General features: G+C 44.8%; 2 protein-coding genes across 2 annotated transcripts in view; one reads left to right on the top strand and one right to left on the bottom strand.

Moving 5' to 3' along the window:
* SUMO1 (small ubiquitin-like modifier 1) overlaps positions 1-311 on the bottom strand; it is an 11,282-nt gene extending 10,971 nt beyond the window's left edge. The window contains exon 1 of the mRNA XM_014954653.1: positions 159-311. Within this exon, the coding sequence (XP_014810139.1) occupies positions 159-170 (12 nt within the window). The 5' untranslated portion in view covers positions 171-311. The remainder of the gene's footprint in view (positions 1-158) is intronic.
* A 3,623-nt stretch (positions 312-3,934) lies between these two features.
* NOP58 (NOP58 ribonucleoprotein) lies at positions 3,935-29,777 on the top strand. Its single transcript, XM_014954652.1, has 15 exons — positions 3,935-4,102; positions 7,892-7,968; positions 9,703-9,755; positions 11,619-11,743; positions 12,751-12,887; positions 14,037-14,101; positions 15,360-15,494; positions 16,400-16,545; positions 17,497-17,623; positions 18,303-18,466; positions 19,199-19,333; positions 20,621-20,682; positions 23,248-23,381; positions 28,568-28,668; positions 29,445-29,777. The coding sequence occupies exons 1-15, from the start codon at positions 4,058-4,060 to the stop codon at positions 29,499-29,501; spliced, it is 1,563 nt and encodes a 520-aa protein (XP_014810138.1). The 5' UTR covers positions 3,935-4,057; the 3' UTR covers positions 29,502-29,777.
* The last annotated feature ends 25,539 nt before the right edge of the window (positions 29,778-55,316 follow it).

Raw genomic sequence — 55,316 nt, 5'->3', positions numbered from 1 at the left:
GCCCCACGGCAGCGAGGGGGGAGCCGCAGGCAGCTCCTCCCGTGCCCCCGGGTCCTGCCGCCGCTGCCCGCCGCGTCCCCCCGCCTCCCCGCCGCGCGTCCGGCGGCAGCTCCTCCCGGGGTGGGCGCTCGGTCGGCCGGGGCCGGCGGCGCCAGTACCTGGTCAGACATGGCTCGGCCCCGTTGCGTGCGGCAGGCTCGGCTGGGCCGCTGCAGGCGCTCCGCTCCTTTCTCTGCCCGCAGCGCAAACACAGGCCGCGGCGCGGGCGGGATTTCCGGTGCGCCTGAGCTCACTTCCCGCGCGGCCCGGCCCGCACCGCGGCTCCTCCCCGCCGGCACCGGGACCCCGCGGCAGGCACCGCCTTCCGGCCCCCTCGGGCCTCCCCGCTCTCTAAACCGGGAGGTGCCGCTTCCCCGGGCTCGCCCGCAGCGGCCCAGCCCCGGGCAGAGGCGGGGGAAGGCAGCCGGGCGGCGGCAGAGAGGCCGGCTGTCGGCAGGCCTGCGGAGGCCCGGCTGCAGAAAGGCGCCGAATGGCCTGCCCCGAAGAGAAAATAAAACTAGTGTTTTTATAAACTCTGCCAGTTACAGGCTCTAACGACTGGAAGTACGGGTCTGCAGGGCCCTTTCGTCCTGCCCCAGAGGACACAGGCCAAGGCACATAACAACTCCAACAAAACACCGACCTGTAATGACTTGCTAAGGTTTTTACTTAAAAGATACGCTTAAAAGCAAAACTCACTTCTCCATTTAAGCAGTCTGCTTTTTTTTTTAAATCACCACAACCATGCAAGTTGGATGTGTGCAACAGGATCCCCGTTTATTAAGGGAATTAGCAGGGAGGCAGTTGGATTTGCACAAACTCCCAAACCCATGCTGTACAGAGCTACGGAACTAAGATGATCTTTCTTAGGCAAGGCCTAGTAGGCAGGAAAGCCAAATATGTTCATACTATGCCAAGCTCACAGTCAGAGCTCATTATGAGCTTAATAACACTACACAAAGCACCAAAAGAAGCCATTCAAGGGCTTCGCAGCAACCCACCATACTAACAGAATAGAAAGCGACACATACTTCTACCTCCTAAACATCACTGCTATTCACAAACTACAGTTTTAGGAGCAGGGAGGGCAGTCTTGTAGCAATAAGGCTAAAGCTTCAGACTCTGGCATCAAACCTGAGCATAATTCTTCATTTTACCAATATTTCTATGCAATTTTGTAATAAAATCTGACACACGAGTTGAAATGCAGTTACCTATTCCCATACGTAGCAATAAAGGCATAGTGTTGAAATGTACACATCTGCATATGCACTAAGTAACAGTAACACCACCTCTTCTTTACTCCCTTCTTAATTGGATGCGGACACATTACCTCTTTGAGATACAAGCTACATTTGTACAGCAGCCACAAAGGCAGGCTCTGTTCAGCCCATGAGAACTATGGAGGTCCATCACAGCAAAACTCACACTTTTTTGACAGCCCAAACTCAACACATAGTATACTTTAACTTGAAACACAACAAAACTTATGCTGCTTTAAAAAGACTAAATATACCTACACAAGTTTCTTCCCTGAAAGCCCAAAGTTGTTGCTGCTGCAACCACCATCAAGGCTACTTACCCCAATGGCCTCACTTAATTCTCAGGTGCTTTATAACTTCTCTAATTTCCCTATCTGCAACTAATCTCAATCACCTGGAGTCAATAATGGTCACCTCTGTTCCTTAAAAGTGCTGCTAACTTCTCCAAAGCTACATATGTGTTTTAGGAGCCAAGAGCTCTTAGTGGGTTTCTCAATTTTGTTTGTTTGTTTGGGGTTTTTTTAAGGTTGGACTCGATGATCTCAGAGGTCCCTTCCAACCATGGTGATTCTGTGAAAACTACTGGCCTATGTAGTCTATGCAAAGACTCTTCAGTCTGTCAAAAACAATTTTTTTATAAAACTGGACTTCAACCTAAGAGCAATATATAATCTTATAATGCCAACATATTTGCTTGAGAGCGGTTAGTGCTGGCAAGCAGGATGAATACATTCTCAATTAAACAACTAAATAACATGTACTTGTTCTTAACTCCCCCTGAGCCAGCAGCACCAGAAACAGTACTTAAAAACCAGGCAGAACCTGGAATTTTTCTTTTTAGTTGAATATGATTTCTTTGGCAATATTACCACTTGTGAGACTTCAAAAAAAGTGGTTACATTATCTAAACCACTAAAGTCTTCCCTTTTAAAAAAAATAAATCTTAAGAATGATGTGAAACCCCAGATTTCCCTGGTTTTCCAGCATATCCTTTATAGGAGAAGCAAGAGAGGAAATGAAGGCGTGGTGACTCATACGGATGGTTGCATAAAATGCAGCAATGAATGTCTGATATTAATCAAGCCCAAGAGTTGCTTAGAGCCTCCCTTCCTGCGGGTAGGAAAAGCTCTGCCTCTGTTTTCAGTGGAGGTGACTCTCAATGTGAAATAAGTGGGAATTTATAAGGGCAAGGACTGATGCTTTCTGCCTGTACTCCACTAGCATGCAGCTTTTCAATTATTCATAGGGCCCGGACCCAGGCGCAGAAGTAGGTCAGCCTCAGCAGCGCGCACACAAAGACGCTCTTTGCCAAGCCAGAAACCAGTAGGTGGCACAAATGGATGGCTTTAGCCGCCTCCGGCCTCTGCCTTCCCCCAACAGAAATACCCGTATCCAGAGGACACTGCAGCAGCGTGCGGAAACAAGCAGCCTTTAAAATTTATGTTTTAAGTGCATGTAACTTGGCACCTCTCTGTTGGAGAAGCAAACCTTTTAAATGCACACAAATGCACTTAGTCACAAGAAATTATTTACAGAAAAAAAAAACCCAGAGCTGTATGAAGACCTGCAGACAAGGGACGGTGGGAACTGACCGGAGGTGTGAGAGTGGAGCAGGCAGAAGGGAATCCACCCCCGTGTGTGGAGAGGGCTGGGAGCACCGGCTGAACGGTGGCACCGCAGGTGGGCTGGATGCAGCACCCCAGCTGCAGGGTAACCAAGGGGGGCCACCAGCTCAAACCTCCTTCAGAACCCACTCAGGAAACAAAAACTACCACTACAGGCACCCCAGCCCCCAGTTCCAGTCACAGAGCCTGTCCCCACCGTCAGCTGCTGCACCTGTGGGGTCTGACAGGTGCCAGGCTGGGGCCTGCAGCTCCTAAGGATGCAAGAGTCACAGAATCACAGAATCTTCTACGTTGGAAGGGGCCTTAAAGATCATCTTGTCCAACTGTCAACCTAATTTTGACAAAAATAAACACCCACACAACAAAAAGCAACACCATCACTAATCCGTATCTCTCAGCACATCAACCTGTCTTTTGAACACCTCCAGGGATGGTGCATCAACCACCTCCCTGGGCAGCCCATTCCAATGTCTGATAACCCTTTCAGTGAAAAATTTTTCCTAATATCCAGCCTGAACCTCCCCTGGCGTAACTTGAGGTCATTTCCTCTCGTCCTGTCGCCTGTGACCTGGGAGAAGAGACCAACCCCCCCCTCTCTACACCCTCCTTTCAGGCAGTTGTAGAGAGCAGCAAGGTCTCAGTGAGTGGCTGCGGCGGACACAGGCCCTACTGGTACAGAGCGGCACAGAGGGCCCCCCTCCCCGCCGGGCAGCCGCCTCAACGCCTAACGGGAGATTTTTTACACCGAGAGACTCGAACCTTCACGAAGGGGAGGCAGCGGGGTAGCTCACACCGACCCACCGGTCGGGCCCGGGAAGGACGCCGGGCCGCTGCCAGGCCCGGCCTCGAGGGACGGCGAGAGAAGAGCCGCCAAGGCGAGGACCGGCGGTTAACGGCCCCCGCGAGCGGCCACGTGATCCCCCCGCCCGCCACGTGGCTCGTGAGCGCGCGCGGGGCAGGCGGCCCCATCCGCCCCCCGCCTCTTCCGCTGCCCTCACTTCCGGCCCGCCGTTTCCTCTTCCGGCGCGCGCGTGTGCTTGACCGGAGAAGGCGGGGGGGAGAGTCTCGTCCGCTGGCGCACGTGGCCGTGCTCCCGCCACCGGGCCCGTCGCCGCTGGGCCTGCTGCCGCCATGTTGGTGCTGTTTGAGACCGCCGCTGGCTACGCCATCTTCAAGGTGAGGCGCGGGGGGGCGGCTGCTGTGGAGCAGGAGCGAGGGCCGGGGTGGCGGCGGGAGGAGCTCCCCGGGCGTGCGCGGGATTTACGGGCACGGGTTGGGGGGGGCGGGTGCCCCCGTGGCGGGCGGCTGCTGCTGAGGGAGTTCTGCTCGCGGGGCTCTGTGCGGTGCCGCCGGGGCTGGGCGGGAGCCGAGAGGCCGCGTGGAGAAGGAGGTGTCGGTGAGGGGGCGCGGGGAAGGGGCCGTGGATGGAGTCTGGAGGTGCCCGGGGGCAGGAAAGGGGGTTTCCTGGGTGCTGAGCATCGCCCGTGGCGCTCGTCGTCCCCCGCCTGTGGAGGCGGATGCGGCAGGAGGGCGTCCACCCGTGGCCGTGCCCCTTTAGGAGTCTCCGGGCTCGGGCACGTTGTCCTGTCTCCCTGGCTGTGCCCTGGTGGCTGATGTTCCTCCAAACCCGTGTGGGTGCGGGAGACGGGCAGCGCCTTCCCGGTGCGGGGGGTGCGGGGCCCCTCGGCCGGGGTGAGCCTGCCCGCAGGGGCAGCCTGGCTTCCCCTGCTCGGCGGCGGAGGTGCGGCGGGAGGGACAGGCCGCCCCGCGGGGCTCTGCCGGCCTCCCGGTGAGGTGGCTCGAAGGCTGCGGTTCCGTGGTGGTTTGGACAAGTCTAAACTAGAGCTGCTCCAGCGCCCTGTGCCCCTCCGGCCTCTTCTCTTTCCTTGGTGTTGATGCCTGTACGGTTCCACCAGCTTGTTCATAGAGTTTGGTCGTAACTCTTGTATTTTTTCCCTTCAGGCTTTTTTTTTTTTTGGGGGTTTAGCTTAGAACCGTAGAATTGTCTAGGTTGGAATGGACCTTTAAGATCATTAAGTGCAGCCATCAACCTAACCCTGCCAAAGCCACCACTAAACCATGTCCCTAAGCACCACATCTGCCTGTCTTTTAAATGCCTCTAGGAATGGCGACTCCACCCCTTCCCTGGGCAGCCTGTTTCAATGTTTGATAACCCTTTCAGTGAAGAAATTTTTCCTAATATCCAATCTAAACCTCTTCTGGTGTAATATGTGGCTTTTTCCTCTTGTCCTACTGGTTGTTAACCCCCACCTCTCTACAGCCTCCTTTCCTGTAGGTGTAGAGAGCAATAAGCTCTCCCCCTTGGCCTCCTTTTCTCCAGACTAAAACAACCCAGCTTTGTTGCCCATCTCTGGACGTGTTCAGCATCTCCATGTCTTGTAGCGGGGGGCCTAAAACTGGATGCATTAATTGAGGTGGGGGCTGACCAGTGCCAGAGTACATGGGAATGATCATTTCCCTAATCCTGATGGCCACGCTAGTCCTAATGCAAGCCAGGACAGTATTGGGCTTGCTGTTCATACTGCTGGCTTGTATTCAGCCGGCTGTTGACCAGCGTCCCCAGGTCCTTTTCTGCTGGGCAGCTTTCCAGCCACTCTTCCCCAAGCCTATAGCAAATTGCAGGTGCAAAGAGAAGCAAGGTGCTGTTTTCTTTTGCCCTGGCCTGCTGCAGATCTACTGCTTGGTGCTCTACAGAGCACTATGTTCACTTCATCTGCTCTGAAACCTTTCCTCTTCGTTGGGGTGCAGCTGGGCAGTTCGGGCAAGGAGGAGTTCAAGATGTAAGCCTCAGGGGGAAGACAGAAATACTAAAACCAGATGGCTTCTGTCCCTGCCTCCCCCACACACGCTCGCTTACACAGCAGCCTCCCTGGAGGTTTTGCTCTCTGGATGTTCACACTTGAGCAGGCTCAAACCTCCTGTGCAGTGAGCCAAGGCCTTTTAACCTTTCCCAGGAGCCGGGAGGGGCTGAAAACAGCCCATATTTTGATTTCTGAAAGCAGGGTAGACATCAGGCAAAGGTAAGAGGAGCGGCATAAAGGGAGAGGAAGGAAGGTGTGGAGCAGTGCCGCGGGGCCAGGCTGTGGTGTGTGCCAGAGCGGCTAGAGGGCACCCGGAGCCAAGGAGCAGCCTCCCGAGGCTGGGAAACACAGCGGGCTGCAAATGGTGTCTAACTGTCTGCTGGAACTGAGCAGAAGTAGCATTTTATTAAGATACATGTTTTGGTGTGAGCTGTGGTTTTCTGTGCTGATTCTGCTTTCGGCTGCCGAGGCCAGATGTGGTGAGCCCCTGCTGCAGTGCACATCTGCAGGTCAAGGGGCTCAATCACATACCTTTGCTTTCCTAGACAGGGTAGCTGTTAAACTGCAAACTTGTGTCATTGTTACACAATCTGTATCAAAATATTCTCTGCAGAATTTAGCTTTTTTTTTTTTTTCCCTTTTTAAAGCAGTCTCTAAAGATTGTTACTGCTGGGGTTTTGTGCGGGGGTCTTGGTTGGGTGGGTTTTTTTGCTTTCTAGTTACTTGAGGGTTGGACAGAACTTGTGCTTCTGAATTTTGGGAGACAGTCATGGTTTCCCACTTACCTTTTCAGCAGTGCCCACAGGTGTCCATTGCCAGCGTAACTGTGCTCCGCCTTAATGCCTTGGTGATCAAGAACTGCTGTTCTCTTCAAGCTGGGTAGCTCTCAGGTATTCTCTTGCAGGTGTTACTCTCATCAGAGGAGCAAACAGTCTAAATAGTAAGGGCAAACAGGGCATAACCATGTTCTAGGTCTTGGAAGACTTTTTCTAATGAGTCTTAATATCTCGTGGGATACAAAATATCCATAGGCATGTAATTTCTATATCCTAACAACCTTTATTTAGGAGCTTCTATGTCTGTATTTTTCTCTACGCACCCATGTCTGTTTATAGAGGCTGAAAATTCTGTAGGCCTCGGGATGGGAAAGATGAATTGGAGCAAAGAATCAGCAGGCTGAGGAAAGGAAGAGCTGCCCCAAGATTTTTCTGTGCTTCAGAGTCCTGTGGGAAATTAGTATGTTTATTTGCTCAGCTACTAATTGAGCTTAAAAAAGACAACCTCCTTTGACCTAGGTTTAAAAATCTGCAAGGGAGCAAAATCTCATAATCCCAAGAATTATTTCTGCACTGCACCAAGTCAGATTGTGGTTGTGTTGTATTTGTGTTGTGGGGACAAAACCACAAGATTTGAGTGAGGTGTAAAGAACGTCATGTAAAGATCTTGACCATACTGTTCCCCTGAGCACTTTTCTAGGAATTCGCAGTACACTGTGTTTTGTGAAATGTGTGTAGGCTCTAGGGGTGTAATTATTATTCTTGTGCTGTTGAAAAGCTGAGCGGGATCCCCTTTCTACAGAGATGGGATTAAGCCATTGCTGCCTCTTAGGCACAGTTGATTACCAAACTGTGGTGAAAAAGTTGTCTTTATAGAGATGTTCTCTTCCTTCTTGGGCTAGCTCAGATTAATTGAAAACAACTTGTGGGATCACTCCTTCCTGTTAGGCATCCCAGACATGTTTGTATTTTCCCAAAGTAGTGGCAGGTTTGGTTTTGGGTCACTGGGGTTGTGAATGAGTCCTGTAGAGGAGGTGGAGCCAGCCCAGTTTTGATAAACAAGGAGAGGGTTTTGCTTTGATGTGAGGGTGCAGAAGGACCCAGCTGTTATTGAGCAACTGCTTTAATTTGGTTGAAAGTAAAAATGCTGTAATATTGTGTGTATATAAGTAGGGTAAAGCTGCTGAGAGAAAATGATGAAACGGGAGATCGCCAAAATTAAGTTTGTTGAATAGAATAGTATTAACTTCCAGTGGCTGGATACACTGCTTTAGGTCTTCTCTGCTGAATGCAGGGTTGAAGGTCATTCAAAAGTGCTTTAAATATAGTTGTGGGGGTTTTCTGTGTTTGTTTTTTTTCTTCTACAGGTACTGAATGAGAAGAAGCTCCAAGAAGTTGACAGCTTATGGAAAGAATTTGAAACTCCTGAAAAAGCCAACAAAATGTAAGCAGCTTTATGTGGGGGTAGTAGCCTGGCTTTTGGAAAGACATGACTGCCTACAGTTATGTACATCTGAGGTTCAGAAGGAAGTACTGATACTTATTTTTCAGCATTCTAAACCTTAGAAGCTCTGAACAATGATAACATGAAGTTAGATACTCAGAGAAACTTAGAATGAAATATCTAAGTGAAAGAAATAACTTATTTTTTCTTGCAGAGTAATTAAGCTGCAGAAGTTATTACCATGTGCCACTGAAGCAAAAAATTGAACTATATTTTAAGGAGATCTGGATGCTTTGACGAGAACATCCAAGCTTGTAATGCTGAAGCTGGCTGAAATGACAAGGTTTTGTGCTCTCAGGAAATTATTAAAAAGAAAAGTTGAATCTAGCTGGAACTAATAGCATGGGAATCACTGTGAATTGAGAGTCAGTCTCGTTGCCCATGCCATCAGTGAGTGTTAGCACCGCTGTGTAGCTGCACAGGGATTGCAGCGTCCACTGACCAAGTTGGCCTTTCTAGCAAATTGCCCTAAAGCTGGGGACAATGGTGGATTCCTTCCAGGTCTGTCTGGAGTGTTTTTATTGGAAGATTTCTAACCAGCTTTGATTATAATGGATACTTTTGAACAAGCTATGCCTTGTGATTTGGATTTATCCTGCTTTGTAACAGTATTTAGAGGAGAGGCCAGAATATCTCACATCTGCCTGTTTGTAGTGTTGTTAATCTTATCTTGGAAACATCATCTTGGCCACTTGCTAGACAGGATGTGGCTCTTAATGGATCTCTACTCTGATCAAAGTAATTCTTGACTCTCCTGCCTTTCTGAAAAGGCATCAGTATAAGCCTAGAGCTTCTGTTGGGCTCTGCGAATGCTTAACTCAAGCATTCAGCTTTATCTGTGACCTTGCTTCCTTTGCAGATACTTGACTCACAAAGAGCAGTGGTTAATCACAACTGGATTAGTCAAATGCCTGTCCCTGACGAGGAATTTACTGGATTGAGATAGCTTCTTAACTGTAACTCTAGATATCAACACCACAGACTATGTGAGGGGGAGAGGGAAGCTGGGCCTAAGAATCTGGCATAGTGTGGTTAAACACTGCCTGTATGATTTTTGGCTTTGGTCAACAGTTAGGGCATGGAAGAATTTTCTGCTGTTTGTTTTAAGCTCAGTTCAGAACTTTTATTCAAACATCTAATTACAAGGAAGGACTTGAGGATTCATGGGCAATGAATCACTTCAATTTTAAAGTCTTTGGAGATGCATTTGGTTGAAAAGCATGTTAAATCTGAGCTGTGCAGGCTGTGCATGCCACAGAGGCAGAAGGTTCCCTTTTGAAGATGAGTGGGAAGGTGCTATCATCAGTCAATCAGCAGTGACACCTAGTTAATCAGGGTGCAGTGTTGAAATTTAAACGGATGATGTCTGTCTTTAAATATGAACTACAAAACCAAAAGGGGGCTCAAGTTTTCTGATTATGTTGGTCCTAGAAATACTAAATCAAAATTCCTCTTTTTTTTTTTTTAATAAAGTTTGTGGGACCCAGCTGAAAAGTCACATCAGACTCAAACTTAATCAGCAGGTTCTGTTTTAAGGATCCGGATATTGGACTCAGCTCACTTGCAGTCTTGGGGAGAAAAGGGGAACTATAATAGCTGATGCAGAAAAAAAAAGTACAATGGTTCTAGCATCTGATGTACGTTTGTTTACACGCTTGTATTTTTCTTCTGTAGAGTAAAGCTGAAACACTTTGAAAAATTCCAGGACACAACAGAAGCACTTGCTGGTAAGTGAGTTGACACCATTCTTAAAAAAAAAAAAAAAATTCTTGTCATGCACTAGTTCACTCATTACTCACCTTTGTCCCTGCTCAGTTTCTTTGCTTAGTTTTTAAATCACAAATTTTTCAAAGTCAATTGTGTTTGTTGCTTTATGAGGTCATCCATCCAGTCTGTAGTGCAGTAGAGATGTAATGAAGTCTAGTTTCTTTTCATACCATGCTCATTTCCCAAGCAGCTCACTAATGAGCACCGTGTGGAAGGTTTTGACTGATATATGTAGCCTGTTGTCAATGATGGATTCTTGATGAAGCTGAATATAAATGATTTGAGTCAACATTTCGTCACTACCACTGAGACAACAGGCAGATATCAGAGTACCTATATTATTACAACTGCACATGTTCTGCGGATATGTATTATGCATGTGTTTTTTCATCTTAAAAAAAATGCCTGTATTGCACTTAAAAGAAATTCAGGCATTTAAACAAAATGGAGAGCCTTGTATTCCAAAATTTTTACTAATTCAACATACAAATGCTTGATGCTATGGACTAGTTTGAACAGAAATTATAAAAGCTCTAGTAATCATTCAGAAATCATGTGAATATTACTGCTGAATATGCTCTTTGACATCACTAGGTGGATGTTCCAGGTCACATTTATGACTTAAGAATGGACCTTCATATTCTGATGTGGTAGGGGATACCTTATAAAGGAAGCTAAGGAAACAAGAATGGAGGTCGTGCAAATGAAACAACTAAGATTGAAGCTGCTGCATATTCCTCTACCTGGCATATTTTTTGGATTATGTTGCGTTTGCATTGGTTTGGATTCAGATCACATACAGTTAGGCTGATTAAAAAAACAACCCACCACCCTCACAGAAAAAGACAACAACCCACCCACCCCTCAAAAAAAAAAAAAGTCTACTACTTTGCTTCAGGTTTACTTATCTGAAATGGGAGAGATTATTCAGACTACCTATATTCAGTTTATTTTGAAGGAAAGACTGTGTGTGGCTGTTCTAAGTGGGTTAGGAGCTATTGGCCAGCTTGAAAGGTGGAAACTCTCCATTGTAGAAAGCTTAAGAGGAAAGTCAGCAGAGCGCTTAGATTTTATCCTTACATTTCATTCAGGTTCTGGAAATCAAAAATCACTGCCTTCTGCTCTATTTACTGTGATGAAAATGTTGCATCAACCACAGAAGTTCAGTGGAGCACAGAGCTGACCTGCAAAGAGAGTTATATAAGTGCCTGCTTAAAATATATTGTGTGGGATTGTAAAGCTTTTACAGATCTATTAATACTTGAGAATGAAGAATGTCTGTTTAAAATTCTTCAGTCTACATGCTATATTAAAAAAGTCCATGTCTGACTGCCCAGTCAGTGTGTTTGGCATCATTCTTTGCTGGGCTTTAGATAGTACATTATCATCATCAGAGGATGCAAATAAGCCATTACTCATTTTAGGATATCATGTTTGCTGACTAAGGGACCTGGAAAATGGTTTGTTAATTAAATGATACACAAAGTGTTCCCATGTAACCCTGCCTTTGGAAATGACATACATCTAAAGCATGTGGCACACTCTTTGTAGAAATCCTCAAACAAAATTGACAGAAATAGAACTGAAACCACATGGTGAAAGGAGAGACAACTGGGAGAAGGGCTTTTGATTTAGACCTCCAAAGGAGCAAGTATATAATTTTCTTCTGTTTCAATTTTAGCCACTGCATGGCGAAGTAGTATTGCAGCTCAGACTGCAGCTACTGTGGGCAGTTAAAATAAAAATACCAAGTCAGGAATACTATTTTTACAGGTTCTAGAAGGGGAAAGAAACTGCATCTTTGGTCTTTTTGTTTTATACAGCATCAACAGCTCTTGTAGAAGGCAAGCTCAGCAAGAACTTGAAGAAAATCCTCAAGAAGATAGTGGCAAAAGATGCCCATGAACAGTTGGCTGTAGCGGATGCCAAACTTGGAGGTGTCATAAAGGTGATAACTGATTTTGCCATTCTTCCTTTTGTCTCACACTACTGAAATCTTACAGTAATTTTTCAGAGATTTTGCAATTCTGAGCAATAGATTATGCTGCCAGTGCTGTGTTTGCAGTGTGGAAATACCTAATCCTATGAGCAAATGTGTACTGCGTGCATACTGGGAAGATGTCTTGAGTACACAAGTGAATGATATGGTAAAAGTGCACTGAGGTGTTCAGGTTTGCTTGACTTCTCTCTTACGAATTGGTTAGAAACCCTGCAGATTAAAAAATGAATTTTCCTAATAATCCCATCCAGAAAAAAGGAGGTGAGGAGATGGGAACCAAACAAGAAACCAACCAGGCAGACATGCTTATTCCTCAGCGATAGTGGGGTGGTGACTTACTGTCTTGTTGGGAGTACGCATCAGCCTAAAGCAATTGTGCACAACCTTCAGTCCTTGCCTACCAAAGGAAGGAAGAGGACAGTAGAGGTAGACTGCTTTCTTCGGTGTCTCCTAGGTGTCAAATACATGTTCCCATCTCATGTCTGATTGTTCCCTGTTCCACCAGGGAGCAATTTTGCTGCTGGCCACCTCCTCTGCTGTCTTAGGAAACTGATGTAGGCTGCAAAATGAGGAGAACTAAGTGCTAAAGTGAAAAATACCAAGGACTATGAAATAATTGTTCAGTTTTATTCTTTGAAAAAGACCCAAAGCACCCACCCTCAACCTCTGAATTTTTTCTCTATGGCCAAACAGTTTCTAGTAAACTGCAAAATCTCAATTCTTCAGTTCCAGCGTCTATGTGGCAGGTGGAGCATTATTTATAAATCTGCTCTTCAAACAGGAATTGTTATTCTGCGGGAACTGGGGCTATCACTACCTTGAGGATAAAAATGGCTGAAACTGTTGTGTGATCACAGGATTGCAGTGGGAAAACCGGGTATAATGAGATGGAAGAAGGGCTTTAGAGGAATGTCATTGTTGTGCCTGACTTTGGACCATTGATTTCCATCCTGCAGGACAAGTTGAATTTGAGTTGTATACACAGCCCGATGGTTACAGAGCTGATGAGAGGAATTCGCTCACAGATTGAAGGGCTTATTACAGGCCTCCCTTCTCGAGAGATGGCAGCCATGTGTCTGGGTCTGGCACACAGGTGGGTTCCTAGAAGAGCTCTATTTCATCCCATGTTTGTCCCATTCCTGTGTCCTTGGCCACACTGTGTTGCTTCAAGTGTCTCTGAGTATGTGATGTGGTCTCATACTCTGTAAATCAAGGCACATTTATATCTGAAATCTTGTTTTATTAATGAAAGGCTTTCTAGTTTGCACCCACCCTTTCAGGAAAGGCTTCATCTTCACCCAAAGTTGATAGCTTTCCTTTGCATGTTATGTACTTTAGGATTTGGTTTTAAATGTCTCTAGCAGTCAAATGGGTAATTTAAAACTCCATTGTCACCGAGAGACAAGGTGAAGACATCATTTGCTGATTTTTGCCAGAATAAATACCCATATAATACATGATGTAAATGTTAAAGGCAGAGCTGTCTTCCCACCTTGCTACTGCTGCCTTTTAGCGTTAGTGGAGCAATAGTTAACTATAAAGTTGTTGGCTCAGCATGTGGTCAAACAGTTGTTCTGACATGAGCTTGTTCTGTCCATGAGCCATTGGCAAGTTAGCTACAGCAAAGCAGTTCTCTAATTACTTAAACATAGATGCGTATCTGCTTAGAAAATGGGCACTAATATTGAAAAAGGACTTTGAAGATGCAGGTCCTTGTTGATATCAAGTGTCTTTTAATGTAGCATACTGAGAAATCTTAAACATGCATTAAAGCCAGATGGTAATGGGCTTTCTCAGACAGTGAGTATCTGTTCCAGGAAGTTTCTTCTGTTGCTTTACATTAGAGTTGCTGATATTTGCTACTGAGTAGGTACAGTTTTGTGGATTACCTCCAGCTGCTGCAGAACTGAAGTGCTGTTGACAAATACTTTTTGTGGGGAACCATGCAGAAAGAAACCAACAACCAACTTCCTGCCACAGCACTCGTGTTCAGTCTGCTGCAAGATAGCCTTAACTTTCCCTTTCACGCGGGTTGCGGGGTATGTGCATGTTGGAGCTGTTGTGAAACTTGTGTCAGTGTGGCTTCTGGCCACAGCTGAGAGCACTCAGTGGCATGAAACTGAGCTGGTATGAATGAATGAATGCATGGACAGCTATATTCATGTAAAATAGGAGCAGGTGAGGAGCTGCTCTGCAGTGGGATGTCAGGATGCTGATAAAAACTGTATTTCTGTCTCCTCAGCCTTTCCCGATACAAGTTGAAATTCAGCCCAGACAAAGTAGATACCATGATTATCCAGGCAATTTGTAAGTATATTTAGAGCTTAAATTATTAATGGATACAGCTTAGGATAGCTGACTTCTTTATGTTGGTTACTCAAAAGTATCACTGTCAATTTCCTCTTAGCACGTTTCAGTAAATTGGGCATTGGTGTTCAGCTAGGCATAAAGTGTGTTTTCTTAATTGGGTTTTCCACAAGCAGGAATGTTTTTAGGGTGATAAAAGTAAACTGATGTCCACTCTTTCTTAACGTAGAGATCATCTGAAATACAGGCAGTGTTAATTCTGAGGATTTCACTTCCCAACATGCATCCCTTTGGAGCAGTGTTGTGAGAATGGGCAGGACGGAATTTTCTGACCACTTTGGTGGTATCTTACGCAGAGGGCAATGTAGAAGGAGACTCTTATGTCAGGCTTGTGAAACCCATTGCAGTGTGTAATGCTGCATTCCATCTCCTTGCTTTCTTAATGGTAAACACACTGAAATTGTAAATGCAGCTGGGGAAGCCCATTCCTTGTTTTTCCTTGAAGACATCCACATCATCATCGGCATGCTTGCTGTGAAGCAGTGGTGAAGAATCCTGTTTGGAATATTAATTCCCAGACTGTTGTCAATGATGAAACATAGTTAAGCTGAAATTAATGATTTAAATCAGTTCCTTCGTCACTACCACTGAGACAACAGATGGGAATGTTGGTATTGCACTAATGGGAAATATTTAGCCTCAGGGCTCTGTAGCAATATATGCTGTGGGTGTTATACTCTTCTGTTGTAAATTTGGTTATTGGTCATATCTGGTAAATAGTGAGCCCGATGAATCTGTGTTAGGTATATTTATATTAAATGGCAACTAAAGGTTTAAATGCAATCTTCTAAATCAAATAATTGAATACAAGATCAGCTTCTCACCATTAAAATGTTTTTCCTTAGAGTTGGAATGGCTGAGTTTTACATCAGTCTTGTGTGTAGCACTTTGGCTGAATGCAAGGAAGAATAGCTGGCTGCTGCTCCCCTTCCGGGGAATATGCTTTACAGCTGTTAAAGGAGCCTGTCCAAGGCAGTCCCAGTGATGAAACTTTCAGGCCACACTCGTGGGTGTTTCTATAATTTTGTGCCTGGGATTACGCAGTTTTCTGAAAAGTGAAAACTTCTAATGCAGCTTATGTTTCATTCCAGTCTTTATGGGATAAAATACTTCAGTTTATCTCCCTTTACACTATTTAAATTTGTTGATTTGAGAGTTTTCCATTTTTAGAAAAAAAGTCCATTCTTCTTTCTCTTAGCACTTCTTGATGACTTGGACAAAGAACTGAATAACTACATCATGCGCTGTAGGGAATGGTATGGTTGGCACTTCCCTGAACTGGGCAAAATCATCACAGATAACCTAACATATTGTAAATGTGTACGGAAAGTTGGTGAGTAATAAGGAAGCATGAGCCTGGAGAATGTTGCGTGTTAGTATGCAGTGCGTTAATGTCACTGATTTGTAAACCAGCCACTCATGACCCTGTATACAATCCTACCTTCAGCAGCAGAGTGAGTGGGGCCAGGAGAAAAGTAGTGTGTGCTCGCATCTGTATGTTGATGCAATTCACCATTTTGAAGCTTAAGAGAAAGCTAATACTATATAATCAGTCAGTTCTTCATGGACCACCAGCATATCTTCTTAGAATCACAATTAGTCAGCAGACCAATTGGGAAGTTAGCTGCCAAAAACTGACGTAAAGAGAATTGCTGCCTGTTTGTGGGTGTTCTTGGAGAGTACAACTGCTACAGTTATTTGTAAGAGCAGAAAGAATGACTGCTATAATATTTTGGACGCTTCCCTCACCTCTTAGGCATGTGCTTTGTATTGATGTTTTGTTTTGTTTGTTTGTGGTTTTTGGTTTTCTTTTAAATAATGAATTTTGCAGTCCATAGAGACTTGTGGTTTTAAGGGAGCTTTTTTCCCAATTGTAGGAAGAATCACATAGGTTTGGTTAGTGGTAAATGACTACTCGCTTCCTGGAATTCTTCCTTTGTAATCTTGTGCCTGAAAATTTTGCAGCAAGCAGCTACTGAAAAGGTGAAGTATGCAGTGTTACAGAATAAGGGCTTTTTTTCTAGTTTCAAAGTTAATATTTTCAACAGTTCTCAGCTAGTATAAATGTAAAGTCAGAACATTGGCATATATTTGGGGAGTTTGGAATAGGGTGACAGCAGACTTGACTCACTGTTGTTATTTTGGCCTTTTATCACCGTCTGTTTCTGTACTTCTTTTTTCTTTTTAACTAGTTCATCTCGCCCCCAGCACAAACATGCTTTCATCTGTCCCCCACAGGAGACAGAACCAATTTTGCCTCCTCTGATGTTTCTGACATCCTACCAGAGGAGATCGAAGAGGATGTGAAGGCTGCCGCTGAGATTTCCATGGGAACAGAAGTATCAGAAGAAGACATAAACAACATAATCCATCTCTGTGATCAGGTATGTATGCGTGGATGAGTAGCAATAGGAACACCACTTCAGTTAGCCATTTCAGAGCCTCTTCTACCAAGGAGAGCTTTCCTCAGGGCGTTGCTAACACGCTTGTGATGGCAGTGATGATTCCTATATTGTTGCTCTCCTGATGTACAGACGTGAGGGTGCACAGTCACTACCTCATCTGAGCCATCCCAGACTGTTGATATCTGCACAGTCTTCCGAAAGTGGCAGTTTTACTTTTGGGTGGAATTTTGACATCATTGTGCTTTTAAGTCATTGAGATAATGGTACAGTACAGCCTCTTTTTAATCTGTCAGTTTTGAAGCTAGGTGATAAACCCTGGGTTAAAAGCAGAGCACCAAGGCCCCAGAGGAGTTAGAAGCCCCATCCTGCTTTCATCTGGATTGTGTGTGAACTCCCTCTGACTTTAGTGGTGCCAGTTGGATCCCTTTGTGACTTTACCAGGGAGTGGCAGGGTTAGGAGTTCCTGTTCTTAGTCTAGACCGGGCTGCTTTTTTATGGGCATTCTAATTGTGTGTATTTGTATGGAACAAGTAAAGAGCATTTATCCCATTTCAAGAGAATGGTGGCAAAGATTTATGTGAAAACTGAATGTTCCAGGGTTTTGTCCTAAAGAAAATGTCCTTATTAAGTATTTTTGTTCCACTTGGCTGTCTTTGGCATGTTGTCAGCTCCTTTATCAGGAGCTTTGCTGAGAAAATAAGTTGCATAAGGGAACAAGCAATGCAGATCCAGTATACTTCATGGATGGAGCTCTGCTCTGGGAATATGCCCTATATAAAGCTTTCTATAACTCTGGCTCAGGGCTGTCTGTGCATTTTGTTAGTCTCCTTTATTGAAATTCTCAGCAGTTCAGCATTTCGATATATTTAGCTCTTAGTATTTGTTGGTCAGCTAATACTGATTCCTCTAACACAACTCTGTCTGTGCCAGGTGATTGAAATCTCTGAGTATCGGACACAGCTGTACGACTACCTGAAAAACAGAATGATGGCCATTGCTCCTAATCTCACTGTCATGGTGGGCGAACTGGTGGGAGCGAGGCTCATTGCTCATGCAGGTGGGTTACACTGATCAGTGTAGATAAAGCTTAGGTGACCTCATCAGAGGTTTTCTCTGAGGAGCTGGTCAGCTAAAAGCATTATGCAAGGCCCTGATGAACAATATCATGGTAAAGGGGAGGGAAGGGAGCTCTTGAAGAATCTGAGAATACCAGCATGAGCTTAGTAGTAGTCTGTGATGATGCAGTTCTCAGTTGGCCTGAATTCTTTTTGGAATATGAGGGCAACTTAAGTCACTACCTCTTCTGAGACACTTACTGAGCCTCCTGCTGATAGTCCAGACACTTCTGAGGTAAAATGTTGACAAACTGGCATTAGGCTTTTATAGTCAGACTGGCTGAAGGTAGCAGCCTTATTTCAGTTATCTGTGCTGCAGTTCTCCGATGACACATTCTTGCTGCCAGAATGTCTTGCTTGTCAGGAGTAGGCATTACTCCAGTGGAACATGTTTTATTGAGTCAGCCTTCTTTCCTGTTGCTGAAATCAGACTAAGACACAGTTAGTTGAAGTATGAAAGACTGAAATGGCTTATCTGTCCTTCGGAAAATGAACATGAAGCAGCTCTCATAGAAATAGATGGCTCTGAGCTTCCTGCTTTTGAATAGTGTAGGAATCTACCCTCCTGCTTCTCTAGCTGCTCCTCTGACAAATTACTGTTGTGGTGTCTCCTCCTCCTAGGTTCCCTCTTGAATCTGGCAAAACATCCAGCTTCAACAGTTCAGTTGCTGGGTGCTGAGAAGGCACTTTTCAGAGCCCTGAAGACTAAACGGGACACACCTAAATTTGGCCTTATCTATCACGCTTCCCTAGTGGGACAAACCAATACCAAAAACAAAGGAAAGGTGAGTTGCACAGTTGTTTACCAGCTTGGCTTCTTCCAGAGCATGAATGTCTATTGATGAGATGTCTGGAGCTTTGCAGTGAGGCTCTTTCCATGGCTTGCTTTACTGTATTGCTTTGTGGTTATGTGGAAAATGCCACTCTCCTACAAATCTTTGGATGTCATTCATTCCTGTTTGAAAAAGTGAGTGGGATTGTCCATTCGACACATCTGAGTAATAACAGATGCATTCCTGCTGGCTTTCTCATGGGTATGTTACTACTTTCTTCTTCGCGATAGTAAACTAAGCTGTTAGAGGCTAACTTAGTGTAACTTGAAAATAACTCTTGTTGTTGTGCTAAACGTAGTAGCTTTTGTGACTTGCTTCTAAAGAGCTTAAGCTTTTGCAATGCAGGTGGATGAATGTGTGTTAAGTTGTGGAGAAAGCTATCCAGTCAGAAATGACACCTCAAAGTAACCTGATGTAAAGGTTGGGGTAAAGTGGGATATGTACAACAAACTTGCTGTCTCAGATGTTTCCCTCTATCAAGAAAATAAGATGTTGCATTAACAGTGTTTCAGTGTTAGAAGAATGATGTACTAATTGGGTTTTTGCACTAAATACTGCTAGTAAATGGTTACTTTTTTATTTTGTCTGTGGATATGGTTTCCAGATCAGAGTGAATCATGGTCTTAAGTTAAGTCTTAGCATTTAATACTCTTAATATTAATATTCTATTTAAATAATTTCCAGATTTCTCGAATGCTGGCAGCTAAGACTGCCTTGACTATTCGTTACGATGCCCTCGGAGAGGATACCACTGCTGAAATGGGAGCTGAGAACAGACTAAAAGTAGAGACGAGACTGAGGCTTTTGGAAGAGAGAGGGGTAAGTCTAGCAGAGGGCTGCATGAAGCTGACAATGTTGTTTATGGTGTGACTTTCTGATGCTCTGCTTTTCTTCTCAGTTGTGTGATCTAGTGTCACTCTTTTTCTGTATTTTCTAACAACCTTGGCTGGAGTAGTAGGATTTGTAAGCTGGCTACATCCATTTGTTTGTATGTCAGTTTTTCCTGTTTATGTGCCTGTTTTCATTTACACTATACTGAAAAATCTTGATTCTGAACAAGATAAAATAGTACCTTTACATTCTACTACATCTGTGTTAATTGCAAAGATGTGCTTAGTACTTCTTAGATTCTTTCTCTTCACCTTAGAAGAGAGCGCATTTGGGTTTTCTCCCCCCTTCATATTTTCCATTATGGTTCCCCAAAATCTGAACTCTGGTGATGCTTAGTATTAAGGAGCTTTCTCTGTAGCTAAAGCAAGATGTTCTTCTGCAAATTGCTGCGTTTCTCTCCCATCACCTAATGCATATCCTGCCTCCCTATACCTGCTATTCCATCTGTTGCCATCGGCACAGCATGCTGGGAGAACGGAAGGTTCACTTTCCTCTTTAGGTGGCATGCCTGCTGCATGTGATCTTGTAAATGGAGACTAGGTTCAGTCTTCCAAGCTAGGAGATCTGATACTAATGCTGTAGTACTGGCATCACTAGAACAAAAAAAAAAAAAAATCCAGAAAAACCTGCTTGCTCCTCCTTGAGCATTTCATGGGAGGTGATCATTCCCATGGAAATGAAAGCAAGGAGACATGTTAATACCAAAACACAAACTGATCACCTGACAGGTATAAATTCAGTACAAAATCCACTTTTTGGACTGTATAGTGGTTTTAAGGTTGGCTTTATGCCAGGCACAGGGTGATACCTGCCCTGACATGCAGTTATCCTTGCAAAAAAAAGAAAGTGTGCACAAATTTGAGCTGGTCTTGGGAATGTAGAAGAAAGATGTTTTATGTCATGTCACTGTGGTATGTTTGATCCAGTACTAGAAGTTCTTTAATTTAATTGGGTTCTTGAAGAGCAATATTTAAAAGGTATATGCCTTTCTCAACTTGTGTCACCTCCCTGTCACTATTCTGCTCCCAAGTGTAAGACTCATCACGTACACAAGAGCCTGAGCAATAATACAGAATCAATGAATGGTTAGAGTTGGAAGGGATCTTAAAGATCATCGAGTTCCAACCCATTTTTTGTTTCTTTCAAGAGTTGTAGAACTTGTGAATTGTTTTCATTATGAGTAATTTGTTTTTCACTCCTAAATTTTTCTTGTAGATGAGAAGAATAAGCGGCACTGGAAAAGCCTTGGCCAGGACAGACAAGTATCAAAACAAGAGGTGAATAGTGTTTCCTTTCAGATTGGCTGAGTATAAAAAAACTCTTCATATTTTTATTTCTGAGAAGACTTCTGGTTGTGGGCTGAGTTGACTTAAGATCAAGAAAACATTATCTTAAACACTGTTGACAAGTCCCATTGCTAATGGGAATTTCCATTTTCCCACAATTTACTGTTGTGGCAAAGCCACTGAACTGGAGAAACAGTTCTGATTTTCTAATAGTAAATTACTGACATCATCAGACAACAAGTATATCTAGATGCTATCATCATCAGCCCAAAAAGCTGAGTAGTTTGGGGAGTTAATATGTAGCATCTTTACTTAATGCATGTCTGAATAAATTAAATTTGAGAAAATCAGAGTTTGAATTAATTTCTTTTACATGGAAGATGTCCTAGAGACTTACTTGTCTTATCTTTAGAAAAGAAAAAGCACTTGTTTTAAGCCAAAGCCTCATCTCCTTGTTTAGATCTTGTATGTAGTAAGTAATACATATCTTAAATAATAGAGGGTCTGTACTCTGGACACTCTGTTCGAGCAGTTTATGGTGCCTGAAGTGACACTGTAAATTGCAACTGGGACAGCTGAACATCTAAAGATTGGAACAGGTTATTATTAGTCTGAGCTGTGACATCTGGGTTTTTCGCTTAATTTGTTTGCAGGCTCCTTGCTTAGCTTGGCCTGCTTATTTTGCCAAACTTTTCGTGTAGAGAGGGCAACCGTTCAGCAAAACCAGGGCTGGGGAACTAGTTTTGTGAGGGGAAAAAATAGCACTATTGCACCCATCTGCAGTCCCCAAACATATTTCTCAAGCCTAGCTGTAACTTCTTTTTTTCCCATATGCTAGGCATTTCAAAGCGTAGTGATGGCTGTGATTTCTGGAGCAGCTTTTGAAAAGACAGTATTAGTAAATGAAGCATCGGGGCATATAAGGAGGCAGTAGCTTAGGGAGGAGGGTGTTGGGGAGACAACATACATGCTGGGATTTGACCTCTTGAAATAAGGAGTCATGAATTCCTGCCAGGACATGTTTCTACTGTTAGACATGCTCTGTAAATGTGTCTAGGCTTGGGGGAGAGACTGCAGATAATTCCTGGCTGTTTGGTTTAGTCTGGCTGCCTAAAAGGGAAACTGACTCAGTCCCTGTCAAGCTGTTCTTGTAGTACAAAAATTGCAGTACTGCAGCTTTATGGATATCGTTTGAAGGGCTAAACTACTGTTGTAAGGAGATTGGCAAGAATCTCTTAGTCTTGTATGGAACTATGGATCCTGTATGAAATATCTACATCAAAGTAATGTTTCAGAAGTTAAATGTGAGGTAGTTTTTTAGAGGTGAGATTCCAGTGAAGCATTTCAATATGCTTTCCAAAAAAGATGTGAGAGTGTATTACCTATCTTTGGTATGTTTATTTGCAGATTTATTATTGTTTAATTTTTTTTATTATTTATTAGTAGTATTTTGACAATGACAAGGAAGCCAGTGAGCTCTTGCCTGGGTTTAACTGAAGCAGAGTCCACTGTTTGCAGAAGCCTGCGTAATCAATTTCTGTAAAGCAACATACAGTGTTCAGACCCATAAGAATAGTTTCTGATACTTAAGAGGATGAATTGATCGTACTGTCTGCTAGCATCACCACGTGCTTCCCTGTCTGGTCACTACTCTCAGTTGTTTCTGTAATCTGTGCAAGGTAGCTACTTCAGATTCCTACTATAGAGAAGTTTGGATGCTCAGTATTTGTCTGGGGGGGAGAATAGTTTAGCTTTACTGTTTTAAAATTCCTTTCTCCTTCAGTAGGAGTTGTGTTGTGAATGAGTAAGAAAAAAGTTGCTTCATTACGATTAGATGATTCAGCTGCCCCTGAAAAGGTCCAACTAAAGAGCACTGGGTTTCAGTGTGGCTGCTCTTCTGTAGCCTGTAGAGGAGCTTGGGACTGAACAAAGCAGCACGCAGTGTTCAAGAGGAGGCAGTTCCAGACACAGATTAGGTATTTGCATGTCCCATAAAGTCAGAGATACAAGTGATACAGAGATAAATGTTACCCTGCCTTGTGAGTTGTGTCCTGTGAAGGTAATGGTGGAGAGGCAGCGCAGTAAAAGCAAAAGTAAAGCTAATTTTGATCCTCTGTGTGTGTATATATATATTACCCTTAGGGTATGCTTATATGGACCAAATTGTCAGGAGCTATGTACTTGTGACCATCCACAGCTATGATAGGAAGGCTTTCAGTGGCAGAGAGATCAATCTAGTGGGTAATTTAAGTGCTCTATAGAGCCTTGAACCGATGTAAACCAGAATTAAACTCTTTCTTAACTGGTACCTTCTCTTCAGATCCAACAGTTGTACTTCATGGGGTATCTCCTGTAGCCATGGTTACTGATGAACCATTCATGTATTAGACAAAGGGCTTCTCTACCTACCTGTAGATGCTTTGTGAGTTGAGCAAGATTGATTTGCGAGTGTTCTCAGGAGGTTGTGTTGGAAATTTTCTGTTCAACTGCAAGATCTTACCCAGGGGCTCTCTTATTCTTTTCGTTACTCAAACTGACTTGTTTTCTTCATTACAGTGAAATAAAAATATTTGACCCATCTGGTGACTCTACGCTTCCTGCTGTTTCAAAGAAACGCAAAATTCAACAGGTGGAAGAACCAGACACAGAGGTTGCTGTGAAAGCAAAGAAGTTCAAAGCAGAGATGAAAGGTTAGTTGCTGCATCTGTGCTGCTGGCATGTTGCTGTGTGCAGTGGGGCTTAACATTTAAAGCCAGCCACAATACCTGGTTATTCTCATTGGGTATGACAGTGTAATTAAAAAAATTAATAGTTTGTGGACTGGCACCAGACTGCAGTCATTCTACTTTAAATATCTGCTTTTAAACAGTTGTAAGCGCAGAAGAACATTTTAAAACAAAACTCTGCTCATACTCTTCTTGCAGAATTTCTTGATCAGCAGATTGGTATTTAGTGGGTCTCAGTATCTTCAAGACAACAAAGCTTTTCTCTATAAAACCAGAACTTGCTCAGTTTTCTTCAAAGAATACTGTTCTGTATGGAAATGTTCTCTGGCATGTTTCAACATATAAGCATTGAAGGTCAGAATTTGAGGTGAAATGACACTTGGAACTTTCAGTCTGAATTTACATAATACATAAAAAATTGTCATTCTCTGCAGAGCTAAAACTGAACTATGGCCACAATTCATTCCTTTTCTCATGAATTACTGTGTGAAGAAAGATTTTGGACTGTGAGTTCAAAATAATCTGGTTTTATATCATGATTCAGTTTAAGAAGCATTCTCTCTCTTCTCTCCAGTGTGCACTTTGGCACCCCTAAATGGCTAGTAGTTGCTATAACAGTGGAGTACTCATTGTGTAACTTGGGAGGGGAAAAAAAGGAAGAGGAAGATGACTCTAAGTCACTTCTGAGACCCTGAGCCAGATCTGGGCACGAGCTACTCCCAAGTTATGTCAACCAGCTGCGCTTGCAGCAGGTGAGGGCTGTCAGAGCTTTCCCTTTCTGCCCTTCTCTGTGCGTCTGTGTTCTCAAATATCAGGGTATAGTCACACTGGTTCTGTACCTCTCCATGCTTGGCTGATGCTGAGGTGTGATGTTTCCACGTGCTACTTGGTTCATGGTGTCTGTGTACATGGATCGAGCAACTTGTAGGAACTTAAACTTAGCTGAAAATTAAAGTTGCACCAGAGGGAGAATCCTTTGTGCTATAAAGCTGAGATCTGTGCCCCAGCTTGTTCTCTTATGCTTATCATAATGAGACAAGGACACATGAGTACTCTGGAGGCTTGAACTTTGCCCGTTCACTTTTTTGAGAATGTGGGTGTTCTCACAGCTACTGCTTTTGATAATCTTTTGAACTAACTTCCCTTACTGTAGTCTCTGAATTGTTCCCTTGGGCTTCGCTTGCATTATCAAAGCAAGTGTTGACATCTCACAGACATGAGCTGCTCACAGGTGAAATATTACATTAATTTCCAGCCTGGTCTCTTACAGAATGAAGAGGCTATTTATGTTCATAAAGATATTATTCAATCGTTCATGCTTTTATTCACAAATCCTGCTTGCGTTTGCTTCCTTTGCTTTATTGAACATTGATACTTCCTGATCTAGGGGTTGGGTGCAGCTTAGCAAGTATCCTTGAGCTATCAAGAATTATTTGAGCAGTAGACAGTGTTGAGAGTACTTGTGGACTACGAAAATCTGTGCTGATTGTTTTGACCTGAAGTACGGGATTCAGATGTGTTGCTTTTCTGCCTGAAAGAGTAGGGCATCCTTCAGATGTGTGGTTCATAGCTCCTGTTTTTTCCCAGTTCTTCATGTCAACTGGGTCATTTTATTTGGCTACTTGAGTATTAGAACTAGTTGTAGCTATTGCTTCAGGCTATGGAAGAAGTGTTTTCTGAGAGCTAATTTATCTCATACCACCCGTATGCAGAATGGTTTGGGTTGGAAGGGACCTTAAAAGATCATCTTGTTCCAACCCCCCTGCCATGGGCCTGGATGCCACCCACTAGACCAGGTTGCTCAAAGCCCCATCCAGCCTGGCCTTGAAAATCCCTTCAGCCTGTCCTCTTTAAATATCACTGCTCCATGTTTGCAAATTCTTGTATTTGACCACGCAGTCAAGTACATGGATTTCCCTGACACAGGCTAGACAGACCATGACCTTGCTCTTTTCCAGTAGAGTTGGTATGACTACACAGTGTGCTAGAGGAGTGGTGGTTCAAGAAGTTTGAGTAGCTCAGTAAGTTCCATAATACATAGGAGGAGGTCCCATCATTAAGATTTATGTTGCATGTCCACTTGAACATGTATGAGCCTTTAATTTCTGCTGTTCTTAGTTCTATTCCTTTTGATGAAGTGCTCTATTAAGCTTTTCCCTGGTCAGAAATTACACATCCAGAGACAATATTGTGAAAGAAGTCTCTTCCCCCTCCTTCCCCATGCTATTTGTACAGCTGCATGATAAACGGGAGTGGTGGAAAAAGCAGTCCAGAAAAAAAAGGAATTCTTCAGGAAAAAGGAGTTCTTCAGCCAGATCAATTTTGGTCCAGTTTGTATTACAAGAGGAAGATAAGCGATGGGAATAAAACTGGGAAGCTGCTGCTTAAAAGTGATGTGTCAAACTACTGCTTTAGCATTTGTTGTAAAGGGGGACAGTATTTTGAATTGTGCTAGCCTGAAATGTAAATGTTACTGCAAAACGAGGTGCTTGGTGTCTTCTCTCTCCCCGGTGGGGTGTGGGTATGGCAGTACTTGGACAGGAACTGCAGGGGGGTTGGGAGTGAGGTATGACTTCAAACCACTTTCACCTTTTGCACCTAAAAAGAAACCAAGCGGAAGGACACTGCCTGAAACAAATTATAATCCATTTAAGGAGCTGTCTGTTAAAACATGTTTTAATGGTGGGGGAAGGGAAATAGGACAGGTATTTTTGTGACTGCAGTCTCTGAAATTGAATGTGGCTAGACAGAATGCATACCACCAACAGAGCTAGCCAGTGCTCCCAGTGAAGCACTTGGCTTGCACTTGAACATCAGGATGTAGTAGCAGCTAGTCACTTGGAAAGGTCTCTCTCGAAAAGAGAAATGCCACCTTAAATCGATGGAGTGAACCCTGCAAGACACAAAGCCCTTAAATGACAGCAATATCATGGCATGGTGTCTTTATTGATAGGCAGTGTGATTGATTCTGTACATGCAGAGAATCACGTGAGGAGGGAGGGTACATCAGGCTTAGCAAAAACTGGTGGGCAGTGGGTGAGTGGAACTGTTGCTGGTGATCTCCAGCACTGCACGGGGCCATCGGCCAAACTGCTCTTCCAGGTGCTGCTTCCTGTGCCTTGGTGCCTGATAGTAAGAGCTGTTGGCTTTCTTGTCAGCTGCTGTGCATCACAGAGAAACCCCACTGGGCTTGAGTGACTTAGAAGCGTAGCACCCAGAGAGGAAAGACCAGCACCCCTGGAGCCTTTATCCTCATTCTGCCTAGGTACGAATATGTGAAGCCTTGTGATGAGCTTTGCTAGAAAGCAGCAACTGAAATCTTCAGGAAGGCATCTACTGTTAGCTCTGAGAAGTGACAGTGCCTGGGAGTGCACAGTGTATCATCTGTGGTTGTAAATTGTGACAGGTTCCACTGCCTGCTGTGTCAGACTTGATGACATGTAGGGTAATAACAAGGAGTTGTTTTTCCAAGGTTACCACCCAACATTTTGCTTGAAAATGCATCGCTTATCAATCCAGCTGAGTGAAAATGTGTCGCGTAGCAAAATGTTAGGCGTGTGCTCCTGTTGTGCTGTGTGGCTTTAATGTACTTCATGCTTATTTTTCAGCTCCTTCTTATTTCCCTATGTCATACATAGGGAGGTGAGAAGACTTATTTTTACACGTGTCTTGAATGCCTTATGCTTGCACGCTGTTCACTATGAATGATGTGTATGACAGAATCCACTTACGATTATATTTACCAGTTCCTTTATCTGGAATCCTTTGCTGTATTGCTTCTGGCATTTTTTAATGTCAGAAAACTGCATGTGTTAGCTGGCTGTATTTTCCTTTAGACATGTCTAGAAATCTCTTACCCTGAAGCCAATTTTTTTTGTCTGAGGCAAAGATTGAAGTGCATTTTCTACTTTCATAATCCTTCTGCTGCCTTGAGGAACTAAACCTGTGACAAAGTACAGTCAAGATGTTAGCAGGTGGTGTGTTTGGGGGTTTTTATAATCACAACTGGGTTTGTTTCTCTTCTTCTTGTAAGTGGTAAGTGAATGTGCTTCAAAATGAAATTGATTCATTTTTTGGGGGACTACAGTGAGAAAATTACTACTTGAGTCACACCTCCAGTACAGCAAATTTTACAAACCACAACCACCACTGGTTTCAGCATCTCAGTTTTGTAGCTACTGAAAGACAATGGTTGCTACGTCATGAGCTTGCTGATGAGTACTACATACTGAGAAAACTTGGTATCCAGCACTCAGTTGTGCAGATTTAAGTTGGGTACTCTCCAGGAACAGCCTGGCTACTGCACAGGCTGTCAGCTTAGTAATTATTTCTGTTTGGTCTCTTTACCTAGAGATTCCTAAGACTGTGGTATGTTTTCTAGAAAATGAGTGGTAAATCATAGTCCCTTTACCACTGTGATTAGATAGGCCAGCTGTTGACGAATAGTTCTGAAAAATAAATGTAAGAGGGCATTAGTAAATGTTCCCCTGGGTTAACATTTCTCTCAGCTTATGTAAATAATTGAATTACTGTCTTCCAGGACAGGAATGAGTTTCTGCTTTTGCATTAAATGCTTTGTTAGCTCAGCATTAAGAGATCTTTGTGTTTGCCAGTCTAAATGGTTAAGAAAACTGGTCTGCTTCTTAGCAAATTCCCAATGTCAAGATAGGGAAATCAGTTGTGAACAAATTACTGCTGGCTGAACACGTTTCTAATGTGGATTTTAGAATCCTTCCACTGCTCTTGTGATGCTGGTGGAAATATTTGCCAAACCCTGGACAGTCTGTTTTCAGAGAGAGTACTTGAAGATAATTTGGCAGACAAATGAAAATACATAAGCTTGTTTAAAACTTTGGGAGCAGCGTATAGGACTGATGTTTGCACCAGGTGTGTGTAGTGCTGTCTGAACACTGTCACTTGTGTCTTAGGTAGTTGTATATTTAGATTATAGCAGGGAGCAGTCATGCAGATAAGGGCAAAGTGAAGAGAAAATAGGTGTAGAGAGATGTAAAGAAGTAGTGGTGTGGTATTTAGCATTTTGCATTTGTACTGTCATCATTGCATCTTCTCGCATCTCATAGAAAGCTTTTCCTTTTGCCTTTTACACTTCTGACAACCTGCCTTTCATTCTGCTTCCTTCTGGGATACAGAAGAGACAACTGTAGAAGATGATGAACCTGTCAAAAAGAAGAAAAAGAAAAAGGATAAGGAAAAACAAGCTGAAGAAGAGGAGGTGGGCCCCGTGGTTGAGGTGAGGCAGAATTGCACAGCTACTGATCCTTTATGGGAATGGATTATCTATAAAACATATGGAGGGAGGGGGAAAACATATATTCTTATCTGTATAACCCATAGTATGCAAGGACAGTTTTGCAATAGTAACTTTAATTCATTATATTCATGACTGTAATATCCAAGAAGATTTGCATTACAAAATAAGGTCTGGGAAATGTGACTAATGCCTCCATCTACCAGGAGAGGTTCCCCTCCTCTCCTCTACCCAGCCCCAGCTTTAGTCTTCTCTCTTTCTACATGCTTTCTAGTGGAGAGGGTGTCCCTTAGTGCTCATCCACAGGCATCTGTCTAGTGTTTAAGACCTGTAGGGAGCAGAGGCTGTACCTCCTGAACTGATGAAGCATCATTTGATGCCTCCAAGCAACAGTAGACTGGACGAGACCAAACCCAACTCATTGCTCCATTTTGAAATCCTGTTCTTTACATGGGATTTCATTTTCTCTCCTCTACTTAGGGCAGCTGTGCTGCCTGAAGCAGTCTGACCGCAGTGCTGAGCTGTGAGCAGTGTGGCAGACAGCACAGCTTCTCTTGTCTGCTGGCCCCACCGTGCTGTAAACATCGAGTGCGTTAGCGGAAGGGAGGACATTAGAGGAAGGGAACATCTCTTGGGTTGTGCTTTGCCGAGTGTGGCAGCTGCTGTGATGCTTTGAGTGTGAGCTTGGTTGCCTAGATACATGTGTTGCTTTGCTTCTCCGTTATGGTTTGTTCATAGCAACATTTGTTTGTTTGCAGAATACAGAGAAAAAGAAGAAGAAAAAGAAGAAAATGAAAGAGGAGGATGAAGACTGAGGAGCAGGGGGAAACGTTGCCCTTGAACAGCTGCTTCAGAGTGGCATTTCTTGACATAATTTCCTTAGCCTCTCGCTGAAAACTAACTTCCCTGTGTTGCCAGAGGGCAAGGAGATGGATTTGATAACGCTCTTCTGCCCCTGGAACAGGATACCCTGGTGTCTGCTACTTAGGAGGATTGCTGTATTTTTGCAGTTTCTTTTGTTGAAAAGCTTGCAATAGATCCTCTTTTCATATGCAGTCTCCACTGATAAGGAATAAAAACATTTTTATGGAGATTTTGTGCCTTTGTCTTTTAACTTGTTTGCTGGTTTTCTGACCATTATCAGGACTATTCCTAAGATTTATTGTTTTAAATGAATGATTAGCAAAAAAGTTTTCTAAATGTGTAAATGTTCTGTTGCAGTTTATTCTCTAAGGAATTCAAAGGTTATAATATTCTGAAGTTCTCCATAAAATTGTTACAAATATCTCTGTGTAATATCAAAGACACGTTGAACAGCTAAGGTGCATTATTGAGTCTGTGCTGTAGTTCCCTGAGAAAGCCTGCTTTTTTTTTTTTAATGATCTTTCAAACATTACTTCTTCAGTTATCTGATAACAAAGCTGAAAAGATTAGCGTTTTTTTATTAGTAGCAGAAATCAGCCATTTGCCAATTCTGCTGTTCTCTGTAGGTGATACAGATGCACTGAGGTAGCATCATATGATCAAGACCCTAAAGCTCTTGAAGCTTTATGGTAGAAAAGGAAACAATTTTTATTTGCCTGCTTGTCACTCAGTTCATAATTACTATGAAAAAGTATTTTTTTTCTACGTGCAGTGGTAGATTATTGCCGAAGCAAAATAGCAGTGCCTTTAGCTGGATAACATTTGGTAACTGCAGCCAGTTCAGCTGGTGCTTTTCTGTGGAATACAGCTTATTGACCAGATCCTAGTACTGAACTGCCTGTGGCTTACTTATCTGTTAGTGTAAGTGGATATGCTGAATCCCTAACAAAATTGGTGATGTGTTTATTAATGCAGTTCTACCGGCATCAAGAACACAAACTGCATTTTTTTTCCTCAGTGAGTTCAACTACTATAATTGAGGCTGGTGAAGGAGAATCCTGAAACAGGGTATTGAGACTCTGCTACCATGTTGCAACTGTCTCTTGTCCTAGGTGTTAGGTGTGGATCCTTCTGTTGGGCTGTCTGCAGTCACTGCTGGTTTACTATGCAGAGCTCCGGATTGTCTGGGAATACTGAGACCTTTCCAGTTCATCTGCTTTTGGCTAGACAAGTAAGATGAATTTAAGCTGAAACGTTTGAGTGGGCAGCGAGGGTATTAAAAGTTATTCACAATGAGATGGAAGGCTGGGCTATTAGTGCCTTGAGTTTTTTTTATTGTAAATGCATTTTCAAACAAATCCTTACAGACATGAGAGTTTGGTTTCCTCTGAACTATTAATGTAGTTGCTTCCTCAAAAGTATCAGATAAATTATGTATGTGCTGCTCAGAAACTGTCCTATATAATTTACCCTTATCAGAAAATTTGTATGAACATCAGTTGCTTGTTAAGTCTAATCAGTGGGATCGAAATGGAGAGAAGTTATTTTCACAAGGCCACTTTTCCCTCCCTTTTGCTTATTCCTTTGCTAACAAGGGAACGAGATTGATCTCTCTTCTTACATAGCACATCTTAGTGGTATGTGATGGCAAGCCGATGTCCAGTGCAGGCCAGCCTCCGTCGTGCAAGACAGCTGTTGAAGTTAAGTTGTGAAGCAGCATGTCTTTGCCTTTCCTCCTGCTCTGGTGTTGGGAGTGTTGATTTCAATATCAAATTAACTAGAGCTTCTACTTCCAAAATTTCTGAAATGCTCTAGGTTTTTCGGTTTTGCTGAATGAAACTCCTTTGAAGGAAAAAAAAAAAAAAAGCTCTGAGATCTCCATGTGTGACCCAGAAATACTGGGTGGAGAAGAGGGATCAAGTTGTAAGCTTTTCAGTTCTGGATGGACCATGCAGTTATCTGCCACCACCTCTCTTAAGCAGGTAAGGAAACAAGTACTCTGGGTTCGGGTTTGAACTGTTAAACTCCTCATCTTCAAAACAATAAGCTGCATATCCCCAAAGGCTGCTGCTGAAACATTGGTTAAGTGTGTTCAACCTGAGTGCTAAATATGATCAGTGAAAACAAACAGCAGTGGTAGACTGCAGTCACCGTAGGCCAGGATCACTGCATGTCAAGTTGCTTATCAGCTCAAGCAGATAAGACTGGTTTGCTCCTGCATGTTTTCCACAAACAAAGGTCTGTGCATTTGTGTACAATCTTGCACCTTAAAACGATAATAATAAAACCTACAGGTATAGTTGGGAAATGCTATAACCTCTCTGCACAGAGAGAAGGTTCTTCTTACCCAAGAAGTAGGAACAGGCCTTTAATTGGGACTTTTGATATTTTTGCAATAGATGTTTAAGTCCTGAGGTTTGTACAACCTCTCTTGTAAGAAATAATCGTGCAATAAATAGGGCATTTATTTACTATCAGTCACTAGTCTTTGTTGTGAGGGAGTTGATCCATCCAAAAATGGATCTTTTATTTTGTCTATTGATAAAGCAAAAACAAACAAAACCCCCAAACTGCAGTTAGATTAAGGATATGTGCTTTTGAGTTGCTTGAATGCAGAAGGAACAGCAAGCCAGAGTGATGATGGCACTTCAAGCAAAACAGTGAGATCTGTGCAACAGAAGAATCTATAATATTTTAATATGATCAAAACAGGAAGATCTGTGAAACAGAAGAATCTAAAATAATTTAATATGATCCTTAGAGCATTTTATCAGTATGGGTTACTCTATAGCTAACAGTGAAAAATGGCGGCTGAGCTAGGGCTAAGCCTAGAACAAGGTGAATGAAGGTGTTTCAAAGGGATGGTTTACAGTTTGAAAGCATCTCACACGTGTTCCTTGGGTCCTTAAACTCTCTGTCCCCAGGTCCTGCCATCCTGGGATATAACATGGGCTCTGCTCACTACTTTTGAAAATCTAGTCCCATGTTGACTGAGAGCTGGAGAGACAGCCTTCCTTCACAGCCCAAGTTAATTCTTAATCAATAGCCAACAGTCTGGGCTCTGCTCACTACTTTTGAAAATCTAGTCCCATGTTGACTGAGAGCTGGAGAGACAGCCTTCCTTCACAGCCCAAGTTAATTCTTAATCAATAGCCAACAATCAATAGCCCTTAATTGTGTGCTTGCAGACCCTGCTAGGTGAAGGCTGTCCCTCCTGGTGAAGGGGTTATGTGCAGCCTTCACTTTAGAATGCAAGGGGGACAACCACCAGCCCAGCATTCTGGGAGCTCCCAGGTGGTCATCTAGTGACAGTGTGGTTCTTCTGCCCGGGCTGGTGACAACCCTTCGTGTTCCTTCTGAGGGGACCAATTTTGTGAAGCATGTTGGGCCTGACTGACTTCTGGGCTGAGGTGCTGGGGGTCTCATACCTCCTCCTCTTGTTGTTTTCAGTGATGCCAAAGGAAAGCTGTGCTGGCTTTAGGCTTTCAGCTGCGGAATCCAAGTGGCAGGAGTGCCTGGCAAGGTTAAAGTGGTTTGGGTTTTTGGTTGTCTGGGTTTTTTGGTTGTTTTTTGTGTTTGCGGGGTTTTTTGCCTTTTTTTTTTTTGTTGTTTTTTTTTGTGGAGTTTTCTGCTTTTTTTTTCCTGTTTGAACTGGGGAGCAGTGTACCATGCCCCTTTCTCTGCTCTGTAGGAAGGATGCACAGTAGCTGCTCACTATTTGCTCCTGCTGGAGCACCTTCTCACCAAAGAGACATTATCTGGCTTTTTTAGTAACTGTTTTGCACTGTGAAAACTGTTGTCAGGCTAAGACTGTAGTCTTTTGGAAAACGTGTTTGAGTTGGTTTTTGGTTGTCTGGGTTTTTTGGTTGTTTTTTGTGTTTGCGGGGTTTTTTGCTTTTTTTTTTTTGGTTGTTTTTTTTTGTGGAGTTTTCTGCTTTTTTTTTTTCCTGTTTGAACTGGGGAGCAGTGTACCATGCCCCTTTCTCTGCTCTGTAGGAAGGATGCACAGTAGCTGCTCACTATTTGCTCCTGCTGGAGCACCTTCTCACCAAAGAGACATTATCTGGCTTTTTTAGTAACTGTTTTGCACTGTGAAAACTGTTGTCAGGCTAAGACTGTAGTCTTTTGGAAAACGTGTTTGAGTTGGTTTTTTTTTTTCTTTGCTACTTTGCCTGATAGTGTTCCCTGTGCATGAGGATTTACTTGCATGGGACCATTGTGGGGACGTGGCCTCAGCCCTGCCCTGCCCCATAGCAGTCCCTCACCCTGGTGCCTACTCGCCATGGATGTGCAATTCCTTCTAGGCATCTCCTGCTGCCCGTGGGCATCCTGTTTACTCCAGCCATCTACAAATTGTTCCTCCCACCCACAGACACACACCCTGTGCGTGTCTTCCCTGTGTCTGCGTCTACGTGCAGCAGCTCTTGTTGGGAATCAGAGGGACCCTGTTTTTCCCCACTACAGGGAATGGGATGGGCAGGCATCCTACATTCCAGGCACTGGCTCTTCTGCGCCAGAGACAAGGAGCTCCCCCAGAGCCATGCTGGGATTTTGTGTGCCCCTGTAGTGAGAGGTGCCTCCTGAGACTGAGGTGGAGACACAGGAGGTAACTGCTCAGGGGTTATGTAGCCTGCTGCTGTTTTTCAGGTAAAACCTCCAGCTTGCCCATCCCTCTAGAGCTGTTCCTGCGCATGGAAAATCCCAAGAGTCGGCTTCCTGCTGTCTGTGCCACATCCTGGTGTCTGTGTGCCCCTGCCGCGACGCTTCACTTTCTCTGGAAAAAATAATAATTTTATTATAAACGATAGACAGCTCAGCAGTACCTTCCTGTCTTCCCTAGGGAGAAGCACAGCAGCATGTTGTCTTTTAGAGTAGCTTAACATTTTGAATAGAAATCTTGCTTTCTTAGTTGTCAGGCTCAGACCCTGTGCCTTGCCCACATGGAGCTGGTGATGCCCCAGGCCAGAGGCTACCTCCCTGGGCTAGCATGGAGTGTTGCCAAATGCTCTGTCCACGCTTACACTTGTATATGCCTGATTAGCTCCTGTTAGAAATCCAGGAGCTTCTGCAGCGAGAGCCCATCTTCTACGGGTGAGCCCAAGCTCTGAGCTTTCATTTTCTTTCCTTTAGGCTCGGCCTTATTTCTTAAGCAAAAGGTTATTCCTCTCATAGCAGCGAGCATCTCTGTGTTCAATGACTCCGTGTTTTCAGTAGTAATAATCTATGGTAGGAAGATTTTCCAATGTTCAATTTCTCATCCCAGTTACTGGCTAATAGAAACAGCAATTTTGTCTCTACAGATCTCAAGCAAAATATGATGGTGATGCACTGGTGCGAAATTTGTGATCTACCCTGAAGAGAAAGGGCAGGGTAGGCTGAAGTGTTGAGACGGAGAAGTGGGGAGAGCTGGGCCGCTGGCTGGGAAGCCAAGAAGGGTTCCAGATCCAAGGGAAATGAGGTAGAAAAACTGTTGTTTGGATCACAGCCCGTTGGGGTTTGCCACCTTTAATCTCTGATCTTCATATTCCACCTCTTAAAAACTGAGATAATGCCTCCCAAATCCCCTAAGTGTACAGAGCTCTCATTATCGCATTATTTATGAAGCACTGTAAGAGCTCTAAATAGGATGTGATGTAGAAGTGTTATGAAGAAGAGGAAGGAAACCTGTTTGACAGTACAATGGCTGCAAGCGAGGTTGTCTAAGCCCACGATGAAATCTCTCTTGATAAAGCTGCAGCCAGTCTCAGGGCAGCCATGTTAAATTCTTTCTTCTGGAAGAAGGAATTAAAACCAGCTGTGCCAAAATACGAAACACTTCCTTTCGCACCGTGGCAAAAAAGACGTTTGCTGTTATAGCGGTGTAAAAACACATTTTAAAATGATCTTTTTAAAACTGGTGCGGCACTGGGTGGGTTGGGGACAGCACCGAAACCTGAGCTCAGGCTTTATTGCTGCTCTCTGCTGCTGGATCAGCAGTGCCGTGCTAAATGGAAGCTACCGTGGCTGAGAGATGGGCTGTTATTTATACAGCTGTGAACGTAACACCGGAGATAAAGATAAATGCAATATAATTGCCAATTACTCAATCAGTGTATTGTGACATGCTGAAGCAATAATGGGCTGTGCTGTGGCTTCCTCCCCGTGGCCAGCCCGCCCGCACCCGCCTGGGAACGGCAGGACAAGGTAAAAACCTTATGTGCCCTTTAGTACCGTTCCATGTTTTTGCTCGGCTGTCAACGGGAGGTGCCAGGCAGGGTGAAGAACAACAAGATGTCTTCTGTGCCCGGATCCAGCCGTGCTACCAGCAGCACGAGGGGGCTGCGCTGAAGCTTTGCACCAGGGTGTCGGGTGCTTTCCTGCGGGACCCCTGTACAGCAGCCCCTCAAATCCCACTGAGGGGTCTGAAGCAGGACTGACAGGAGGCCAAAACCAGACGTGGTCTCTCCAGGAGGCAGTTTCAGCTGCCACGATTGGTGCAAACAGCTCTTGCTTCATGTTGCTGCCCGACAGCGTGTCCATCCAAATAGTCATATCCATCCATTCCATTTTAAGCCCAGGGGGTATAGTACCTTTAGGCTGTGGTAACTAAATGAAATAACCAAAGATGCGGAAACCATCCCCGGCATGTTCTGCACATGTGAATCTGTCGCAGGTAGAAAGAGTGTAAAAATAGAAATCCAAGCTCCAGGATATGTACTTTTAAAGCATCTTTTAAAAACGTCATCAACAACAAACCAAAAAAAGAAGCCTTTGTCTAGACGCCTGTTTCCTAATGCCGAATGCCAGGAGTTATTGCTCCTGTACCTTTCTGGAGACTTTCTGGCTGGGGAATGTTCTCTTTCCAGAGGAAATCCTTTTAACTTTCAGCAGTTCAAGACTCTAATTGGGTGAAATAATAGCTTGGCACTCCCCCAAGCAATATGATTTTTATCTTTTTTGTTGTCTGCAAAAGTCTGGCTTGTTCCAATCCTATGAGTCATGGAGGGAATATGGATGTTGGACCGCCCTGGTATCCAGGGATGGGCTTCTGGTGAGAATGGGCACGGGGTCCTTGGTGACCATGGAGGTCCGAGACATCCTCCACAGAGCTGCCACAGTGCTGCCTGCTCCCTCTCCTGCCTTTGCTGATGTTGGCTTGCTGCTGATGTGCATGTTTCTAGGCATCTTTATTCTCATTAAGTTATTCAAAGGGGTTTTTTTTTGTTGTTGGCTACTGCTCTGGTTTCTCCAGGTGACTCATCTTACAATAATTATGGATTCATGCTTTGTCTTTGCCAAATGCTAACTATTCATCAGCTTCAACTAGCATGTTTTGATGTCTTCAGTGGAGACTTAGATTTTGATGGTTTATTTAGCCCAGAAATAAGCCTGATAGAGTAAACAATGGAGCTTTGAACGTCTCAGGATTTTTTTTCTGTACGGTGGATTAAACAAACGGAGGTATTTAGCACAAGTCTCTTGTCCTGGAAAAAAAACCCTCAAGCCTCAGAGCGCAAAGCAGCAGCCATGGCTTTTGCTGTAAGTACCATGCCTTCCTTGTGCCCCTGGGGCTGGGCAGCCACTGATACGTGGCTCTGGTGCAGGAGGGGACCCTCTGACCAGGCCCTGCTGCTCCCAGGCTCGAGGCCGAGTGTGTGCCAGGGACCACAGCTCACCCATGTGGGGACGAGGCGCTGGTTTTACTTGCGAGATGCATCGAGCAAACAAAGCGCAGCAGGAAGCTGTGTGGATGATCTTGTCTCAGGTCTCGTCTGGCTCATTGGAGTTTATCACCAGGCGGTTGAATACAAACAGGACTGCACCCATCCTGACCCTGCAGCTCCTCCCTGTGCTCTCAGTGGGGCTCCTGTGGGGCTGTAGGTGCTGGTTTTAGCCTCCAGACCGCAGAGAACTAGAACAACACCTCATGCCTTGCTGTTTCCCACCTCCATGTTGAAATTCCAGCTGCCTCTGAGCTCCCCGGCTCTCACCGTCTTCAGTGTCCAGCTGGGGACTCCATCCTTTCTTTGTGGTGGCTTGGGGCAATGGGGAAAGGATAAGAAGCAGATGGAGATATGCAAACCAGGAAACTACGCTGCATAAAAATACGCTCAGGACAGGGGGTTGCACAAGGCTGGGCTGCACAGGGCTAGATTAAGCTAAAGTGAAACCAGGATTTCCCCCTGAATCTTTACTTTCCTTGAAGCAAGGCATCCAAGCAGCAAAACCTCCATCGAGAGGGAAGTGGTGGGCGCCCCCATGGATCCTCTGAAGGTCCTTGTTGTCTCTATATATCCATGGGACAGACTGAATGCAGGGCCTGACCAGATGCCATCCGGGGCTAAATCTGGAAAGACAACCAAGCAACCAAAACAAGCTAATGGGATGTGAGTGCAGACATGTTTGTGTTGCACTTGGTTTGTGAGCCCACGTCGCTGCTGGGCTGTCTGTGCCATCATTCTGCAGGAGCAGAATTTAATTGTCCTTCTCTAAACTGTGCCACCAGATGCTCTTCTTCCTGCTGCCACCATGAAATACCCACCAGGTACCTGCCTGGAAGCACTAGCCCTCACAATTTGCTTCCTAGATGGGTTTTGTCACCGATAGCAGAACAGCCTCTGGTGCAGGTGGCCTCACAGCCAGTGTCCTAGCTGCCTGCTTGGGACGGTTTGCAGGTGAGGTGGGCTAGAGGGGCTCAGGCGTGGGTGGGCTGTCCCACCACGTGCCAAGGTCTCTGCCATCCCTTCCCAGTGCTGGCTGCCCAGGGAGGTTCAGAACAGTGCAAGTAAGCAGTGTGAGGGGGCTTCCTAAGGCAGGACGTGAGGCTGTTTCGCTTGTGCCGTTCACATTTGCTTCTGTTTCTGCGTTACTGTGCCCTTTGCTAACAAGGAGCTCTTGGTCTCCTGCGCCAGTGCTGCTTCCCTTGGGGCATTTTTTTCCTTCTCCTTTTACCATCTTTACAGCTTGTTTTCCTTCCTGCATCTGCGAGGCTGCCTCCAACAAAGCCCCGGCAGACAATCTTATCTTGCAGCACAACCAGTCCTGCCCCTTTCACTGCAATATCTCGTCCGCTCAAGCACTTGGCTGGAGCAAGGTCCCCGCTGGGGAGCCGCACGCACCCCTGCCCCCCGACGCCGGTGGCTTTGCCCTCTGGCAGGGGCACGGGCAGAGCCACGTCCTGGCAGGGAGGGCAGGAGAGGGGCAGCTGCAGGAGCTCGGCTGGAGAAAGGCACTCGAGAGAGGTTTGCGCTGTGCTTGCTGTTTCTGGAGAGGAATGCTATTAATTAAACGGGTAGGGGAGATGAGTGAGTCTATTTTTTCCCCCTTGGCTCATTCACTTGATTTGAAAGGCCTTTTATCTTTTTTTCTTTTTTTCCTGAGTTTGTGGTTTTAGTATTTTGGCGATCAAAATAGTTCTGCTCGGGAGCATCTGTGGGAAAGGGCCTCGCACCTATTTCAGGAGAAGAGGTTTTAAAACCCTGCAGGGGAAGGCAGATTGAGAACTCTCATTGCTTATGCCTTGAAGCAGATATTCCTGATAACTAATGCACCTGAAACTATTAAAGAAAGTGCAGATACAAATAGCACTAAAAATAATTAAAGAAAATGAACCATTCCTTTTGCCCGGCCACACCCTGCAGACCAGGAAACATTTCATCTTATGCAAAAAGTGGAAAGCAATTTACTATTCCAATCAGGGCAGCCTGCAAGTCTCACGATATTTGCTTTGTTTACGTTGCTGGGGCGGGATGGTGACTTTAGTGGAGCTGTGAGTGAAAGTCTTCATTCTCCAAAGGTCTGTAAAAGTTTTATGTCTCTTGAAAAGTAAGAAACCCAGAGTTACTGGGTGCAGCACTTCAGACGGGCCCAACTCTCATTACCAGCAGTTCTTTCTATTTACTTTTAAAGGCACTCACAAAGGGCCTTGTGAGACACTGTGGATAGGCAAATGCTCAAGATTACTTGTTTTGTAGGTTAGAGCCTCCTTCAGTAACCAGCCATCTATGTGTTTTATCACATTGTTTACCTTTTGTTTCCAAAGTCCAACTGCTGTGCATCATTTTACCAATGAAAGCTGAGGAATTGCTATAAGAAACCACTTCTGTAAAGCCCAGAGCAGGACCACAGATACTCCTTTTTACTAAACATCTTCTGATGCACCAGGTTTGGATTTATTTTTGCTGTGCTGCTGCCTCCAGCCCTTCCTAACTGGTGTTTCCTAGAGCCTCCTGCCTGTTTCCAGCCACAGGTGGTGAGAGCAGATGCATCCCCTCACCGGGGAAAGCTGCGCCTGTTCGCAGGGGTTTGCACAAGACTTCCCTGGAAGCCAAAGCCGATGGGTGCAAGATGCTGGTGGAGGTGGATCCTTCAACGCCTTGTGATGTTGTGGTGAGTCACAAGCACAGGCACCATGGGCACGGAATCCTGTGACAGTGTAAGAGCACAGTCCAAGTGTACCTGTGCAATCTGAAAGTACAATCTGGGGCACAATCTAAAAGTAGCTCCAGGCATTAAGGAAAAATCAAGTGTTATGTCCCACACCATATGGTCAACAAAAAAAAAATGACAGCGGTTTTACGGGTAGCAGCTTTCTGGGCTTTGGCTGGTTCCCTGTATATACACTTTTAAAGTTTATTTTCTTTTATTTTAACATAAAGCTAGAAACTTGGGCTGCTAAAAGCTAAAACATTGATTAATCATGTGAGTCTACAGGCTATCAAAACTATCAGATAGCATGAAGCTTGCAATAAATCATTGGAGCTTGCAACTCTGATACTGACAGTCGAAAAACTCCCATTTGCTGAGGTCAAAACTACAATAAAGAGCTCTGAGTGCATTTTTAACCTAAAAGAAAGTCTGAATGTAGAATAACCCAATCTGTGCTGCTTGTGTTTCTCTGATTTCTCAACCAAATTTGCTCAATATGCAGCTTAAACATCTGGATTTCCTTTGGCTGTCAGCTGCTGCTCACCATCCTCTTGTGAAACCCTGACCTTTAGAAATCACTGCAATGAGCTGTTTTGCCTGCCTGTAGTTTTGTCTCATGCCTGCAAAAGATGCAGGTTTTGCTGCTTTGCTTTTTTTTTATTTACACATGTCTCTTGTTTCTGGTCTCTGTGCTGTCAGCTCAATGGCAGCAAGTCCCTCAAACCAGCAATTCCCTACCACCACCTTCCCCTAAATTAATGAAGTTGGGTGAAGAGTGGTGCCTCTGCCTCTTTACAGAGGCTGAAGGGGATCCTGACCATTGGCTTTAAAATGCAGAGCCACCCTGAACCGCCAAAACCCATGCAGTTTCCCCACTGAGAATGGCACTTAAAGCCAAGGTCCTAGTGTGCTGAGGGGATGGCTTGGAAGAAGGGGGAGGAAAAGAGGGGGTGAGGGTGGACCTGAGTGTGGCCTTTCCCCTTTCCAGCCACCCACCAGCAGTCCCAGGGAGTTCTGCAGCCACAAAGCAGGCAGGGGCCCACAGTGATCCCCACGGGAGCCTGCATCAGCCACCCGTGCCCTGGGCTGGGGAAGGGTTTGGGCCAACTTCATATGTGTTTTTGACTAGACTGGTTCTGTAAAGCAAAAATGGGTGTCCTTACTCTGAAAATGAGTACTTGTGTGTCAGATTTGACACAGCTCCATCGTTGCATCATATAGACGTGCTTTAGAAATGCCCTTCAGCTGAGCTGTGTGAATCATCACAAGATGATGCCTACAGGAGAGAGAAGTGTGCTTGGCGATGTCTCCTCCTGACAACTACTTCTCTAAGGTGGATAAAGAAGTCCGGGTGCTCTCTAAGGTATTTTTGGCTGTGTGGTTTACACAGAGAAGGTGGCTTTTCTTGTCTTTCAAAGGCGACAGCTAGAAAGTGATGCTACTCTTTATGCAAAGGAGGATTTTTTCCCCATGAGCATGCTTATGAAAGCAAATAAACAAAGAATCCAGTATTCCTGCTGGGAATAATTCCCTTACTGTGAGCCACGCTGCCTTGACATGAGAGGGGGACCACGGTGAGGCAAACCCCAGTGTGCCCGCAAGACCTGCACCACAGTCCCTATGAAGGGACTTGAGGAAGAAAATGCCAGAGACCTTTGCCCACTCCGGGCCATCTCCAGGTGGAGGGGACGTGCTTTCCACACGCCCATGGGCTGGAGGAGACTGTCTGGCTCTGAGCTGCCCACTGTGCAGACTACACATCTTGGTCTTTCCCATTTACGTGGGGATTAGTCACATCAGGACTCGGATGTTGTAACTTTGATGGCGTAATCCTGCCGTGTCTTTGGTAACCCAGAGTCTTCCCGGACAGGACAGGAAAGAGTTTAACGTCTGATGTAAAAAGCAGAAACATCTACAGAGGTGAGTATTAAAGCCCTTCAGGATGAATTCATGTGTCATAAAGAAGCAAGAATAGAAGTGGTGCAGAGGGGATTTTCTTTTTTGATCTGTTATTGCAGAGCACTTTCAACTGTGAATTTTTTAATAAATATTTAACATTCATTATGCAATTCCATTTTGACGTGAAATCTTCAGGGACACTAGTCCTAATACATACCCCCCCACATTTCTAAAAGAAAGATAAACTATTCTTGGTCCTGTTCAATGTACTTATTTTAATCTTTCCAGACCTCCGTAACCTCTTTGTACTAGTTGAGATGATGCAGAAACCCTGGGTTTGCTTTGGCTGGTGATCAAGCAGAGCTGGGATGTCACACTGGTGGTGACCTACTGAAGTCCCCGGGGATGAGCTGCCGGAGGGAGCCTGCAGGGACCATGGCCCTTGCAATTTGTGACGCCTTGCAATTCATCACTTCACATGAAGTGAGTTGCCAGCACTGGGGACACCCCAAGTCTCTGCTGTAGTCATCACATACGGAAAGCAAGTGGTGAGGAGTGTGTGTCTGGCTGTAAGCAAACTGTGAGGGTTTGCACAAACCCATAGCTCAGACCCATCCCCATGAATCAAGGCATAATTCTTGTCCTGGGGCAGCTCAGTTTGGCCTCTTTTGATTCAGTCACCAAAATCACAGCTGAAACAAAACATCACCTTTCTCACACTGCATAGGCTACCAAAAATACAGTGCACTTACCCTGGTTTGTTTTGTTTGTATCATATCCTGCTTTCAGTAAGTTTCTGTTAAAGCATATCGAACACGGTTTTGGTGGGATTTCACTTCAGCCTTCACAGCATCCTTCATTTCTCACCGTCTGCAGTCACCGTGCGGCTGTTGCACTATGGGGAAAAAAAAGTGTTTTGCCTAAATATTTGCAGAACTTGCAGTGCTATAACAAACTCTCTCGAGCTTTGACAGAGGCTGGACTGCTAAACTGAGGCGGGGGGGAAACCTGAGGGGCAAAGGTCTGTGCGAGTGCTGATCCAACCCAGGGACTGTTAAAGATGCTGCTGGGCAGAGGGAGGAGGATGAGAGTCCTGCCAGGCCAAGAGATGCTTTTGAATGCTGCGGTTTCATCTGATGTGATTTCATAAAGCTAACATTTAAGGGTCAGATGATGCGATATGCTGCCTTCAGACGTTGCATACACAAGCCCAGCCCACTGTTGAGACAAAAGTGGCTTTAAGCCCCGTCTATCCATCTATCTGATCCATCTGTTTGCCTTTTGCCAACTGGCATGAAAGATTCTTTTATATGAAACTATTTCCAACTATTTCTCCTTTGAGAAAGTCCGAAGTGTTTGCATGACTTGAAAGAGCTATTTCTAGCATTTTTGGCTGAGAAGCATTCTAGCTTGAGATTTTATGACAGGTATTTGAGCACATTCCCTTGCTTTTGGAAGGGTTGTTACAGCAGGTCATCTTTCATAGGAAGGGCATGTTTCCTGCTCAAAATATTAATTATTTTCTTATGCTATTTTCAATTCTCTTTAGAAATTGCAGGTTGGCAGCATATTGTTTACAGCAAGCCAAGCCCAAAGCCTCAGTGGGGAAGGTTCATGTGCTCAATAGGTCTCAGACTAGAATGGAGAAAGGTGCTGGGAAGTGAGCAGTGTCTCAGGGCCGCTGTGGGGCAGTTTCTCTGCCAGCAGCAGCCACATCCCACTGGGGCCTGGGATTTAAGATGCTCCATTTGAAACTGCACAGAAGCCTCCTGGTCCAAAGCCTAGAGCTGCTGCTGGACTTAGTAACGCCTGGGGAATGGGATGAAGCTCCTGCTGTGGAAGAGAGGATCCTTATGCTGTTCTTGTGTGCCTGCCACTAGGACACTAGTTGTTTTTAACCCAGATCATTTATTTTGAGAAGACATTTTTGTTTCTGTTCAGCCCAGACATACCAAAGAACATTGCAGCCCTGCAAAAAAGGGAAAGGGGTCAGCAGTGATGATGATTACATTTCTTTATGGCAATACCCAACTACTGTGCATTCAGTTTTTCAGGAGTAGCTTTGATATGTCTCAGTGGAAGGAACTGCGATACAGATTTTATCTTACTTGTTTCAAGGAGCTTTGACTAATGTATGCTTCCCTTCATATCTAACAGCCCGATGTTCCCATTTCCCTGAATAGCAGCCACGTAAAGGAGAAAATCCTGAAAATTGTCCTGTGCCTCACGGTTACACTGTACATATGGACAGTGGCATAAAGCAGAGAACTTCAGCTACCTCCTGGAGAAGTGTCTGATGTGAAGTCAAGGCTGTTGCCTGTTGTGTAGTAATCAGCTAACTTAAAAAGAAAATCTCTGTTTTGTGGGGTTTCGGTCTTTTTTTAAGATGTAGCAATTTGTGGCCAAATCACAGATCTCAAGGGAACATTCTGGCTGAAAAAATTATTTCAGAATTTGGCCTAACATAACTTTAAGATAAAAGCTTTTATGTAATCGTTAATTCGCAGTCGCAGTTACTTTGGCTTCTCTCATTATCATTCTTAAGTTGTTTTTTTCATGCTGGGAGTTGGATTTTCCTGGCACCGCATCTGTTTTCAGCAATGTATACACCACAACTGCTGACAACTAGGAGTCGGATCCCATGTTCCTCGACCCTGGCTGTAGCTTGTTTTTTCTGGCACGGCTTTAAAGTCTCCCATCTGCACTTGTCTCCTGATGACCAGCGGCGGTCCTTCAGCCGCGTGAGAAATGCCTGATGTTATCCTGTTGCTCTCGCACTCCCCCGGCCCCGTTTCTCGGGCCGGGCTGTGAGCGCGGTGCTCCCCTGGCTGTGCAGCCCTCCCCTGTTCCTAGATAGAGCCTTATCAGGGCCGGCTGCCGCAGCACTCCCGTCCCCTTCCAGCCCTCCCCTGTGCTTACTGGAAGGCCCATGAGCCTTATGCATTTTAGCATGGCAGAAACAGCATTCCATTGCTTCTCTGTTTTTTCAGTCCTCTTTGCTTTTCCGTAAAGTAATCCCTTCTCCCCCCGGCCTCCATTCCAGTTAGGATCTGTAGCAGATCACTTCTGCATCCCTCAGCTGCTGAGAGCTGGAGGGAGAGATCTTTCTACCTGCCTCTCATCTCCACTGGCTATTTTTTTCCAAACCTGGTTCTGGAACATGCATATCTCCAAGGTTGCTCCATATCCCACTTACTCATGAGATGCTGCTCTTCCTTGTAACAGCGTTTTGAATGAGTACAGCTGGTTTATGCTCAGATTCCTCCTGAGTTCGCTTACCAAAAGTATGACTTTTTAAGGGACGTGTGCTGTTTGGTAACAAGCAAGGTGTCCTTGCTCAGTTCAGAGGCTGGATATTTCTCTGAGCTTACTCTACGGTTTAATATGTGCACGGTGTACTTGACAGATTAACAGTATGTTCATTCCTCCCCCACTGCTTGTCTGGGTTTGTTTATTTTTGTTATTCCGGTTATATTCAGTTTCATTTGTTATTTTTGGTTTTGTTTTCCAGGCTTCTTTCCTTACTTTTGCTCAGCTTAAAGGAATCTTTTTTTTGAGCTTTCTTGGTATTCGGGGGTAAAGCTACTATTACTGTTGAGTGTTTCGTGCCTCTTTATCGTGCCTCACCAGACAGGGCATGCAGGAGCTTGCGTGTGCATGTTCTTTCCTTGTCCTCATTTAGGTGTCAACTTACTTTCATCTTCCTACACTTCCCAGCACGTGTTGAAGCTTTACCTGGCACCCAGGGTTTCCATTACCTCCATACCACAGCTGACACGATGTAGCAGTCTTCAGCAACCCCACTTTCTGCTGTCATCCACCAGCTGCCACCAAGACAGCAAATTACTGGGACTTACTCCCTCCTGGAGCCCTGCTTCCACCGGCGGCAGCACCGGTGGTTGGGCACGTTTTGCTCCTTCAGTTGGGAGACCAGGAGTGTCCCAGCCTGGCTACGTTTTGTGGAAAGTCATTTTTCTGCTGATCTCCTTTCCTGCCTGCCGGTGCCCCACTGGTTTCCATGGTATTCGTGGTTGTGTAGGGGTGGCAATTTCAGCATCCTGGCAGCCTTCCAGGCTGCCTCTCTATAAAACCCTGTACAGTTTCAAACAGATATATATTTTTCTTATTTTCCCTTCATCCCACAAAGCTGCTGTGTGCTTTTAAGCAGTTAATCTATTCCATCCTTCGCTTATCTCACAGGCGCAGTGTGAGGTTGTGCCCGCTCTTGCTGGCAAATTGCTTTGAGATCCTCCGATGAAAGGTCTGCCGTAAAGGCAAAGAATTATCGTAGCCATGCAATCACTCGGAGTTCCAGGGGATGGTACAGAGCATCCTACTGAAACAATAACAGAAAGTCCCAATGACTATAAGCTGATTCTTGGAGCCAAATTTAAATAGGCCGGCATCCCCATTCATTTCCATACCATCGTGTAAGGGGTCCTTCCACATTTTCATCCACCTTCTGAGAGCTGTTGTAGCCTGGCAGGAGGTCAGTGGCCACTGCTTCACTGTTGGTGGATGTGTTCCCCCAGCCCAGCTACACATCTCTAATGGCAGTGCAGAAAAATATGAGAAAAATCTTTCTTGTTACGGATGAGGCCCAATTCCTGTCACTCCTCTGTTTTGTTTTGTTTAAAAAACAAAAACAAAACAAACCAGGGCTCTGCTCTAAGCAACAGTTGGAGTGAGCAGAGCACACATCTGGTCTCAGCTTCACGCAGGCTTTCATAATAGTCTCTAGGCATAATAGTCTCATTTTCTGGAAGCAAGTCATTGCTGCTCTTCGGGTTGAATGAACTCTGATCAGGCTTGGACCTCTACATGTCAGGGTGAAAAAACCTCGTGTCTGAGCTGTGGGAGGCTGGAGAAGTCGAGGAGAGGGGGTGCTATGTTTGAATAAGCACAGAGCGGCCTCTGTTTCATTTAATTTGGGAAGGGTGATTAATTGGTGACCTTCTCAGCTAAAGACGGCAGGTCTGTGATGTGTGGCTTTGGCTGTTTTGGGCACTGTTTCATCCGAGGGTAGGATATATTTGGCAACGCAGGCTAATACCAGATTGAAATCCCCTGTTGTTGAGATGGGTTTAATGGCCCCGAGTTGAAGGGAGATGCTCTTTGGTGTGCTAAAGGGAAAGGGGCTGCAGACTGCAACACATATTAACTATTTGTATCTGTAGAAACCACAGGAGAAGATAATACAGTAGTAACAGCTGCCCCTGGAATTATTTGTGCACATGTTTGGCTCCAAAGCTTTCTGCCCAGCTGGCTGGAGGTCACTGCGAGCTCTGATAAGTATTTGCCAAACGCCAAAAAGAAGACAGGACAAGGTCAGAAGCTCTTCTGGTAGCAAGGCAGAGCGTGTTTAGCAAACACTGCTATCTCCTGAATTGGGGTGAGAGATTTCATCAACAAAACACGCAGGGGAGGTCTGAACACTAGCAGAGGGCAGGAGAAATCTGCTTTACAGCTTTTGGCTAAGCTGAGTGAAACATGGGACTTGCCGCTTCCTTCTGAAGAAGAGGATTATCTGCTGGCCTGCCCCAGGGACCTGCTCCTCTGGGAGGGCGCAGAGAAACTTTTGAGCCTTTTCCAGTTGTGTCTGAGTGCAGCAGTGACAGTGCAGCCAGCTGTGGGAGTCTTCTGTCCCCCACAAAATGTGGCTGCCACCCCCCTGTCCCATCACTGTGTCTGTATCTTCTGGGGCCCAGCCAAAGGAGCAGGGCAGCTGTGGAATGGAGAGAAGTGAAGCCCAGCAATGACTCTGCAACCTTGCAAGCGCAAGGTGCCTGCACTTGGTTATCCAAATTCAGGGAAATTTGAAGTGGGGTTTCGTGATTGGCAGCCCTTTGCTCAGCCCCTGTCCTCCCTGGCAGGTGAGGAGCTCTGTCCCAGCATGGCGCAGTCCTGGGGTGCAACCAAACAGCTGGGAGGGCTTCCAGGTTCTCATTTCTTCTACATGCCAGGGTGGCCGAGGGGAGTGCGTGCCCTGCATGCCCACACCTCACCCAGGGTCTACGTGTATGGATGCGACCTGGGGCGGGAAGCTGCCGGAGAGCTGAGGGCAAGTCTGGAAATGGCCCCTGGAGGCCTGGTTCTCATTTGTGAGTCTAAAGTTTTTTTAGATCTCTGCAATTTCAAATAACAAAAGATAGTGTGGCATGAAGGGAGTAACTATGCCCTCAACTCTGGCTGAATCCCGAGGAACTCCGGACTGGTGCTGGTGGCTGGAGTCAGTGGTCTGGCCTGTATCTCTTCAACAAGGGGATTCCTGATGGATGTTTTGGGGAAGCAGTTAGTTGGGTTTATTCTTCCAAATCCATCTGTGAGGGGCAAGCAGACCGTGCAGAGATACTGACTCATTTCTGGATCTGAAATTTTATCTTCACAGATAAAAATAAGTTTCAAAATTGTCAGACAACAGATGTCATATTATAGCCAGAAGCGTAAGGGATAGAAACCTCCTGTTTAGTGTAATGAAAGGTAATAATTTTACTTTTATCTTTCTCCAGGTGACGCTCCCAAAGCTGGCTGTGTGCAGGAGAGGAATGGTGGGCAGGCACGTTCAGAGCAGCAGCATCTTCCCCTGGAAGCCATGGCTCCAAGAGAGGTCAGCCCTCTGCCATCATGCTTGTGGTAGCAGGAAGCCCCGAGTTAAAAAATGCTTCAGTTCTAATACTCTGCTTCACTGTTTTCTGCATTTGCAAGAGAAGACAAAACCTGAAGAAGCTCTGCTGTTGGGTCCGTATCTGAGGTGTGCTTTCTCACTGCAAAGGGGAACTGCTGTAAGAAGCTTGAGCAAAAGGTGTTCCCTCGACACTGCTACTGACTCCTTGAAAAGGAAATAGGAAGAGACCAAAGAGTCAGGTAACAGCAGAGGCTGCACTGCAGCTCCTGAAAGACACAGAGAGAAGGGGATGTGTGCCCCATTACACCAAATGACTGCCCGAAACAGCAGCCTCGGAGGAAAACCACAGCTGCAAAGGAGCTGCCAAAGAAAGGATGGAAAAAGGTAGGAGACAAATACAACCCTGACTGTGCCACCATCCAGACTTGGCAGGCAGCAAGGAATATGTCACAGCCATTCAAAGAGTACGATGTGTCCTCTGGGGAGTGGAGTAACACTGATGCTTCAAACCTCCAATGCCTGGTATCATCCAGGGACAAATGGTGCCACCACTGCAACCACTCAGGACATTTGGGGAGCAGATGAATGCCTGACACTTGTCAAGCTGGCATGGAGTTCAAGGATGGCCAGCAATTAGCATGCACACAGGCTCCTTCCTCCAGACATCCACCATGGCAAATTGAGTGCAGGTCCACCAAGGCTTTAGCAAAGGGTTTATTTTGTTCTCAAAGGGCATTTTTATTAGCTTTCTGCTAGAAGTATTGCGCTGATTAGAGAAATATTTTTAGGTCTAATGGTTTGTGAGAAATTAAAGAACAAAAAGGAAAAGGTGGCTTTTGAAAACCAACCTGGCTTGCACTACCAAATAGCTCATGTAATGGGTGATTAAATAAACCCCAAAAAAACAACAGCAAAAGAACCCACCCCAAAGCCAAGAGGAAAAAGGAAGGTAACAGTAGGAAGAGACTGTGTTGGAGATGCCATGAGCTCTGTTCCCAGCTGCCTGTCATAAGTGTGAGAAGGCTCAGGTAGCTCTCAGGAATGAAGCCCTGCAGGTCTATGGAGATGACATACCCTGCTGCTATAGACCAGAAGATGATGCCAACATAACTCATTACCTCTCTATTTCTGACAAAGTCCATTGTTAGATTTAATGAATAAGTGATGTTTTGAATTGATAAACACCCTGCAGCAAATTTCCCATTTTATGTTGTGATGAGCAAGCCAAGAGATTCAGGCAAGCTGTAAAGGGCCTTTAACATATGATTTCAGGCTTTATTCAAAGTGGGAAGGGCTTCTCAGAGCTAGCTTGAAAGTTTCTCTCACCTCCACCCCCAAAATGAAGATAAAGTTTCCACAGACTAAGCAGTGTTATCTCTAAAACAAGACAGCAACTGCCATGAACACTGTTGGTAGTTCATTATCACAGGGAAATATCGTGCATTATGAAATGTAAAAATGTCTATTAACTATTTAACTGCTAATCTTTTTAGATATAAAATATTCCCTCTGTGTGTTTATCCCACAACATGCACCTTCCCCTTCCTTCTTGAGTACAGAAGTACCTGTCCCACACTCGCCTCCGTCCTTTTCCAGGCCTGACCCTCGCATCTTTGATCACACAATTATAGGCTCCCCATAGGAAACCACTTGCTATGCCAAACCCAAGGAATGTGAGACCAGCATAAAAAAAGTTTAGTACCAAAATAAATCTTTCCAGGGACTGCCACAAAAGTAGGGCAATTAATTTTTTGTATTAAATTTACTAAAAATCTCCCATCAAAAGGTAAACAAAGCTGCCACAGAATTTTTGTTCTGGTACAGGATGGTGATGTCAAAGACTGTTGTGACTTCATTGCAGAGTATGGTCCATCTTGCAGTAGATTACACAGCAATATGGTAGGGTTAAAAGAACCCAGGTCTGAAAACACTTACTAGTTTATACTCGCAAATGTTTATTTTTTTCCAAAGGCTGAAAGTTGGTGCTTTTTTCTGTGCCTCAGAGACAAAGGAAAATGAAGTCATAACAGCCTTCAGACGGACTTTTATGAGTCTAAAGGCCAAAAGTAATGTCTGGCACAGATTATTTAACTGGACTAAAGGGGAAACTAATTCCCTCTGAGGCAGGAATTTTGATTTACCGTTTCCTTGAGGCTGTTGGTGGAACTGTGAGTGTGAGAGCCTGCTCTGGTATGTGATGCCACAGAAGGTTTTGCCAGTCTCACATCTTGGCAGGGCAGATGGATCATTGGAGATAGTGCTTTTCCTGCCTGTCAGAGAGAACAGAAAGGCATTTACTTTCCCCCACAAAGGACTCTTCTAGGGCTTCAGTCACAACTTGATGTCTCTCTGTCCATCTTTTGTAGAATCTGTTTTCCTAAGATGAAGCCAAGCCCTGAAAAAGGAGCAGAGATAGACAATAATTCAGACAAGGTGAAAGTGATGCTGGTAGGTTGCAGGGAGGCTCTGAAGGGCAAGGTGCCTTTCCCTTTTCCCAAGGAAACCTGTCCATGCTGAAGAAAGGTACTTCTGGGTCCAAGTTCCTTCTAAAGTCCCCAGAAGATTCACCATTTTTCTTTCTGCAAATCATGTGCCCACTTCCCTGTAACTATGGGCTTCCCACAGCCACCCTCGCTATCCTGACCTCTAACTCCAAGTGGACTTAGGGGGTGTGACACCCCAGATCTGACACTGATGGGAAAATCTATATAAAATAAGTAACTGAATACTTCCAAGGGTAACGACGTCTGCATGTGATTACTTGTTTGGCTGCATTGGCTGAAGCTTTAGCTGCTAACTCAGCAGACTGTAAGTAGACAGTATTGTCTTTTTCACTTCATTCTGGCTGCAATTCAGGACGTTAATAATAATCTAGAGAGCTATACAAGGCTCAGATCCCAGCTATCAGAAACCACCTCTCTGTCTCCATGTCCTGTTACAGGAGGCGAGATTGGGGAGATGATCTTGGTGCTGGTTCCCTGATTTAGCAACAAGTGGCAGGCATTGGCGGTGGACACCCGTACCAAATTCATTATTTATTAAGCTCTTACTTAGGATGTAGAATGGGGGTGTTTATTTGTAGGAAAGTCTGTGAACATCCTGATTGCTGTTTAAACATATGTTTATGCATCAGAGTCAATGCTATAGGGATGCTTTGTTTTTAAATTAGGAACAAAATATCCCCTAAAAGCCAAACATTTGGCCATGTTATTATCCTCTTTCCCCAACAATTACGACAGCACCGAGAGAACACTCTGGCCAAACTGATGGGCAGCCAAATATAATTTATGGCTTGTTTTAAACTGATTTGTTGACTTCATGAAAGGCCCTGTCAAAAAGAACAGTTCCCTGAGTCCTAACAATGATAACAGTTATGTTGCGTCAGCGCTGAAAACTCTTGGATAACTGAACCTATCCTGAGAAATGTTTTTTAAAGTGCCTGAAAATTGCACTTTCTAAAACGAAACGGGGCTAAGGCCATGTTTGGTAGTTCATTTTGGTTTTCGTCATGCTTTGTTAATTTTATTTTCCACTGACTGGGATACTGATTTGAAAGCATGAAAATAGTTTTCCATATCCCAGGTAATTAAAAATAAATATATGCATTGTTTAAAGGCGATTGCTGCTAACAAGGACATGTTTAATTTCACTTAGGTACAGTGCTGAATTTGCAAGGGATATCAACAGGTTTGCATGTGCGTCAGTATGACCGACAGCGGGAAGCATCTGAGATGGGTATCACCAGCCTTATTTCTCATCTCAGCGTCTCTCTCGAGCACGGAGGCAGCACAGGGGGCAGCCCCAGTGTGCTGCACGGGGCTGTGTCGCTCCAAGCTCCATCGCCCAAGGGCAAGACACGTGTGCCCTGCCACGGACTTAGTGCACATCAGACTGACATCTTGGGGAGCTTGCAGCCACCATACCCCGGCTCCTCTGCTGCTGTCCTCAATGCCCCCTGCCCCATGGCTGCCCTCCAGGCGCAGCCTTGCCTCTGCCCGACTGCAAGAACAGTGAACTCAGTTTCGAAAGAGCATCTAGTTTGTAAGGTCTTTTCTCCTCATTCTAGTTTTTAACAGTCCTGTCTCCCTTAAATTCAATATTGTTTCATTGGATTCTGGTGGAAATACAGTGCCTCAGTCAGAATATTTTCTTAAATCTTGGTAAGTTTTAAAGGTTTTCTCTTGTCTCCTCCCTACCCTTACCTGAACCTGCGCTATGGATGTACTATGCTGCAGTTCTGCAAGTTTGCATTATCCTGAGTATTCTTCTGCGGGTCTCACTTGACATTGCTGAATATTCGGCTAGTGGAATCCTAGCTTACAGATAAAACAATATCACAGAAAGAATTATAAATATGTTCTTGTCCAAGCACATAACAATGAGTGAGTCTGAGTGTGACAGTTTAGATCTCTGGTTTCCTCCCACCACCGTGGGAAAAGGAAGCTGCTTCTGTGCTTAGACAGTGGCGATTACTTCCTACATCTGTGTGTGAAGCGGGGGTCAGCTTCTCCTCGGCCCTGCCAGCTCCAGAGAAAGAGGGGTGCAGCGGCTCCAGCTCTGCTGCCCGGCATCGGTGCCCGGCCGGGGGCCCTTTGGAGCCCTTGCAGTTGCACCAGGCTAGGAGGGACCTGGCCCTTGAGATGAAGGTCTTTTGTGAAATTAAAAATAGGGTAGAGAAGGAGGAGAAAGTCTTGCAAACTGCTGGGATCGCAAGTCTGGGAGATTAGTCCAAGGACCTGATACAAGCTGAGGCGAAGCAGATACACAGCTCTGGCCTTCATGAGGGTGCTTTCTTGATCAGGATCTGGGTTTCTGTGAAACCAAGAGGAAATAATTGTATTAAAAATGGCATGTCTTGTTCCTTCTTTCTAGGAAAACATGAAACAAATATACAATGCATTTTGCAGGGAGAAAAAAAGAAAAGTATTTTAAGGCAGGATATCTGTTTTGTGCAATTTCTTGTGGAGAGGAATTCCCAGTATTAATTAATGAGACAAAACTAGAATCATTACAACAAGTGAGACTTCTGTCATTTACTTCAGGCTGAGCAGGTTTTGATACACGTCATAAACAATTACAGTAATTTTCTTTTACCACCTAAACAGTGAAAGTGCTGTGCAACCCACACAGTTAGGTTCTTGTTTTCTGTGAACAAAGTAGATCTCGCTTCTTTTATTGGTAAGTACAGCTGGGCAGGTGGTATGTTGCATAGGTTGGTGCCTTTACTGGTCTAGAAAAAACCACTGGATTTTGGGCCCACAAAAAATACTCAGTATTGTGTTTTGGGTTTTTTTTCCCTCTTTTGGAAGTAAAACTGTTCTGTTTGTTGGTGTTGGTGTTCTTTTTTGTGTGTTTTTTTTTTTTTTTTTCCTTTGAAAGGTTATTTCTTGACAGTTCACATTCCACAAATAACAGGAAGGATACTGTGGTTAAGATGTGGTTGCAGTTCTGGAAAGTGGCAATACCAATTACAATCTGGGATTCTATATTTTATTGTCTGTCACCAATATCCATACTAGATCTGCATAGATTGGAAGTAAAGATACTGTAACAAGCTTTTAAAACATTTTTATAATGATCAGTCACATAAACTCAGCTTGACCCTAGGAATTTCAAACTATGTTTCTGGCTGAGCAGCACAATGATAAAAATCCTATTAGAATTTATTTAATAATTCTCTTGATGATGCAAGGATTGGATTACATCTGTTTCACCTGTTACGGCTTGTGAAGAGGAATGGAGGTATGCAGAAGCCTTTTATCGTTAAAATCATAACTCTGATTTGCAACTACACCATTTTATGTAGTACCATTTAATTGTTTGAGGTATGGAATTGGATTTTTAAATTTGTATTCCTTGTACTCCATTCTTGAAACTGTAATAGGAATTTAGACACAGGGAAGCATATCCCATAACCGACCCTTTGGAAGGGCCTGGATATGAAGGTGCCTTCTGTGTGCAGGATGTTAAGAACCTTTTTCTACACTACACCCAGTAAAACTTGTTTGAAAGAGCCTTGCTAGGCCAGAACATCAGCCACTACATTCCAGCCAGTTCTGCCATCAGCTGCTGGCCTCAATTATCTCTTTGGTTCTGTGCAATATAGCAAAGGTTAAAGCACACAAACAGCTCAGTGGGTTGACTTTATCTTTGTTTTGAAATCATAAAAATCTCTTTAATTTAAGAGGCAGATAATAGCTTCGCTTGGGAGAGTCAGGCGGCTGAAGCTGTATGAGCTGTGCGGACTTGCCTGGGAAGCTCCTGCTAAGGCAGTGGTGGCTCACTGAAGGGAGAGAGGAGTAGGTGGTACTGCCAGTGCTTATAGTGGAGCTCAACAGGGACCGTGACGACTGCGGCTTTAAATAGAGGACAAGGCAGAAGCCTTGATTTTTGTTGTTGTTGTTGTTAAGCGCAGTTTTGTGATTCCTGAGCTCACGCTTCCCTACTGGTGGGCTCTCAGGCGTTTCTCCCACAGGCTGCCCCGGGCCTTCCCGGGAAGGTCTGTCGGAGCCTTCAGGCGGGGCAGAGCGGGGCCTGGGCCCGGCTCTCACAGCCACCCTTCGCCTGCAGCCCTCCTAGTCCTGACGGTGCCCCGTGGGCCTCTGAAGGCGCACCGGTGAGGCAGCAGGCCGCTACCCCCGCCAGCCGCCCCCTCCCACAAAATGGCGGGCTGCCGCCCCGCCTTCAGCACGCGAGGGCCCCTCTCTGCCTACCTGGAGGCCCACCTCTATGGTCGGGGGCGCGGCGGGCAGGGGGCGGTGCGGTGCCCGGCCCCGCCGCTGACGGCGGGCGCGGGGCGGGGCCCGTGCGGGCAGGGGGCGTGGCTAGGCGCGCC

Source organism: Calidris pugnax, unplaced genomic scaffold (assembly GCF_001431845.1).
Source record: "Calidris pugnax isolate Ruff unplaced genomic scaffold, ASM143184v1 scaffold103, whole genome shotgun sequence".
Lineage (NCBI taxonomy): Eukaryota > Metazoa > Chordata > Aves > Charadriiformes > Scolopacidae > Calidris > Calidris pugnax.
This window is presented reverse-complemented; position numbering and strand designations above follow the sequence as displayed.

Coding starts and splice junctions, on each gene's coding strand:
- NOP58 (XM_014954652.1), top strand. CDS start 4,058: ATGTTGGTGCTGTTTGAGACCGCCGCTGGCTACGCCATCTTCAAG. Junction 20,683..23,247: donor GACAAGTATCAAAACAAGAG/GTGAATAGTGTT, acceptor TCTTCATTACAG/TGAAATAAAAATATTTGACC. Junction 28,669..29,444: donor AGGTGGGCCCCGTGGTTGAG/GTGAGGCAGAAT, acceptor GTTTGTTTGCAG/AATACAGAGAAAAAGAAGAA.